This window comes from Aotus nancymaae, unplaced genomic scaffold, assembly GCF_030222135.1.
Source record: "Aotus nancymaae isolate 86718 unplaced genomic scaffold, 86718_ANA_hifiasm-v0.15.2.pri h1tg000014l, whole genome shotgun sequence".
In the NCBI taxonomy this organism is placed as follows: domain Eukaryota; kingdom Metazoa; phylum Chordata; class Mammalia; order Primates; family Aotidae; genus Aotus; species Aotus nancymaae.
Window position 1 is genome coordinate 79,581 of NW_026988425.1, and position 51,039 is coordinate 130,619.

General features: G+C 57.6%; 2 protein-coding genes and 1 pseudogene across 2 annotated transcripts; 2 read left to right on the forward strand and 1 right to left on the reverse strand.

Annotated features, from left to right (window-relative positions):
- Positions 1–4,564: 4,564 nt before the first annotated feature.
- On the reverse strand, positions 4,565–5,029 carry LOC135274760 (peptidyl-prolyl cis-trans isomerase NIMA-interacting 4-like; annotated as a pseudogene).
- Positions 5,030–7,648: 2,619 nt separating this feature from the next.
- Positions 7,649–41,200, forward strand: PLEKHG4B (pleckstrin homology and RhoGEF domain containing G4B). The gene is given in 16 exon segments (XM_064375745.1): positions 7,649–7,684; positions 8,194–8,275; positions 9,024–9,231; positions 9,318–9,396; positions 9,503–9,571; positions 11,075–11,272; positions 22,657–23,854; positions 26,783–26,992; positions 27,110–27,233; positions 28,485–28,578; positions 31,578–31,580; positions 35,912–35,995; positions 39,190–39,306; positions 39,598–39,696; positions 40,277–40,416; positions 40,945–41,200. Coding segments are annotated over 16 exon segments (2,997 nt in total).
- Positions 41,201–46,194: 4,994 nt separating this feature from the next.
- Positions 46,195–49,238, forward strand: LRRC14B (leucine rich repeat containing 14B). The gene is made up of 2 exons (XM_012438744.3): positions 46,195–47,130; positions 47,530–49,238. The coding sequence occupies exons 1-2, from the start codon at positions 46,244–46,246 to the stop codon at positions 48,173–48,175; spliced, it is 1,533 nt and encodes a 510-aa protein (XP_012294167.1). The 5' UTR covers positions 46,195–46,243; the 3' UTR covers positions 48,176–49,238.
- Positions 49,239–51,039: the final 1,801 nt, after the last annotated feature.

Genomic DNA, 51,039 nt, shown 5'->3' on the forward strand with positions numbered 1-51,039 from the left:
CATGGACGTCTTCCACGTGAACCCTCCCGCTGCGTGAGCATGCTCTCTTCCCTTCCTGTTTTCTTTAATTTCTTCATTAGCCTCTTGTAGTTTTCACCATACAAGTCTTTCACCTTCTCATTTAAATGTATTCCTAGGTGTTTAATTCTTTTAGATGCTATTATGAACGGGATTGTTTTCTTTATTCACTGCTGGTGCATAGAAACATGACTCACTTTTATGTGTCGTTCTTGGACCGTGCAACTCGGCAGAACTTATTAACCTGCCAGCTCTTTGTGGGTGTTTCATATGGAGGATTATTGTCATCTGACTGGAACTTTCCGGGCGCTGTTGAATCGCGGTCTGGAAAGCGGGGAACCCTATTTTGTTCTTGATCTTGCGGGAAACTTAGTCTTTCACCGTCGAGTGTGGTGTCAGCTGTGGGTTTTTCATAAACACCTTTTATCGTATTGAGGACGTTTCTGTCCATTCTTGGTTCTCTGTGTCTGTTATCATGAAAGGGGGTTGGCGTTTGTCAGATGCGTGTTCTGATCACTTGAGATGATGGTGTGAGCCTTTCATCTTTGATCTGTTGATGTGGTGTGTTACATTGACTGGTTCTCTTATGTTGAAGAGTGCCTGCATTCCAGGAATAACTGCCACGTGCTCACAGTGAATAATCCTTTTAATATGCTGTTAGATTTGGCTTACTAGCGTTTTGTGGAAGATGTAGAACTAATTTTTTGATGCTTCTCTTAAATCTCATTTTGCTGAATGGAAACACATGCAAAGAATGTAAATTTTGAAATTAAAAATGACCTCTTTAAGAAACAAGTTTGTACCAAAGGCCAAAATCTAAAATTACTAGAAAGTCTGCAAAAGTTAGTAGGACTAATGTGTAAGACTTCAAAATGAAGCTAACTGGAAAAAAGTCTGTAGGGGAGTGACTGTGATGAGGTTAATCCGTATAAAAGCCCCAAGTAGTGCCTGACACGTGCTAGAACTCACATCAGCTTCTGTCATTTTATTATCGTGATGAGTGTGATTAGCTACGTGTTTTAGAATTGGACTGCATTTGTAAATGGAAATCCCGCCACTGAAACCAGTTGCTATCAACAGAAAGAAGTCTTGTGTTTCCAAAGTTGACGCACCAGAGCCCTGTGAAAGTAATAATAAAAGCAAGATGTTTCGGTGGCAAAGTTATCTCAGGGTAAGCGCGGCCACTGCCAGTGGGGTGGGCGAGTATTCTCGGGGCAGGTGGGCTAAAAGGGTGTGGCACCTCCCGGCCTCCCTTGGCCCTGCTCCTGCCTGTAAGACCCCAACTCCCCTTTGCCTTCCCCCATGAGTGAAAGCTCTGAGGTGTCCTCAGAAGCAGATGCTGCCATGCTTCCGGGACGGCCTGCAGAACTGGGAGCCGGTTAAACACCTTTTCTTTGTGAATCACCTTGTCTCTAGTATGTCTTTATAGCAGTGTGAGAACAGTCTAATACAGACGGGCCTGGGGTCTGTCTTTCTAAGAAAGATTTCCTTTCTTTCTTACCAGTACAGGCACTTCACCAAGGGCTTGGGGCCCCCCGGGAACTCCAAGGGTGCTCATGGATTTTGGGCCCTGCCTGGCTGACGTGAGTGGGACGCGTGGCTTTTTCCTGCTGAGGCTGATGCTGGCTGTGTCTAACCCTCGGGTCTTGGAGGGGGTGGTTACAGTGAGGCTTCTTGCTAGCGCTCCGGGCTGAGGCTCCAGGTGAGGCATCAGGAAGTTTGCACCCCTGCATTGCAGAGTTACTGCTCTGTTCCTCCACGGACCCCCTCCTTCTCTGGCCTGGGACGGGCGCCTTGCCCTGGGATGGCCGCAGAGCTGCCTGTCTTGAACTTTGTGAACTTACAGCTAGTGCACGGTGTGGGGACAGACACCATCTGCCATGTGTGAAGTCAGACGTCCCGGCCCAGATCCCTCCGTTCCCACCGGCTGCATCCTCTGCGGCTGAGTGCTGTGTGAGTGGGTGGGTTCTCATCTTTGTTCATGGGCTGACATATTTCTCAGGGCTCTTTTTTTTTTTTTTGCATTTTGGATTCAAACACCGAGCAGTTGAGGAGGGAGTATAGCGATCCCCACTCTGGGAGGAGAAGGGGCTCCGCCCAGCAGTGATAAGAAGGCACCACACACAGCTATTTCCTGTGTTCCCTGCGTGAAAGCGCGTCGTCTTTGCATCACCGAGACTTGCTTGTGTACACACAGCTGTGTACGTCGTCCCACCCTCAACGCTGGGTGTACTGCCATTTCCTCTGCGGAATTCCTGCCAGATCCTTTTCTGTTCCTTCTTAAAAACTGATACATTGCAGTTGCACAGATTTTCGGGTACATGTGTTACTTGGATTTGCATTTCTCTGGTGATGAGTGTTGGGTACCTTTTCATGTACTGCTTGGCCATTTGCATGTCTGCTTTTGAAAACCATGTGTTTAAGTCTTTTGCCTATTTTTTAATTTAAGACTTTTAGGATTATTTCTTCACTATTGACTTGAGTTCCTTGTGTCCTCTGCTTATTAATCCCTTGTCAGGCGTGTAGTTTGCAAATGTTTTTTCTCCTATTCTGTAAGCGTCTCTTGACTTTGCTGATTGTGGCCTTTGCCGTGCAAATGCTTTTTGGCTTGATTAATCTCAGTTGCCTGTGTTTACTTCTGTTGCTGATGCTTTTGATATCTTGCTAAAGAAAGCGTTGCCCACACCAATGTCCTGCAGCATTTCAACAGCGTTTTCTCTTAGTAGTTTCATAGTCTCAGGTCTTACATTTAACTCTACTCAAGTTTCAGTTGGTTTTTGTCTATGGTGAAATATGAGGATGTAGTTTTATTCTTTTGCATGTGAATATCCACTTTCCCCAGCACCATTTATTAAAGGGTTTGTCCTTCCCCGAGGTATGTTCCTGGACACTTGGTTGAAAATGAGTTGTCTGAGGATGTGGATTTGTTTCTGGGCTCTGTTCTGTTGGTGGGGCATGTGCCAGCTCCGGAAGCTTCTCAGCACCCATGCTCCTTGTCCCACTGCTTTCTTTGTCCCGTGGCCGTCTCCTGATGCCACTCTGCAGGGAGGTGCCGTCCTTCCCTGGGAGGCAGAGATTCCGCGAGCAGCTGCCCAGCACGGGGGCTCTGTGCTGCAGGAGCCTGTGGCTGTTCTGTGCCAGCTCACCCGTGTGGCGGCAGGATGCCCTTCTCCAGCACTGTGGAGAACGGGTGTGAGCAGCGGTGTCTTCCCAGGCCGGCTGAGCCCTTTTAAGCGCCCAGCCTTCTTTGCCCTTTTTGTCAAACATTGCCTGTCTCCTTCTCTGAAGATCTTTTAGACTTTCTTAGATTTAATCCCATAAACACACAGGGGCAGGACACACAGAGCAGACGCTGGTGCCAGGTGGCCGTTGGATCCCAGCTCTGATACCAGCAGGCAGGCTTGGGTTCCTCCCTGCTCACAGGCACTCGCGAAGTTTCCATGAAAGAGCACACATGAAATCGTAAAAACTGTGCCTGGTGCATGGCATGAGCCCCCGTGTTAGCCATGACCAGTTCTGAGACTTTTCACATCTGGGACATTGGACTCAATGCCCCAGTGCCCCAGGAAGCCCAAGGCTCAGGGCACTTGGTGCCCCTGGATGGCCGTCCATGCAGTCGACCCTGTTGGGGAGCTCAAGTGGGACTGTCGCTGTGGTGAGCCCAGCCCATGCTGGGCGAGGAAGGAGTTGCTGGTCAGCCCCAGCCCTCGGGACCTGATAGTCTAGCTTAGGAGACACGGGAGGACGGCCCAGTACCCAGTGAGTGTCTCCGAGTTGAGGAAGGGAGCGCCCAGCCCAGGTTGGGAAGGTGAACTTGGCACCCAGCGGCCCAAGGCTCAGTGGTCAAGCCACAAGCCACAGGCAGCGCCACTACTGCCCGTGGCACGGGAAGGGCTGAGAAGTGGTGAAGGGTCTCTGAAGGGCTGGTGCAGGGTCAGCCAGAGACGCTGATCCAGACACACCAGCCCAACGTGGGGCTGGCTTGGACCTGCTCGCCAGCCAAGGAGGGGCCGTGTCACGCCAGTGCCATAGTGCAGGCCCTACCCGGCCTGCCATGAGGCCCGGCACTGCAGCGAGGCTGCCTCGGTTTCCAGGCCACGCCCCCAGGGGCTTTGCACATGCAGGGCAGCCCCAGGGCTCCCGGGCGCGTTCCACCACCAGAGGTGCCGCTGGGACCCTCAGGACCCACCAGCGCCTGACGACCACGCAGGTGGCAGGGGTGTCCTGAGGTCGCATCCCTGCAGGCTGGCGGGATCTCTTCCCCAGTTAGGCCCCTGCTCTGGCATCACAGCTCAGGAGCCTTAGGAATCTGATTCCTGGATTTGCACTTGTAGCAGCCGGGCTTTCCCTGGAAACAGCCGCTGTTTGCAGAATTGCCTGTGCGTCTTGATATGTGCAGGGTGTTTGGTGAAAAGAAAGTGACCACGTGTCTCATGGAGGCTGCTTCCTGTTGCAGACCAGCAACCTTAGCGACGTCTCCGTTTGCTCATTGACAAATACTTGTTGAGAATCCAGTTCAGTGAGGAAATTGTAGATGGCAGGCACTTCGCTACTGATAGAAATCACACGGCCGCGCGGTCAGGATGCAAAGGGCAGAGGGCTGGAGGCACACCTGCAGCTTGAAGATGGCTCTTCATTTTATTTTTTTCAGTCTTTCATATGATTTTATTTTCTTCCTTCAACCATAATAATATGATATCCAAATTTTGTCTTAACTGGTGGGTCTGTAGACACAGGCTTATCCCTCCCACTGACAGGCAAGGCAAATGCTTCCGCTTGAAACGGTCCCACCGTGGACCCTCTGGGCACCCACCCCAAGTCGCCCCCTCGCCCGGCTTTGCCTTCACTATATGTGCGGCCACGTCCCTGAATCTCATCCCAGACCTGAACCGTTCCACGGCTTCCATGGTTTTGCCATGCTTTTCACGTAGAGTGTGTCAGCACCGTCACTCCCAGAGGCTGCTCCCCCTCTCGGCGCTTTTCCAGGACCGCTGTTGCCATTGGGCGGCATCTTGGAAACCTGCTGTTGAACTCTGCGGCCTCCTTTTTTCTTTCACTACCGTATTGTTTTGAGTGTGAGGGAACTGGGAGTCACTGAACTCTTCAGAACTGTGGCTCTCCTCCTAGTTATCTTCAGTTCCTTGAGGAGAGCACGTACTGCCGTCCAGGAAAGGCGTCTGGGCAGCGCGGTCTGTCCCTGGGGCTGGCAGCCCACCCCATCCAGCAGAAGGTAATTCCAGTCCTCGGATGAAAATGTTGCTGTTTAGATTTCATGATAGAAATTACTTTAGGCCTAAATGGAGTTATTTTAAAATACTTGCAATTTTATTTATTTCAAGGTGTTTTATTCTTAGTTTGGCAGAAAAATCTGCCAACAGTATCAGGTGGCCAATTTCGTGAACATGTAAAACTGCACTTAAAATTGTCCACGCTGTGCTCACATTTCAAAACCCGAAACAAATTTAAGTGAGAGGTTTTCTCAGGACCTCGCTCTGCGAGCTCCTTGCGTCACTAAATTCATGAATAGCTCCTCCTGTAGCAGGGTGAAGGCTGAGAACAGATTTTGGTGTGGAAGTAAGACCCAGAGCCCAGGGTGGGTGCACGGGCAGGGGTAGGAGGAGAGTAGGTACATAGGGAGACCCGGTTGCTGGTGCTGTGTGCAGTTCTGAGTGTGTGTGTGCATGTGTGTGCCCACAAGGAGACCTAGGTGCTGTTTGCAATTCTGAGTGTGTGTGTGCATGTGTGTATCCACAGGGACACCGAGGTGCTGTGTACAGTTCTGAGTGTGTGTGCATGTGTGTATCCACAAGGAGATGTGTGCAGTTTCTTTGTGTGTGTGTGTGGATGTGTGTGCACACAGGGAAACTCAGGTGCCGCATGCAGTTTCTGAGTGTGTGTATATGTGTGTGCTGAGAGAGATGCAGGGCACAGTTCTGTGTGTGCATGTGTGTGTGCGCGCAGGTGTGGAGGTACTCTATGTGTGCCCATGTGTGGAGACTCATGGGCAGAGGGCAGTTCTTACCCGATTCTCTTCCCGCCAAGGTCTGCCGAGTGCAGACGTGGGAAGAGGCTGGAACGTGCAGCTTCGGGCCGCCTGCTAGGACGTGCCGGTGCAGACCCACCTCTCTCGGGCTTTAGGGTTAGACACAATGGCTTATTATTAATGCTCAGCCGACTGTGATGCCGCTCCAGGTCCTGCTCACCTCTGCCTGCTGGAGAAGGGTGCCGGCCCTGCTGAGACAGCCACACGCACCGTCAGGCACAGCCCCTGATGCCCACGGGCCAGGGCCTGCTTGATGTTTGCTGCCAGGGACCCTGGCCCCCACAGACCCCACGCTTGGCCCCTTTGGAGTCCACTGCTCTTCTGCTCTGGGCCCCGTCCTGGGCACCCAGGCCCTGGCTCTTCCCTGTCCTGCCGTTGTAAGTTCCACAACATTGCCCCTGAGCCTCCAGCGAGCCTGGGCATTCCTGGCAGGTGGTTCACCGGGGAGTCTCAGGTGCTCCCTTCCCCATCTGCTCACACAGCAAGACCTTCTCAGCTTCGGGCCCTGCTCAGATGCCCCTTCTTGTGGGAAGCTGGCCTGGATGCCAGGTGCTGCTGAGGGCTCACCCTGGGATCCCACCTGCCCACCCCCACCCTGGGTCTGGCCTCACCGTAGCCTGTGAGTCCTGGAGGGGGGGGGGTTGCCCTGGGCACAGGCTTAGTGGGCGTGTATCAGTGAGGAGGGAACTGAGCTGAGGCTTGCACTGGACTTGCCCTGGCATGGCCAGGAGCTCTGGCTGGACCTCGGTGGGGCTCATCTGAGAGCAGCCTGCATCACCGCATGGCCCAGTAGCTCCCAATCCAGTGATCCGGGTGGGGCTGGGGCAGCAGCCTGGGTCCGGGTGTGCCAGGTGTGTACACCTGGGCTTCAGGGAGGTAGGAATCAGAGTGTGGTGGAGCGGAGCAGCACCTTTCCAGCGCAGTCACCACATGGGCTTGGGGAATTAGGAGAGACGGAGGCTCAGGACAGAGGCACCCAGCTTGACCCGGCTCCGAAGCACTCAGCCACCCCCTGCAGCCAGGGCCTGTGTCTCCAGTGGGCTTCGCGTGTGGACTGGGTTGGGTATGGGAATCGGAGAATCGTTTCAGGGAGCAAGACATCTGCTGGGTGAAGCTTTCAACAGGACCTGGGAATCTTTCTAAATCTACTCAGGTGACAAAGTCAGTGCATTAGGAATTGGGGATGATGTGGCTTCTGGTGATTGCTGAACTCTTCAAAGAATATAGAAACCCAGGGAGGCAAAGCACGTTCCCTCCTTCCCTCTTGCCATCCTTCCTTCCTGGCACCCTCTTGTACCAACTTTGGGCCAATGGAACCTTTAGCCTTAGAAGCATCTTCAGCCTCCCCAGCGGAGAGAGTCAAGAATCCAAAATACACAGTAGCCCGATTGGAAAGCAGGGCTGGTGTAGACAGACGGGTGCAGATGGCTGGGTGTAAACAGACCGACCTGCACACCAAACCCTGTTTGGGACGAGGCTTCCTGGACAGGTTTTGATTCAATGGTGGTTTCTGAGTCTGCACAGACAGGAAACCAGAGATGTGCATAGGCACCTGGGCCGGATGCCAGGAGCCATCACTGGGCCCCGATGGGCCCGAGCGGCTGTGACCAGGTAGCAGCCAGAGTGAGCTTCCTGGGCGTGTGGGTTTCATGCCTGACCTTCTCACTCACCACCCTGCTGCACTGAGAAAGTGGCCATTGATGGGAACTGGGGCAGAGTAGGACAGTGTGGGCACCCCTGCCATCCCCGGGGGCCCTGCTTAGAGGAGCCACGGATGTCTGCTGCCCACAGATGTCCTAGTTTTTTGTAGGCGGGATCATGAGATCAGGAGTTTGAGATCAGCCTGGCCAACGTGGCGAAACCCCGTCTCTACTAAAAATACAGAAATTAGCTGGGCACAGTTAGTGATGGCACACACCTGTAGTCCCAGCTACTCGGGAGGCTGAGGCAGGAGAATTGCTTGAACCTGGGAGGTGGAGGTTGCAGTGAGCCGAGATTACACCACTGCACTCCAGCCTGGGTGACAGAGCAAGACTTTGTCTCAAAAAAATGGAACCTGGCCAGAGGCAAAGGCCACAGCAGTGAATTAAAAGTTTCTAGGTGACAGGTACCTCCCATGCTCCCCACTCCAGGTGTCAGGCCCTGGGCTGCAGCAGAGGGACCCGCTAACCACGGGTGACACAGAAGCTGGGGCAGGGCCGGGCTGTGTCACCTGTGGGTGTGGAGCTGCGAGCCAGGGAGTGCAGACAGGGTGAGAAACCAGCGTCTTGACTTTAAAATGTCACCCTCGTTTCAATAAAATTTTTAAAGTTAATTGGGAAAATCTTTCATTGAAGAGTGAAGCTTTAAAATGGGTTCTCAGACACCCTCTTCCTTTCCTGCTCTACCGCCACCGCCCCATTGGCCAAGTGATTGCACAGAGTTCAGGGCAAAGCTCAGCAAAGTGCTGAAGGACTGGCGGGGACCAGAACTGCTCCAGCCGCTCTGCAGCACAGGCGCGCGCCCCCACGCAGTCTGCAGCACAGGCGCGCGCCCCCACGCAGTCTGCAGCACAGGCGCGCACGCCCACGCAGTCTGCAGCACAGGTGCACACACCGGGCACACTGCAGTATAGGTGCACACACCCACACAATCTGCAGTACACGTGCACACACCAGCCGCTCTGCAGCACACATGCACACACCCACACAATCTGCAGCACACGTGCACACACCGGCCTCTCTGCAACACACGTGCACACACCCACACAATCTGCAGCACGCATGCACACACCCGCATGGTCTGCCTCAGCGAGGCTCAGATCTCATAAACCGGAAGACCTTCGGGTTTGAAGTCAGCACGCATTTGTACATTTGGCAGAAACAAGAATCCTGAGTTCTGTGAAGCCAAGAAACTGGGCTGAGCTGGTGGACGTGCGCTTGTAGGTCCCTGACCTGTGTCTGCTCCCTCTCCTGGGCCACAGGCCTGGACACAGCTGGCAGTTCCTCTGCCCACACGCACTCTGTCCGGCCAGGCTCACACTTCGTCAGAGTCCTGCACACACTGCAGCTCCCTCATCAAAGCGGTCCTCTGGTTGTAGCACCCCCAAAGGCGCTTCCCAGAATCGGGGTGCTGCAGGCGCACCAGGCCAGGAGACAGCACACACTCTGCCCTTCAGGCACACGGGACTCGTGAGCAGTCGAAGGCTACATGAGGCCTGCTGTGAACAGGCTCACTTGGCTTGCTCAGGGCCTCATCCCAGACTCTCGGTCTGCAGGCAGCTTCCCTGGGGCAGCTCTGGCCTGGCCCAGGCCCTGAGTGGCCCCACTAGGAGCCGTTCCGAGGAAGGGGTGCAGGTGGGACCCCTGAGTGGAGCACGGGGCCTGCCCCAGCCACCATGGAATCAGGCAGAGGCAGGGCCAGGGCCTGACGGTGCCACCTTCCTCATGCCGGGCAATTCAGACGGTGGCCCTGGAGAAGGTAGCCGTGGACAGCTCTGGGCTGCTGACCGCGTCTCATCTAGACGTGAGGGTGGGGGAGGAATGGGCCTGGATTTGGGCATCGGAGAAGTAGGAGGACGCCTCTCCTGGGGATGGTCCGGTGTGGGTGTTTCAGCTCCCGCAGAACAAGTCATTCCAGACGCCTCTCCTGGATCCCGTTCCTCTTACTTCCTGCCCGTCTCTGCTGTGTCAATCGAGCGTTTGCCCCAAATCCCAAAGCACAGCCGTCCCGGTGCCCATTGGGGATGATTCTGTCCCTGGCCGAGACTGGCCCGCTCCTCCTCATGGACTGTGGGTTTGCTGTGTGGCTCATGTGTGATCCGAGTTTCTGGAAGCTGGATCCCATCGGCACTTCTGCACTAACTCAGACTGTATTTAGAGTGTTCCTGTCGACAAGTCAGTGGCCCTGTCAGGCGGGTGGGAATGAGCCAGTGCGTGCGGGGAAGGGAGCAGACCCCTGGAGTGGCAGGGCCGGCGGGGGCCTCTGCTAGCGGGATGCGGGACACGGGAGCCCAGCCCAGACCTTCCCTGAGTCACGCTGTTCCCAGAAGCTGAGCTTTGCCGCAGGTACCTCCGGTCGCAGGCCCGGCCGACGGGACAGAGCCTTCTCCCACTGCAGGCCGGAGGAGCCCCTGTTCTATTTTCGGTTTCCTTAGGGCGTTACCTGTGTGATTAGCCATTCAGAGGTGTCTCGCGTGTAACTGCTGTGCCGTTAAAACTGATCTCACCGTTTTTCTAACTTCCTTGGCTTGCGCCGTCCTGCACTTCACACACACGGGAGCCCTGTGGCGTTTCCTCGGGGAGTGTTTCCTCCAAAAACGGCACTACACATTCTTAAACAAGAATCATGTCTCCGTAAAAGCATGTTGCACCAAGACGCCAAGCAGAAATCGGTGGCCGGCGATACTTTTTTTAGGGTGCCAAGTGGCAATTCGGCGACCTTGAGAAGGGGTGTCCGGAGGGTTTCGCCGTCAGTACCATTTAAATGAAAACAAAATCATCGACACAGTTAAAACGTCAACGTTGGCTGTGGATGAACTTGTTTTCTGAGAGAAAAAGTGGCACGTGGAGCAGCTCCGTCCTCCCCACGAGTGGGCGTCTTCTCGCGTGAAGCCAGGAGAGCCGGGAGGAGCCCCTCCCACGGGACTGCCCAGCCCCACCCCAAAACCTTGTGCTGTTCAGGTGCAGGGGATGGAACTTACCCGACCTCTAGGCTTGGCTGTGCCTCAGTGTGTGTGATAGGAATGACAGCCCACATTTACACAGCTGGTATATGGGGCCCCTGCCCAGGACAGGGCCACCGGTCTTCCTGACACCCCTGCCCGTCTGCTATGGGACAGCGTGGGGAGAACACCAGGAGCTCACCCTGCACGGGGGCTCCCCTGCACCTTTTGTCTTTCTCAGCTAACTCACATCATGCCAGTCACAGGACAGGGGACTTCAGCGTGGATTCTTCAGTGCCAGCCTTGGACTGTCGTGTGCACTTGTTTTGAGTTATGTCCTTAAAGTTTCTGAATTCCCTCTTTCATTTCAGGATCTGTAATCTCTTGTTGCCTATATTCAGAGCACGCTCTCTGCCCTGTACCCACCTTCTGAGGCCACGGCAGCCACGGTGCTCTGGCAGCTGCTGAGCGTGGCCGAGAAGTGTCACGGTGGGGACGGGCGGCACTGCCTCACCAGCTTCCTGCTCCCAACCAAGAGGACCCTGCAGCACCTGCAGCAGGAAGCCTGTGTGAGTACCTCCCCTGCAGCTCTGCGACTGCCCAACCTGGAGGAACCTGCCCTTTCCCTGGCAGGGCAGGAACTAGCCCCATCAGGGCACTGGCTCAGTACCTTCCTCGGAATTCTGGCTCCTCCCTTCTTCCCAAATGAAGGCTGAAGTAAGGCTGCACGTCCCAGAAACAAGGGGTTCTCGAGCTTGCCGGGGGTGTGGAGCCCTCTGTGTCGCCCAGCACCAGTGACGTTTCACTGCACTCTTAAAGAAAGAAACAAGTCATTCTCCAGAGCGAGCAACTGAGAGCTAAGTTACGACACCAGTCACACTGCAGGCCCACCTGGAAGGGATTGCAGTGAGCACCTGGGAGCTAGGTCACTGCAGCAGTCACACTGCAGGCCCACCTGGAAGGGATTGCAGTGAGCACCTGGGAGCTAGGTCACTGCAACACTCACAGTGCAGGCCCACCTGGAAGGGATTGCAGTGAGCACCTGGGAGCTAGGTCACTGCAGCAGTCACAGTGCAGGCCCACCTGGAAGGGATTGCAGTGAGCACCTGGGAGCTAGGTCACTGCAGCAGTCACACTGCAGGCCCACCTGGAAGGGATTGCAGTGAGCACCTGGGAGCTAGGTCACTGCAGCAGTCACAGTGCAGGCCCACCTGGAAGTGACTTAGTGAGCACCTGGGAGCTAGGTCACTGCAGCAGTCACAGTGCAGACCCACCTGGAAGGGACTGTAGTGAGCACCTGGGAGCTAGGTCACTGCAGCAGTCACAGTGCAGACCCACCTGGAAGTGACTTAGTGAGCACCTGGGAGCTAGGTCACTGCAGCAGTCACAGTGCAGGCCCACCTGGAAGGGACTGCAGTGAGCACCTGGGAGCTAGGTCACTGCAACACTCACAGTGCAGGCCCACCTGGAAGGGATTGCAGTGAGCACCTGGGAGCTAGGTCACTGCAGCAGTCACACTGCAGGCCCACCTGGAAGGGACTGCAGTGAGCACCTGGGAGCTAGGTCACTGCAGCAGTCACAGTGCAGGCCCACCTGGAAGGGATTGCAGTGAGCACCTGGGAGCTAGGTCACTGCAGCAGTCACAGTGCAGGCCCACCTGGAAGGGACTGCAGTGAGCACCTGGGAGCTAGGTCACTGCAGCAGTCACAGTGCAGGCCCACCTGGAAGTGACTTAGTGAGCACCTGGGAGCTAGGTCACTGCAGCAGTCACAGTGCAGACCCACCTGGAAGGGACTGTAGTGAGCACCTGGGAGCTAGGTCACTGCTGCAGTCACAGTGCAGACCCACCTGGAAGTGACTTAGTGAGCACCTGGGAGCTAGGTCACTGCAGCAGTCACAGTGCAGGCCCACCTGGAAGGGACTTAGTGAGCACCTGGGAGCTAGGTCACTGCAACACTCACAGTGCAGGCCCACCTGGAAGGGACTGCAGTGAGCACCTGGGAGCTAGGTCACTGCAGCAGTCACAGTGCAGGCCCACCTGGAAGTGACTTAGTGAGCACCTGGGAGCTAGGTCACTGCAGCAGTCACAGTGCAGACCCACCTGGAAGGGACTGTAGTGAGCACCTGGGAGCTAGGTCACTGCAGCAGTCACAGTGCAGACCCACCTGGAAGTGACTTAGTGAGCACCTGGGAGCTAGGTCACTGCAGCAGTCACAGTGCAGGCCCACCTGGAAGGGATTGCAGTGAGCACCTGGGAGCTAGGTCACTGCAGCAGTCACACTGCAGGCCCACCTGGAAGGGATTGCAGTGAGCACCTGGGAGCTAGGTCACTGCAGCAGTCACAGTACAGGCCCACCGGGAAGGGACTGCAGTGAGCACCTGGGAGCTAGGTCACTGCAACACTCACAGTGCAGGCCCACCTGGAAGTGACTTAGTGAGCACCTGGGAGCTAGGTCACTGCAGCAGTCACAGTGCAGACCCACCTGGAAGTGACTTAGTGAGCACCTGGGAGCTAGGTCACTGCAGCAGTCACAGTGCAGACCCACCTGGAAGTGACTTAGTGAGCACCTGGGAGCTAGGTCACTGCAGCAATCACAGTGCAGACCCACCTGGAAGTCACTTAGTGAGCACCTGGGAGCTAGGTCACTGCAGCAATCACAGTGCAGACCCACCTGGAAGTGACTTAGTGAGCACCTGGGAGCTAGGTCACTGCAGCAGTCACAGTGCAGGCCCACCTGGAAGGGACTGCAGTGAGCACCTGGGAGCTAGGTCACTGCAACACTCACAGTGCAGGCCCACCTGGAAGGGATTGCAGTGAGCACCTGGGAGCTAGGTCACTGCAGCAGTCACACTGCAGGCCCACCTGGAAGGGATTGCAGTGAGCACCTGGGAGCTAGGTCACTGCAGCAGTCACAGTGCAGGCCCACCTGGAAGGGACTGCAGTGAGCACCTGGGAGCTAGGTCACTGCAGCAGTCACAGTGCAGGCCCACCTGGAAGTGACTTAGTGAGCACCTGGGAGCTAGGTCACTGCAGCAGTCACAGTGCAGACCCACCTGGAAGGGACTGTAGTGAGCACCTGGGAGCTAGGTCACTGCAGCAGTCACAGTGCAGACCCACCTGGAAGTGACTTAGTGAGCACCTGGGAGCTAGGTCACTGCAGCAGTCACAGTGCAGGCCCACCTGGAAGGGACTTAGTGAGCACCTGGGAGCTAGGTCACTGCAACACTCACAGTGCAGGCCCACCTGGAAGGGACTGCAGTGAGCACCTGGGAGCTAGGTCACTGCAGCAGTCACAGTGCAGGCCCACCTGGAAGTGACTTAGTGAGCACCTGGGAGCTAGGTCACTGCAGCAGTCACAGTGCAGACCCACCTGGAAGGGACTGTAGTGAGCACCTGGGAGCTAGGTCACTGCAGCAGTCACAGTGCAGACCCACCTGGAAGTGACTTAGTGAGCACCTGGGAGCTAGGTCACTGCAGCAGTCACACTGCAGGCCCCCCTGGAAGGGATTGCAGTGAGCACCTGGGAGCTAGGTCACTGCAGCAGTCACAGTACAGGCCCACCGGGAAGGGACTGCAGTGAGCACCTGGGAGCTAGGTCACTGCAACACTCACAGTGCAGGCCCACCTGGAAGTGACTTAGTGAGCACCTGGGAGCTAGGTCACTGCAGCAGTCACAGTGCAGACCCACCTGGAAGTGACTTAGTGAGCACCTGGGAGCTAGGTCACTGCAGCAGTCACAGTGCAGACCCACCTGGAAGTGACTTAGTGAGCACCTGGGAGCTAGGTCACTGCAGCAATCACAGTGCAGACCCACCTGGAAGTCACTTAGTGAGCACCTGGGAGCTAGGTCACTGCAGCAATCACAGTGCAGACCCACCTGGAAGTGACTTAGTGAGCACCTGGGAGCTAGGTCACTGCAGCAGTCACAGTGCAGGCCCACCTGGAAGGGACTGCAGTGAGCACCTGGGAGCTAGGTCACTGCAACACTCACAGTGCAGGCCCACCTGGAAGGGATTGCAGTGAGCACCTGGGAGCTAGGTCACTGCAGCAGTCACAGTGCAGACCCACCTGGAAGTGACTTAGTGAGCACCTGGGAGCTAGGTCACTGCAGCAGTCACAGTGCAGGCCCACCTGGAAGGGATTGCAGTGAGCACCTGGGAGCTAGGTCACTGCAGCAGTCACACTGCAGGCCCACCTGGAAGGGATTGCAGTGAGCACCTGGGAGCTAGGTCACTGCAGCAGTCACAGTACAGGCCCACCGGGAAGGGACTGCAGTGAGCACCTGGGAGCTAGGTCACTGCAACACTCACAGTGCAGGCCCACCTGGAAGTGACTTAGTGAGCACCTGGGAGCTAGGTCACTGCAGCAGTCACAGTGCAGACCCACCTGGAAGTGACTTAGTGAGCACCTGGGAGCTAGGTCACTGCAGCAGTCACAGTGCAGACCCACCTGGAAGTGACTTAGTGAGCACCTGGGAGCTAGGTCACTGCAGCAATCACAGTGCAGACCCACCTGGAAGTGACTTAGTGAGCACCTGGGAGCTAGGTCACTGCAGCAGTCACAGTGCAGGCCCACCTGGAAGGGACTGCAGTGAGCACCTGGGAGCTAGGTCACTGCAACACTCACAGTGCAGGCCCACCTGGAAGGGATTGCAGTGAGCACCTGGGAGCTAGGTCACTGCAGCAGTCACACTGCAGGCCCACCTGGAAGGGATTGCAGTGAGCACCTGGGAGCTAGGTCACTGCAGCAGTCACAGTGCAGGCCCACCTGGAAGGGACTGCAGTGAGCACCTGGGAGCTAGGTCACTGCAGCAGTCACAGTGCAGGCCCACCTGGAAGTGACTTAGTGAGCACCTGGGAGCTAGGTCACTGCAGCAGTCACAGTGCAGACCCACCTGGAAGGGACTGTAGTGAGCACCTGGGAGCTAGGTCACTGCAGCAGTCACAGTGCAGACCCACCTGGAAGTGACTTAGTGAGCACCTGGGAGCTAGGTCACTGCAGCAGTCACAGTGCAGGCCCACCTGGAAGGGACTTAGTGAGCACCTGGGAGCTAGGTCACTGCAACACTCACAGTGCAGGCCCACCTGGAAGGGACTGCAGTGAGCACCTGGGAGCTAGGTCACTGCAGCAGTCACAGTGCAGGCCCACCTGGAAGTGACTTAGTGAGCACCTGGGAGCTAGGTCACTGCAGCAGTCACAGTGCAGACCCACCTGGAAGGGACTGTAGTGAGCACCTGGGAGCTAGGTCACTGCAGCAGTCACAGTGCAGACCCACCTGGAAGTGACTTAGTGAGCACCTGGGAGCTAGGTCACTGCAGCAGTCACAGTGCAGGCCCACCTGGAAGGGATTGCAGTGAGCACCTGGGAGCTAGGTCACTGCAGCAGTCACACTGCAGGCCCACCTGGAAGGGATTGCAGTGAGCACCTGGGAGCTAGGTCACTGCAGCAGTCACAGTACAGGCCCACCGGGAAGGGACTGCAGTGAGCACCTGGGAGCTAGGTCACTGCAACACTCACAGTGCAGGCCCACCTGGAAGTGACTTAGTGAGCACCTGGGAGCTAGGTCACTGCAGCAGTCACAGTGCAGACCCACCTGGAAGTGACTTAGTGAGCACCTGGGAGCTAGGTCACTGCAGCAGTCACAGTGCAGACCCACCTGGAAGTGGCTTAGTGAGCACCTGGGAGCTAGGTCACTGCAGCAATCACAGTGCAGACCCACCTGGAAGTGACTTAGTGAGCACCTGGGAGCTAGGTCACTGCAGCAGTCACAGTGCAGACCCACCTGGAAGTGACTTAGTGAGCACCTGGGAGCTAGGTCACTGCAGCAGTCACAGTGCAGACCCACCTGGATGTGACTTAGTGAGCACCTGGGAGCTAGGTCACTGCAGCAGTCACAGTGCAGCCCACCTGGAAGGGACTGCAGTGAGCACCTGGGAGCTAGGTCACTGCAGCAGTCACAGTGCAGACCCACCTGGAAGTGACTTAGTGAGCACCTGGGAGCTAGGTCACTGCAGCAGTCACAGTGCAGACCCACCTGGAAGTGACTTAGTGAGCACCTGGGAGCTAGGTCACTGCAGCAGTCACAGTGCAGACCCACCTGGAAGTGACTTAGTGAGCACCTGGGAGCTAGGTCACTGCAGCAGTCACAGTGCAGACCCACCTGGAAGTGACTTAGTGAGCACCTGGGAGCTAGGTCACTGCAGCAGTCACAGTGCAGGCCCACCTGGAAGGGACTGTAGTGAGCACCTGGGAGCTAGGTCACTGCAGCAGTCACAGTGCAGACCCACCTGGAAGTGACTTAGTGAGCACCTGGGAGCTAGGTCACTGCAGCAGTCACAGTGCAGACCCACCTGGAAGTGACTTAGTGAGCACCTGGGAGCTAGGTCACTGCAGCAGTCACAGTGCAGGCCCACCTGGAAGGGACTGCAGTGAGCACCTGGGAGCTAGGTCACTGCAGCAGTCACAGTGCAGACCCACCTGGAAGTGACTTAGTGAGCACCTGGGAGCTAGGTCACTGCAGCAGTCACAGTGCAGACCCACCTGGAAGTGACTTAGTGAGCACCTGGGAGCTAGGTCACTGCAGCAGTCACAGTGCAGACCCACCTGGAAGTGACTTAGTGAGCACCTGGGAGCTAGGTCACTGCAGCAGTCACAGTGCAGGCCCACCTGGAAGGGACTGTAGTGAGCACCTGGGAGCTAGGTCACTGCAGCAGTCACAGTGCAGACCCATCTGGAAGTGACTTAGTGAGCACCTGGGAGCTAGGTCACTGCAGCAATCACAGTGCAGACCCACCTGGAAGGGACTGTAGTGAGCACCTGGGAGCTAGGTCACTGCAGCAATCACAGTGCAGACCCACCTGGAAGTGACTTAGTGAGCACCTGGGAGCTAGGTCACTGCAGCAATCACAGTGCAGACCCACCTGGAAGGGACTGTAGTGAGCACCTGGGAGCTAGGTCACTGCAGCAATCACAGTGCAGACCCACCTGGAAGGGACTGTAGTGAGCACCTGGGAGCTAGGTCACTGCAGTAGTCACAGTGCAGACCCACCTGGAAGTGACTTAGTGAGCACCTGGGAGCTAGGTCACTGCAGCACTCACAGTGCAGGCCCACCTGGTAGGGAAATGCAAATCAGAACCACAATGTGATACCACCTTACCATGCAAGAATGGCCATAATAAAAAGCAAATAAATAAGTTACGTTGGCATAGCTGTGGTAAAAATGGAGCACCTTTACAGTTGGTGGGAATGTAAACTGGTACAACCACCATGGAAAACAGTGTGGAGATTCCTTAAAAAACTAAAAGTAGAACTACCATTTAATCCAGCAATCCCACTAAGAAGTCATTACACAAAAAAGACACTTGCACACACGTTTCTAGTAGCACAATTTGCAATTGCAAAAATATAAAACCAGCCTCAGTGCCCATCAGCCAAAGAGTGGAAAATGTGAGGGGTGTGTGTGTGTGTGTGTGTGTGTGTGTGTACATATGTGCTGGAATACTACTCAGCCGTAAATAGAAACAAAATAATAGCATTCACAGCAACCTGGATGGAAGTGGAGACCATTATTCTAAGTGATGTAACCAGGAATGGAAAACCAGACGTATGTTCTCACTCATAAGTAGGAGTTAAGCCATGAGGATGCAAAGGCAGAAGAACAATACAGTGGACTCGTGGAAAATGGTTGGGGGGGTGAGGGATACACTCTACACTGTGATGGCTGCACTAACATCTCAGAAATCACCACTGAAGAACTTATTCATGTAACAAAACACCTCCTGTTCTTTAAAAAAAATCCTACTGAAATGAAAAAGAGAAAGAAGGCCAGGCATGGTAGGTCATGCCTGTAATCCCAGCACTTTGGGAGGCTGAGGCAAGTGGATCACTTGAGGTCAGGAGTTCAAGACCAGCCTAACCAACATGGTGAAACCTCCTCTCTACTAAAAATACAAAAATTAGCCAGGTATGGTGGCGTGTGCCTGTGGTCCCAGCTACTCGGATGGCTGAGACATGAGAATCACTTGAACCTGGAAGGCTGAGGTTGCAGTGAGCCAAGATTGTGCCACTGCACTCCAGCCTGGGCAACAGAGTGAGACTCTGTCAAAAAAAAAAGAGACACACAGAGAGAGAAACCTGTTAGAAATAATTCATCAGAATTGGAGAATACAAAATCAACACACAAAAATCAGTTGTGTTTCCGTATACTAACAATGAGCAATCCAAAGATTAAGAAAATAATTTCATTTATAATAGCATTAAAAAGAATGAAATACTGAGGAACAAATTTAACTAAAAAGGCAAAAGACTTGTTCACTGAAAATACAAAACGTTGCTGAAAGAAATTAAAGAAGACATAAATAAATGTAAACATGTCCCATGTTCATAGATTGGAAGACTTAATATTGTAAAATGTCAATACTACTCAAATTGGTCTACAGATAAGTCTCATCGTGGTGTTTTTGGCAGAAATAGAAAAGCCCATCTTAAACTTCATGTGGAATCTCAGGAGACACCCGAATAGCCAAAACAGTCTTGAAGAAGAGCTGAAAAGTTGGCAGAATCACACTTCCTGATTTTAAAACATAGTACAAAGCTACAGTAACTAAAGCAGTATGGCACTGGCATAAAAACAGACACCTTAACCAGTGGAGTGGAATAGAGAGCCCAGTAATAAACCCCCACATACATGGCTAAGTGATGTTCTATAGGAGTGCCAAGACTATTCACTGAGGAAAGGACAGTCCTTAAAATCAATGGTGCTTGGAAAACTGGATATCCACATGCAAAAGAATGAAGTAGGACCCTTACCTAAACCCCGTTTACAAAATTCACTCAAAATGGATCAAAGACCTAACTGTCAGAACTAAAATTATACAACTCTTAGAATAAAACATAGAGGAAAAGCTTCATGACATCAGATTTGGCAAAGATTTCTTAGATACAACACCAAAAGCACAGCATCAAAAGTGAAAAATGCATTAGGCTTCACCCAATTTTTAAAAAGGGCATGACTGCATAAAAAGGGCCTTATTGACACAGTAAAAAAGCAGCCCTCAGAATGGGGGAAATATTTGCACATGGTGTATCTGATGGATTAATATCCATAACGAACGAAGAACTCCGAAAGTTCAACAACAAAAATAACGCGACTCAAAAATGGGCAGAGGACTGAAGAGGTATTTCTCCAAAGAAATATACAAGTGGCCACAAAGCACATGAAAAGGGAAACACGAGGAACACCCGTTAGATGCCACTTCCGATCCATCATGGGAGCCGCTGTTAAAGGAGAAACTGCTGGGAAGCACGTGCTTCCAACGATGGAGAGAATGGGGGTCCTCCTGCTGGTCGGTGAGGACGTGAAGTGGTGCAGCTGCTGTGGAAACGGTTCTTCAAAAGAGTGAATGCAGAATCGCCATATGATCCAGCAGTTCCATGTCTGGGAACCTGCCCGGAAGACCTGAAATCAGGATTTAAACAGATGTGTGCACACCCATGTTCATAGCAGCATTATTCACAGTAGACGAAGGTGGAAACAACCCCGGTGTTTGTGGATGGGTGAATAGATAAACAAAACGTGGCATACACCAGAATGGAATATTACTCAACCTTGAGGATGTCGTGCTGCCTGATCGGGGCCAGCGCTGTCAGGACAGATCCCGTGTGATCCCACTTGTATGAAGTAGGCAGTCAGATTCACGTGGACATAGAGTGGAATGGTGGGTGCCAGGGGCTCAGGGTCAGGGGAATGCAGAGCTGCTGTTGAATGGGTTCAGATTTCAGTTTGGGAAGATGGGAACGTTCTGGAGATGGAGGGCGGTGATGGTTACGTAACTGCATGAATGGACTTAATGCCATTGAACTGTACCCCCGTAAAAATGGTTGTGCTGGTCAACTTCGAATTATGTCTGTTTCACACACACACTCACATTATTACACACACACACACACACGAACCCTCCTCTCCACAGTCTCCGACTTCCCTCCCGGCCTGGGCTGTGCCACTGCCTTGACCCGTTCCACTTCCCTTCTATAGCGAGAAGCACTATGCATATTGGAAATAGGGTTTGTCTCATCCGGTACCGGATATGTAGAGACCGCAGACCGCAAGGGAGGGGAGGCACAGAAGGGCCCCGACACCTGCCCGTTTGTTTTCTGACACTGAAAAGAATCTGCTGGCGCAGTGACAAGGACGAGTCACTACGATTCATTCAACGGTTGCTTGTGCGTTTTAGGCGAAGTCACCTCTCCACGGGAACATGCCCTGGGCACCAGCACAGAGGGCGTGCCGGGCAGCAGGACTGGACAGGCTCCGGGGCCCAGACTCGGGGAGGCCCTCGTGGACCGGCAGGTGCCTGGCTCTACAGGGCGAAGCCTGTGGCGGGGATGGAGGTGGCCCCACCAGGCGTCCAGCCCAGGACACGGCTCCTCAGACAGGCGGCCTTGCAGCCTTTATCCCACCCTCCCTTGCAGCCTGTCTGGGAGGGTGTCAGGAGACGCTTGCTGACCTGCTCGCTCACCGGTGTGAGGAGCACGCCTGGACGTTTCTGAAAACTGGGTGGGAATGTCTGCATGGACTGGGGTCTGGAATGGAGCAGCTCCGGGGCCCACCCTGACCTCAGGCGATTAAAGGACCACTTGGATTTGCCAGTGACCCTCAGCAGACCCTGGGGCCACCTCCAGCTAATGTCTTCCCTCTGAAATACGTGAATATTTTCTAGTTTTCAGCATTACAGCTGTTGAGGTAATCTTCTGAAATGAGGGTGTAACTTGCTGTTCTTAAAGTTGAATTTTCCGTCTTGGTGATGTCTCCTGTTCAGTGTATCCTCCCCTTGAGCGAAGTTCGAGTTTAAATTCTGATTAAAGTTGAGGAACTTGGTTTCACTTCCCTGGTTAGCCACCACCTGGCACTCTCACGCTCAGTTTTACACTCCAAGCATTCAAGCCCAGTAAGATGAAGATAATTAGAAAAAGAACCTTTCGCCATCTGAATACGTGTCTCTTTCAGTGGCAAATGCACTGTTAAGTTTTTAGTGCATTTTTATTTCTGTTCTGGAAAGCTGGGATTGTGACTCCGTCTGCACGCCTGAGGCCAGCAGAGTAAAGCTGAGCTGAGAATGAGTGGGTGAGGCCAGATGTAGCCTCGTGCTTGAGAAAAGGTGCGAACACCTGACGCCTGTTTGTTACCAGAGAAAACACTATTGGTTTGGACTTGAACATGGTCTGAGACTCTGCAGGAGCAGCTGACACCAGGCGGGGCTCTGGGCCCCCAGAGGTTTTTTGTATTTTTGCTTATCAGAGCAAAATTTGGGGAAAATAAATACCCAACAATTAAGTGATCTGTGTGCAGCTTCTAATAGCACAGGAAATGCTAATGAAATCATTTGGGTGGAAATAGTCAAAACACACAATTGTGAATGGGGCGGGATGTCAGCTCTTCACAGGGAACAGAGAAAATACTGAAGTGAAGTTCACCAGCACGGGGCACCCGCACCCCTCGCCGAGGAAGCAGCGGGGAGCCAGGGAACTCCGGGAGTGCAAAGGAGGGAGCCCCCATCGTGTGGCCCTGACCAGGGCTAAGGGGCAAGGGTGGACGCTCGGCCCTTGCCCAGGCTGGACCACTCTGAGGGACAACTCACCCTTCCGAGCACCTGGTGGGCTGTGCCTGTGCCCTCAGGCGGCCTCCTCTCCCCTGTCCTGCCCACCTGCTCCCAACTATATGGAGACCTATACAATTGCTTTTTTGACTGACCCCTGAACCAAAGGGAGAAACCCGTATTTTCTAGTCGGGATGACCTGTTTTATGTTCCAAGGGACGGGGCACCCCAGCCCCCATGAGACCCCTTCTTGTGAGCGCTCAGTCACTGGCCTTCCCCAGAGGGGTGGAGACCCAGAGCACTGACAGCCCAGGCCATGGCCGTGCCCACCATAACTTCCTTCCTCTCTCGTCTCAGGCCAGGTACAGGGGCCCGGTCTTCCTGGACCCAGGCTGGCCGCTGTGCGTCCAGGAGAAGGTGGTGGTGCAGCTGGCATCCCTGCACGGAGTCACGCTCCAGCCCGGGGAATTCTACCTGCAGGTCACGTCTGCGGGGAAGCGGTCAGCTAGACTGGTCTTAAAATGCCTCTCCTGGCTGGGAAGCGGCACAGAAAAAGTCACCATCCCTGAGGCCATGTACAGCTGCGTCTTCACGGGGGCGTTCCTGGAGTGGGTGAACCGCGAGCAGAGCTGCGTCCCCCTGCAAACCCGCTTGCTGACCTCGGGCTTGGCCGTCCACCGAGCCCCCTGGAGCGACGTCACTGACCCTGTCTTGGTCCCCAGCCCTGGAGCCATCCTGCCCAGCAGCCCCTCAGAGGCCTCAGTGCCCCCCCAAGGCATGACAAGCTCCCATTTCCAGGGAAGCACCCCTTCCCCCGACACCCTGACCTCCCACTACTGCCATCGGCATATGGGTGGCGACCAGCCCAGGCGCCTTCCTTACCCAGAAAGAGCGGAGCTGGGAAGCCCCAGGACGCCGTCGAGAAGCTCAGACGGGGACTTCGTCAAGGTCAGCCCCTCAGAGTGGGGCCCATGGATGCCCCCTGAGAACTGTGGGGGGCCGGGAAAGAGACCCGACCCCCTCGACCAGGAGGATGGCCCCAGGGTCCTCACCTTCCACACAGACCCGGGCAGCCCGAGCGGCAGGAGGTGGCCGCCCGGGGACCCCACTTGCCTGCAGCCCCGACGCTGGTTCAGGGAGTCCTACATGGAGGCACTGCGGAACCCCATGCCCCTGGGCAGCTCTGAGGAGACCCTCGGGGACTCAGGCCGAAGCTCCCTGACCGGAGCCAGCAGGGACCTGGAGGCTGGGGCAGTGGCCAGTGGGACCCAGGGGGAAACCCCTGGGCCCTGGGGAGATGTCCAGGAGACCCCAAGTCTAGAGAAGGAGAGACAGACGCCCAGCCGGGCAGGACCGGGAGTCTCGGGGCGGACCCTTCCCAGGAGGTCTCTGTTCCGGGAGAGGATGCCCAGAAGCTCTGGGGGGACCCAGCCTGCAGCCTGCCACACCTCCTACCACTCAGCCGGCGCCAGGCCTGGGGGCCACCTAGAAGGACAAGCTGTGGAGACCCCAAACTGTGTCCCAGTAGAAGGTCCTGGCTGTGCCAAAGGGGAAGGTAAATGCTCCCCAACCCCTCCCTGGCACCCCCCCAACTGTGTACCCCATAACCTCCCCCCGCCCTGTCCCCCTCTCACCCCTGCACACCCCATAACCTCCCCCCGCCCTGTCCCCCTCCCACCCCTGCACACCCCATAACCTCCCCCCGCCCTGTCCCCCTCCCACCCCTGCACACCCCATAACCTCCCCCCGCCCTGTCCCCCTCCCACCCCTGCACACCCCATAACCTCCCCCCGCCCTGTCCCCCTCCCACCCCTGCACACCCCATAACCTCCCCCCGCCCTGTCCCCCTCTCACCCCTGCACACCCCATAACCTCCCCCCGCCCTGTCCCCCTCCCACCCCTGCACACCCCATAACCTCCCCTCGCCCTGTCCCCCTCCCACCCCTGCACACCCCATAACCTCCCCCCGCCCTGTCCCCCTCCCAGCCCTGCACACCCCATAACCTCCCCCCGCCCTGTCCCCCTCCCACCCCTGCACACCCTATAACCTCCTCCCACCCCTGCACACCCCATAACCTCCCCTCGCACTGTCCCCCTCCCACCCCTGCACACCCCATAACCTCTCCCCACACTGTCCACTCCCACCCATCACAATTTCACTTGGTCGCTTCATCCACAAGAAGCCTGTCTTCGTGTTCATATCCGCGCCCACGTTCTGGAGACCGGAAGTCCAGCATGACGCTGTGGGCAGGGTGTGCTCCCTCCGAGGCTGGGGGCACCCATCCCACCTCTTCCAGTTCTGGGGCTCCGGGCCAGCTGGGCTGTGGCTGCGGCATCTGACCGTCCTCGGTGGCCTCCTCCCCAGCACCTCTGTGACTTGACTCTCGCTCCTTTCTCTGGGAAGGGCACCCATCGCTGGACTCAGGGACCTCTAAACCCAGGACAGCCTCACGTCCAGATCCTTAGACTCAGTTTCCAGCTGGAGGCCACACTCACAGTTTCTGAGGGTTAGGAGAGAAAATGTGACTCTCTTATTATTTATGATTGTTATTATCATTATTTTTGAGACGGAGTCTACGGAGTCTCACTCTTGCCAGGCTGGACTGCACTGATGCAATCTCGGCTCACTGCAACCTCCACCTCCCTGCTTCAAGAGATTCTCCTGTCTCAGCCTCCTGAGTAGCTGGGATTACAGGCATGGACCACCACGCCCAGCTAATTTTTGTCTGTTTGTTTTTTTAGTAGAGATGGGGTTTCTCCATGTTGGCCAGGATGGTCTCGATCTCCTGACCTCGTGATCCACCCACCTCATCCTCCCAGAGTGCTGGGATTACAGGCGTGAGCCTCCGCGCCCAGCAAAAACGTGACTACGTAAGACTGTTTGCACGGCATAAAGTAAAAAAAGAAATATCCTGTGAGTAACACAGCCAGTGACTGGAAAGAAGGGAAAAATGTGAAATGCTGGTGCAGGCTGCAGAAAGCAGGGCCCCCCAAGCCCAGTGAAGTGAGGGGCTGAGCCCTCCTCTCCGTGGGCCCCACCTGCGGTGCCCGGAGACAGCCACGTCTCCCCCCGCTCCCGTCCATCCGACCCGCCGGGCCCGACCAGGAGCTTGGAGGCAATGGCACCAAGGGCCTTGGAGACAGAACCGTGGTCGGGCCCGTTCCAGACACCTTCACAGGGGCCTTCACCTTCCAAGTCAGGCTGCTGTGCCTGGAGCTCGGGGCAGGCCCCGAGACTGCAGCACACACGGAACTTGCTGCAGAAAGAGCTTTGTAACAAAAGTACTCGCTGGAGTAACGCTTCCGGAAGCCTCCTGTCACCTCACTGCGAGTCAACCAAAGTCGAGTCAGAACTCCCTGGCCACGTTTCCAGCCCCTGACCTTTCCCTCCTGTTCATTTTCCTTCCTGTTTGTACTGGGCAGAAAAGACACAATTGTGCAGCGTCCCTCAGAGTCTCACACGGAATACACAACCACACACAGTCACCTGCCTCACGATCACACACACTCGTTACACACACGCAATCACACAGCGCAGTCGCCTGCCTCACACAATCCCATGCTTCACAGTTACACACGCACAATCACACACCACACAGTCACCTGCCTGACATGATCACACGCTCGTTACACACACGCACACAGTGCAGTCGCCTGCCTCACACAATCCCATGCTTCACAGTTACACACGCACAATCACACACCACACAGTCACCTGCCTGACATGATCACACGCTCGTTACACACACACAATCACACCGCACAGTCACCTGCCTCAATCACACGCTCGAGTTACACACAATCACACACCAGTCACATGCTTCACGTTACACGCACACAATCACACCACATGCAGTCACATGCCTCAGTCACACGAGTTACACAAGCACAGTCACATGCCTGTCACACACTCCAGTTATACAGATGCACACACAGTCACACCACACAGTCACATGCCTCACACAATCACATACTCCAGAGTTACACACGCAATCACACACCACACACAGTCACCTGCCTCCCATGGTCACACACTCGTTACACACGTGCACCACCACACATCTTACACAGTCACAACAGTCACATGCATCACACAATCACACACTCCTCCAGAGTTACACACCCACAATCACCACACACAGTCACATGGTCACACACTCCAGAGTTCCACATACCACACACATGCACACACAATCACACACCACATGCAGTCAGGCACGCCACACTTTGAGCGAATGAGCTGGGATGAGACCATCCGCCCTTGCTGAGGTATCTGCAGGTCGTGAGCATGTCTGAGCCGGAGACCGTCTCCGTGATGGCGCCGCATGCCCTGGGCACTGGGACACAACACGCCACCTCCCACCGGCACCGAATCCCCTGTTTTCATGCATGTTTTCATCCCGTGGTTCGTAGCAAGATGAGCAGCTGCTTTCAAAGCACAGGAAAACATTGATCTCTGATAAGGTCTCTTTCCTTCGTCCAGACGTTCTTGCGCCCTCAGCCTGTGTGAGTGCCAACGGCGGCAGCCCCCACTGCCACAAGCCCGGCGGGCTTTCCGACGTGCCTGCCCAGCAGCTGCGCCCTGAGCAAGAAGGGTGGCCTCCCGGCACGGGGGACCTCCCCACCCAGGCGCCCAGGCAGGTGCTGGACGTCAGCCAGGAGCTGCTGCAGTCCGGGGTCGTCATCCTCCCAGGTGAGCACGCATCGGGCACTCTGTCAGGGTGGATCTCACACTCAAGCCAGCACAGACCCAGCTCGCCACCTCCCAGAGGGAAGCCCCTGGGCAGCTGCCTCGTCTCTGTCTCCACAGGCACCCGAGACCGTCAGGGCAGAGCCGTGGTGCAGGTCTGTACCAGGGGCCCGCTCTGGACCAGGGAGCGTGCGTCCTGCACGGAGCTGACCCGCCTGCTGCTGTACCTTCATAGCATCCCCAGGTGGGACAGGGGCGGGGCCCCACCCTGCAGACCCGGGGACCCCAGCTGCATGTGTGTGGCAAAGGGCGGGGAACGGGGGGAGGCTGCCAGCTTCCATGGCCAGAGCCTGCCTCTCCTAACCTCATCCTTCGGGAGCGGCCGGCACCCACACACTTCCAGCCTTGACTTCCACACACCATTTCTCGTCTTCAGCACACATCCTTCCCAGTGACACGCAAAACTGAACGCGCCTGGCTGCGGGGCCGACGGGGCCAGGACACAGCCGCCGAGTGACATGCAGCTCTGCCGGCTCTGAGTCAGGGCTCTCCTGTGTCACTGGCTCACGTGAACGCTGTAAGATCAGTGTCCAGACACACAACTTAGAATGTCCATGAATCCTGGAGTTAGAGCTGAAGAAGTTTGTCAAAGAACACACACACACACACACACACACACACTTTTTTTGAGACGGGTCTTTCTCTGTCGGCCAGGCAGAGCACAGCGGTGCAATCCCAGCTCACTGCAGCCTCAGCTTCCTGGGCTAAAGCGACCTCCTCCCCCGCAGCCTCCCGGGTACCCACAGCGCCCGGCTGTGTATTTTGTAACACTAGCTGAGTGCAGTCATGAGTAGGGGAAAGGCAGGACAAGGCTTTTGATGGGTAACTGTGTGAACAGTCGAATGAGATAACTCACTACCTTCAGCCGGCCAAACACTAAAATTTTGAAAAATGAACATATCAACTCACCCAACGTATTATTTTTCCCTGTTGAAATTTTGAAGCAGTTTCCAGTCACAATCACAGACAAAGCTTTTACACTGCAGTTTTTAAATCCACGTGGTGCCGTTTGTAGTTTTGAAAGATGCTCTTAGCTTGGCTCTGGGTGAGTCAGAGCCCTGATGACTGAGCGCAAGCCTCTGTCTTGAGAACGGGCGTCCACATCGGTCACCTTCTTTGCCATGTTAATGCCCAGACAGACAAATGAGCGCACGCAGGCCCTGAAGTCCTTGCCCCCCTGATGGCGCGGGGCCCGTTTTGTCTGCCTAGGGGAGGTCGGCCGCAGCCCCGCGCACCCGGAGATGCCGTCCGGCATCCTAGCAGGTTCGACTAGAGGGACACCGGCAGTGCCTCCGGCCGACGGGCCTGCCCCTTTGGGAGGTGGAAGGGCGACCTGTATAGAGAACCGCTGACTTCTAGAGCTGAAAGCTGGAGAAGCTCGTGTTTGTAAGAGGTTTCGTGTGCAGTGGTTAAGACCGGCCGTTTCCCTCCCCAGGAAGGAGGTCCGGGACCTGGGGCTGGTTGTCCTGGTGGACACCCGCAGGAGTCCGGCCGCCCCCGCCGTCTCCCAGGCCCTCGCGGGACTGCAGGTACGCCGGGGTTGTCGCGTCCCTCGGGCATGCGGGCATCTCAGAGCTGGGTGCTGCTGGGGCCACCCCGTCCTGGTTCTGGAGTAGCCGATCCACAGGTTCGCCGTGAAGACTTGAGAGGGGGCCGCTGTGCAGAGCCCCCTCCCGCCCGGGGTCTTCGCAGTGAGCCCAGCTCTTGCTCTCCGGGGCCAGGCCCAGACACTGAGGAAGGTGGGTGGGGCCCGTCCTGTGGGACCCTGAAGAAGCTCCACGCTCGGGGCAACTGCAAGCCTGAAAAGCAAAGCCTGCCAGGCCTGGGTGGTGGGCACGTGTCCCACAGGGCAGCGCAGTGCTGTCTGTGCCCCTTCATCGGATGAGGGCACGGCATTGCCCTTCAGACAAAGGATGGAGGCAGGAAGGGGCAGTCACGGCTCACTGCCATCACCGCAGGACCCCTCAGCCCCCAGCTCCTGGGCTCCGGCAGTCGTCCTGCCTCAGCCTCCCAAGTAGCCAGGACTACAGGCACGTGCCACCATGCCCGGCTAACTTCTTGTATGTTTACTAGAGATGGGGTTTTGCCGTGTTGTCCAGGCTGGTCTCAAACTCCTGGACGGAAGCGATCCATCTGCCTCAGCCTCCCAGAGTGCTGGGATCACAGGCGTGAGCTACTGCACCTGGCTCAGAGGCCCTGCACACTGAACCACCAGCAACATCCAGAGGAGACGGGGCGCTCTGGGGATGGGAAGATGCCACCGCCTGGGCAGGGGCAGAGGGGAACCCAGGGACAGCGAGAGTCCAGGGACAGCGAGAGACCGGGGACGGGGAGAGACGGGGGAACGGGGAGGGACCGGGGACGGGGAGAGACGGGGGACAGAGAGAGACCGGGGTGCCCTCTCCCATGCCCCACCTGCCCTCCACGAAGCTAAACCCGTTTCGCCTTTGCTGTCCCTGCTGAAGATGCAGGCAGAGGCTCCTGTACTCACTGAGGAAATTCAAGTTTAGGGATAGCAGGTGGCAGGTTGTGCCAGGTTGTGCCAGGAAAGAGGTCAGGGACTGCGCTGGCAGGGCTCACCCCACCGTGGGATCCTCCCTCCCCTTCCCCAGTCTGCAGTCCTCCCTCCTCTTCCCCCCACCCTACAGTCCTCCCTCTTCCCCCCACGGTCCTCCCTCCTCTCCCCCCATGGTCCTCCCTCCTCTCCCCCCATGGTCCTCCCTCCTCTCCCCCCACCCTGCAGTCCTCCCTCTTCCCCCCACGGTCCTCCCTCCTCTCCCCCCACCCTTCAGTCCTCCCTCCTCTCCCCCCACGGTCCTCCCTCCTCTCCCCCCATTCTGTAGCCCTCCCTCCTCTTCCTTCCCGTGGTCCTCCTTTCTCTCCTCCTCCATGGTCCTCCCTCCTCTTCACCCCTGCCAGCCTCTCTCCTCCCCTCATGGTCCTCCCTCCTGTCCTCGCTGTGGCCCTCCCTGCTCTTCACCACCATAAAGTCCTCCCTCATCCTTCCCCTGTAGTCTCCCTCCTCTCCCACCACCCTGCAGTCCTCCCTTCTCTCCCCCCCATGGTCCTCCCTTCTCTCCCCCCACAGTCCTCCCTCCTCTCCCCCCACCCTTCAGTCCTCCCTCTTCTTCCCCCCACGGTCCTCCCTTCTCTCCCCCACCCTGCAGTCCTCCCTTCTCTCCCCCCAGAGTCCTCCCTTCTCTTCCCCTGCAGTCCTCCCTCCTCTCCCTCCACTCTGCAGTCCTCCCTCCTCTCCCCCCACCCCACGGTCCTCCCTCCTCCCCCCATGATCCTCCCTCCTCTCCCCTCACAGTCCTCCCTCCTCTCCCCCACCCTGCAGTCCTCCCTTCTCTCCCCCCAGAGTCCTCCCTTCTCTTCCCTCGCAGTCCTCCCTCCTCTCCCTCCACCCTGTGATCCTCCCTCCTCTCCCCCCACCCTGTGGTCCTCCCTCCTCTCCCCCCACCTGACGGTCCTCCCTCCTCTCCCCCCGCGGTCCTCCCTCCTCTCTCCCCACCCCACAGTCCTTCCTCCTCTCCCTCCATCCTGCAGTCCTCCCTCCTCTCCCCTCACCCTGTAGTCCTCCCTCCTCTCCCCCCACCTGACGGTCCTCCCTCCTCTCCCCCCGCGGTCCTCCCTCCTCTCTCCCCACCCCACAGTCCTTCCTCCTCTCCCCCCACCCTGCAGTTCTCCCTCCTCTCCCCTCACCCTGTAGTCCTCCCTCCTCTCCACCCACAGTCCTCCCTCCTCTCCCTCCACGGTCCTCCCTTCTCTCCCTCACCTTGCAGTCCTCCCTCCTCTCCCCCCACGGTCCTCCCTCCTCTCCCCCAACCGTCCTCCCTCCTCTCCCCCAACCCTGCAGTCCTCTCTCCTGTCCATCCTGCTGCCACCTCTCTCCCTCACTTCCCTCCTCGTATCAAGCCTGCCTCACCTTGCCTTAGAGTGAACCTGCCTCCCACCCCTCCTCACAGTCAGCCTGCCCTTCTTACTTTCACAGGATGTGGCTCTTCTTAGAAAAGCTGTGTCCTGCTGAGACTTGGAGGAGACAGACTCGATCATGACCCCGTTACCGAGTGGGGCCCACTCAGGTTGGGCCCTGGGGTGGGTGGCATCTTCTGGAGCTGCCTGGCTGGGTGGCCAGGCTGGCAGAAATCGGCTGGCCTGGGAGCAAGTGACACGAACCTTGGGCTGGACGGGGGGCCGAGGCAACTCCCTGAGGTCAGGAAGGGGTCACCGGGAGGAGAGAGTGCAGGCCACGAGCTGGGGTGCACCGGCTAGGCTGGACGGGACCCCGGTGCGCAGACGTTGTCAGGAAGCCCGTGGGAGGCCCGGGGCCAGGGGACGCAGTGACCAGGGAGGTTCTGAGAGGCTGGAGAACCGACGGGAGGAGATCAGAGGTGGCTGTGCTAATACCAGACAAAACAGACATCAAGTCATAAACGTGCAGGGGCTCAGATCCTCTCCCGTGGTTTATTGCTTGTTTTCTTATGACTGTGTTTTGAGACTGACCATGTTATAAGACACCATGGAGAACGTCGTATGTTAATAAAAGGTTCAGTACAGCAAGAAGGTACAACAACTGCAAACACGGAGAAAGCTAACGGCCATCAGAACGTATGCAGCAAACGCTGACGGAGTTGAAGAGCGATGCAGACGGTTCTGCGTGACTTCTGTACCTCACTGTCGGCGATGGAAGATACAGTTTTTAGAATGGAGGACGTGAAGAACACAGTAAAGCGACCGGCTCTGACACACACACCAAACCCCCCACCCAGCGACAGCAGCGCATACGAGCTTCCCAAACGCTTACGGGGCATTTTTCACGTAGAACAAGCACTAAAGTGCTCGTCACTGAAGATGATGACGCAGGTGGCAAATAAGCACCTGGAAATGTGCCCGGCACCATTAATCACGGGGAAACGCAGCTGGAAATGTGCCCGTCACCGTTAATCATGGGGGAGACGCAGCTGGAAATGTGCCCGGCACCGTTAATCATGGGGGAGACGCAGCTGGAAATGTGCCCGGCACCGTTAATCATGGGGGAGACGCAGCTGGAAATGTGCCCGGCACCGTTAATCACGGGGAAATGCAGCTGGAAATGTGCCCAGCACCGTTAATCATGGGGGAGATGCAGCCGGAAAGCAGAACGACATACACAAAACAGCACAAATCTTGTCAGTGACCAGAGCTGCGTGTTGCTCATGGAACTTTAAAATGGCACAGCCACTGGAAACACGTGCTTATCACGTGAGCCAGAAATCCCACTCTGAGAGAAATGAAAACTGCTCCTGTTCACACATTCACAGTGACTTTACCCACGACTGCCAAGTATCCTTCGGCTGGTGAATGGGATGAACGCCTTGTGGTGCAGGAACACCGTGGAGAGCGACTCAGCACAGCGGAGGAACAACCCTCGATACTCACAGCAGGGGAACAATCCTCGATACTCACAGCAGAGGAACAACCCTCGATACTCCCAGCAGGGGAACAACCCTCGATACTCACAGCAGGGGAACAACCCTCGATACTCACAGCAGAGGAAAAACCCTCGATACTCCCAGCAGGGGAACAACCCTCGATACTCACAGCGGAGGAACAACCCTCGATACTCCCAGCAGGGGAACAACCCTCGATACTCACAGCGGAGGAACAACCCTCGATACTCACAGCAGGGTAACAGCCCTTGATACAGCGGAGGAACAACCCTCGATACTCACAGCAGGGGAGCAACCCTCGATGCTCACAGCAGGGGAACAACCCTCGATACTCACAGCAGAGGAACAACCCTCGATACTCACAGCAGGGTAACAGCCCTCGATACAGCGGAGGAACAACCCTCGATACTCACAGCAGGGGAACAACCCTCGATAAAGCAGGGGAACAACCCTCGATGCTCACAGCAGGGGAACAACCCTCGATGCTCACAGCAGGGGAACAACCCTCGATACTCACAGCAGGGGAACAACCCTCAATACTCCCAGCAGGGGAACAACCCTCGATACTCTCAGCAGGGGAACAACCCTCGATACTCACAGCAGGGGAACAACCCTCGATACTCCCAGCAGGGGAACAACCCTCGATACTCTCAGCAGGGGAACAACCCTCGATACTCTCAGCAGGGGAACAACCCTCGATACTCACAGCAGGGGAACAACCCTCGATACTCCCAGCAGGGGAAAAACCCTCGATACTCCCAGCAGGGGAACAACCCTCGATACTCCCAGCAGGGGAACAACCCTCGATGCTCCCAGCAGGGGAACAACCCTCGATGCTCACAGCAGGGGAACAACCCTCGATGCTCACAGCGGAGGAACAACCCTCGATACTCCCAGCAGGAGAACAACCCTCGATGCTCATAGCAGGGGAACAACCCTCAATGCTCACAGCAGGGGAACAACCCTCGATGCTCACAGCGGAGGAACAACCCTCGATACTCACAGCAGGGGAAAAACCCTCGATACTCACAGCAGGGGAACAACCCTCGATACAGCGGAGGAACAACCCTCGATACTCACAGAAGGGGAACAACCCTCGATACAGCAGGGGAACAACCCTCGATACAGTGGAGGAACAACCCTCGATACTCACAGGAGGGGAACAACCCTCGATACAGTGGAGGAACAACCCTCGATACTCACAGAAGGGGAACAACCCTCGATACAGCAGGGGAACAACCCTCGATACAGTGGAGGAACAACCCTCGATACTCACAGGAGGGGAACAACCCTCGATACTCACAGCAGGGGAACAACCCTCGATACAGCGGAGGAACAACCCTCGATAGTCACAGCAGGGGAACAACCCTCGATACTCACAGCAGGGGAACAACCCTCGATACTCACAGCAGGGGAACAACCCTCGATACAGTGGAGGAACAACCCTCGATACTCACAGCAGGGGAACAACCCTCGATACAGCAGGGGAACAACCCTCGATGCTCACAGCAGGGGAACAACCCTCGATACTCCCAGCAGGGGAACAACCCTCGATACTCACAGCAGGGGAACAACCCTCGATGCTCACAGCGGAGGAACAACCCTCGATACTCCCAGCAGGAGAACAACCCTCGATACTCCCAGCAGGGGAACAACCCTCGATACTCACAGCAGGGGAACAACCCTCGATACTCACAGCAGGGGAACAACCCTCGATACTCCCAGCAGGGGAACAACCCTCGATACTCACAGCAGGGGAACAACCCTCGATGCTCACAGCGGAGGAACAACCCTCGATACTCCCAGCAGGGGAACAACCCTCGATGCTCACAGCAGGGGAACAACCCTCAATGCTCACAGCAGGGGAACAACCCTCGATGCTCACAGCGGAGGAACAACCCTCGATACTCACAGCAGGGGAAAAACCCTCGATACTCACAGCAGGGGAACAACCCTCGATACAGCGGAGGAACAACCCTCGATACTCACAGAAGGGGAACAACCCTCGATACAGCAGGGGAACAACCCTCGATACAGTGGAGGAACAACCCTCGATACTCACAGAAGGGGAACAACCCTCGATACAGTGGAGGAACAACCCTCGATACTCACAGAAGGGGAACAACCCTCGATACAGCAGGGGAACAACCCTCGATACAGTGGAGGAACAACCCTCGATACTCACAGGAGGGGAACAACCCTCGATACTCACAGCAGGGGAACAACCCTCGATACAGCGGAGGAACAACCCTCGATACTCACAGCAGGGGAACAACCCTCGATACTCACAGCAGGGGAACAACCCTCGATACTCACAGCAGGGGAACAACCCTCGATACAGTGGAGGAACAACCCTCGATACTCACAGCAGGGGAACAACCCTCGATGCTCACAGCAGGGGAACAACCCTCGATACTCAAAGCAGGGGAACAACCCTCGATACTCAAAGCAGGGGAACAACCCTCGATACTCCCAGCAGGGGAACAACCCTCGATACTCACAGCAGGGGAACAACCCTCGATACTCCCAGCAGGGGAACAACCCTTGATACAGCAGGGGAACAACGCTCGATGCTCACAGCAGGGGAACAACCCTCGATACTCACAGCAGGGGAACAACGCTTGATGCTCACAGCAGGGGAACAACCCTCGATACTCACAGCAGGGGAACAACCAGTGATACAGCAGGGGAACAACCCTCGATACAGCGGAGGAACAACCCTCGATACTCACAGCAGGGGAACAACCCTCGATGCTCACAGCAGGGGAACAACCCTCGATACAGCAGGGGAACAACCCTTGATGCTCACAGCAGGGGAACAACCCTCGTTACTCACAGCAGGGGAACAACCCTCGATGCTCACAGCAGGGGAACAACCCTCGATGCTCACAGCGGAGGAACAACCCTCTATGCTCACAGCAGGGGAACAACGCTCGATGCTCACAGCAGGGACGGGCTCCTATGCAGGACGCCAAGTGAAAGAGGCCAGTCCTGTCTGAGTCGTTTATGTCGTGTCTAGAAAAGGAAAGTTCGTGGAGGCGAAAACAGACCCCTGGTTGCCAGGAGCTGGGGATACAGGAGCACTTCACTACCGAGAGGCACAGGAGAATCTTGGGATTGCTTAACAGTTCTTTGTCTTGATGGTGTTGATGGTTACATGACTACGCTTTCGTCGCAACTTACAGAACTATTCACTAAAAAGGGTGAATTTCAGTGTATGTAAATTATACCTCGATAAACCTGATGACATTAAAAATTCATAAGGACAAATCATTTACGTTTCAGGGCAAAGTCAGCTACGTTTTATGCACCGTACATACTCCAGGAAACTATTTATGACAGAGATAGCACCAATCAAAATTGGGCAATTCTATTAATGAAGCTAAAAATTAGAAAGCTGATCAGTAATATTTATTTCTTATTATTTCAGAACATGTCTCCTGTAATTCATAGCATCTTGCTGTTGGTAGATAAAGAATCTGCATTTCGGCCTGACAAGGAAGCAATAATTCAGGTAATGGTTTGGACCCTGGATCCTGAGTGTGGATGACATTAGATATGGAGGCACCTAGATGAGACGAAACACATGAAATCATTTTCCTAAGTTCTAATTCCATCCGTGTGGAACCTGGAAACCTGCTTCCTCCCCCCGAGTTCTCGCAGAAGCCCTGCAGAGAACGCCACAGAAAACTTGAAGGTTGACCTTTCTTCTCATCTGTTTTCTGCCCTTTCCTCATGCCGTTCTCTTTTATCTGAAACGTCTTTATTTTGCCCTCATTCTGGAGGGGTGTTTTTGCTACACCTGGAATTCTGCTTTGAGAGTTCTGGTTTCCCCACCACTTCGAAATGCCACTCTGTCGTCTCCTGGCCTCCGTAACTGTAGAAGAGTTCTCCGTGATTCAGATCGTCGGCCATCCATACGGAGTGTGTTCATTTTCCTCTGGCTGTTTCCAAGATGCTTCCTTTCTTCTCCTCAAGTTGACTGTCATGGAGTAGGCTGGGTTTCTTCATCGTTCCTGTGTAGGCTTGCTTGAGCTCTAAATCTGTGAATTTATGCCTGTCTCCACATTTAGGACCTTTTTAGCCTTTCCTGAGACAGGATCTGGCTCTGTCACCCTGGCCAGCGTGTGGTTGTGCCATCAGAGCTTACTGTCATCTCAAACTCCTGGGCTCAAGTGATTCTCCCACCTCAGCCTTCTGAGTAACTGGGACTGAGCGTTTGCAGCCCCACACCTCGCTACGCTTTTTTTTTAAGGGACAAGGTCTTGCTGTGTTGCCCAGGCTGTCTTCAAGTCCTGGCCTTCAGCAGTCCTCCCACCGTGGCCTCCCAAAGCTCTGGAATTGCAGGCCTGAGCAACTGTACCTGGCCTAGTTCTTTTTTTTGTTTGTTTTTTGAGACAGAGTGTCGCTCTGTTGCCAGGCTGGACTCACCGCAACCTCCGCCTCCCAGCTTGAAGCGATTCTCCTGCCTCAGTCTCCTGAGTAGCTGGGACTACAGGCACGTGCCACCACGCCCAGCTAATGTTTGTATATTTTTAGTAGAGATGGGGTTTCACCATGTTGGCCAGGATGGTCTCTGTCTCTTGACCTTGTGATCCACCCGCCTCGACCTCCCAAAGTGCTGGGATTACAGGTGTGAGCCACCGCGCCCGGCCACCTGGCCCGGTTCTTAAAATTGTTTTCCTGCTTTATTCTCTCTCTTCTCTCTTTCTAGTACTTCAATTATGTATACCAGAATCATCCCACAGAGCTCTAAGAATCTGTCTTTTTTACCATTTTTCTCTCCAGTCATCAGATCAGGTGGTTCCTCTTGATCCTGTTCTCAGGGTCCTCACTCTGTCGTCTGCTGAGCTGCTAAACTCACTAATATGTCTCGGCTCTGTGACCACACCCAAATCTCCTCTCAGACTTTAATCCCTACGTGTCGTGGGAAGGACTAGATCATGGGGGCAGATGCAGTTCTCCTGATAGGGAGTTCTCCTGAGAGCTGATGGTTTAAAGTGCGGCCCTTCCTTCCTCTCTCTCGCCTGCGCCGTGTAAGACGGGTCTCACCTCTCCGTTGCTTTCGGCCACGACTGTAAGTTTCCTAAGGCCTCCCCATCCATGCGGAACTGTGAGTCAATCAAACCTCTTTCCTTTATAAATTACCCAGGCTCAGGTAGTATCTTTATAGCAGTGTGAAAACGGACTAATCCATTTGCCTAGTGAATTTTTTAGTTCAAATATTGTATTTTTCGACTATAAGATTTCCAGCGGATTTTAAAATGTTTTCTACATCTCTCCGGAGTGTTCCTCTCCTTTCATAAATTGCAAGTGTTTTTCCTTTACGTCACTGAGCACAGTTTTAATGGCTGCTTTGAAGTCCTTGTCTAATAATTCCAACACCCGGGTCACCTCTGGGTTGGCCTCTGCTGATTGTCTTTCTCTGAGAAGAGGTCACAATTTTCTGATTCTTTATGTGTCACTTAATTCTGGACATTGTGAAGATTCTGTTGTGGAGACTGGCTTCTGTTACAGACTCACAGTGTTGTTCTAGTGAGCACGTAAGTTGGTTACACTCAAACCGGATGCTCTGTGTCACCCCAGTGGGTTCAGTTTAGTTCTCTGAGTCTTCCCCATGCACGCACAGCTCAGGGTCAGCCAGAGACTTGGGCCAAGTTTATAACACATCGGGGGCCCCTTCCCCACTGCTCCCTTCTGGGAATCACGGGCCCCCTTCCCCACTGCTCCCTTCTGGGAATCACGGGCCCCCTTCCCCACTGCTCCCTTCTGGGAATCACGGGCCCCCTTCCCCACTGCTCCCTTCTGGGAGTCACGGGCCCCTTCCCCACTGCTCCCTTCTGGGAGTCACGGGCCCCTTCCCCACTGCTCCCTTCTGGGAATCGGGGGCCCCTTCCCCACTGCTCCCTTCTGGGAGTCACGGGCCCCTTCCCCACTGCTCCCTTCTGGGAGTCACGGGCCCCTTCCCCACTGCTCCCTTCTGGGAATCGGGGGCCCCTTCCCCACTGCTCCCTTCTGGGAGTCTGTTTCTTCTTTCTTCATGTCAGAAAGAGGCCAATTGTCTTATTTTTTTATGTTTTATTTTTATATTTATTTTTTGAGACAAGGTCGAACTCCGTTGCTGAGACTGGAGTGCGGTGGTTTGATCATGGCTCATTGCAGCCTTGACCTCCCCAGGCTCTGGTGATCCTCCCACCGCAGCCTCCTGAGTTGCGGGGTCTACAGGTCTGTGCCGCCGCACTCCGCTAATCGTCCTCTTGCACAGGCTGGTCCCAAACTCTTGGGCTCCAATGATCCACCCGCCCTGGCCTCCCAGAGGGACCTTGCCCTGTGGCCCCACATGCAGGCGTCGGGAAGCTCTCCTGGTGTTTCGTGCAGAGTTTGTGGGTTGGTCTGAGAAGGCACCTGCGCTGCAGCAGAAGGAAGCCTGGGCTCATTCTCTCCCTCCTTGCCTTTTCCCTGTTCCTTTGTTTTTGGTCTCACTTCACTGGGGCCTTTCCTTCATTTCTCTTTGCTGTCCCCGGCTTTCCCGTCTTCTCAGTTTCATTGCTGCACCCAAACACGTGCTGTTATCGGCACCTCCAGCAAAGCAGAGGCCACATGCCCTGAGCCGGCCTCTCCATCCCCGAACCCAGGATTGAGCCATTTACAATGTCTTCCCCCCAAGAGATGCATCTGGAGCCGTGACCGAGTGCCTCCTCTTCGCAGTGTGAGGTCGTGAGCTCCCTGAAGGCCCTGCAGAGATTTGTCAGCAGCTCCCAGCTGACCGCAGACCTCGACGGCTCCTTTCCCTACAGCCACGGTGACTGGGTCTGCTTCCGTCAGGTAGGTTCAGCCGTAGCCGCTGCAGGTGCCGCCGCCCCCGGGGACCTTCTCACACTCATTTCGGTCGCCGTCCGGGCGTCCACACTGGCACGGCCACGCGTGGTGTGTCCGAGAACGCCGAACCCGGGTGGGAGGGGCACTGCCACCCAGAGGTATCTGCAGGTTTCGGGCATCTGCGCACATGGAAGCGTCCTGACCTGGGGTCGGTTTAAACGCAGGAGCTCACAGCTGCTTCCTTCGGCATCTAACAGACTGTGTCCTTACCATCTCCTCCCTCTCAACTCACGATAGAGGCTGGAACGCTTCACCGCAACCTGCGAAGCGGCCATCATTTTCCTGCAGAATTCCTTCTGCTCCCTGAACACCCACAGAACCCCAAGAACAGCCCAGGTAAGTCCACAGACTTGCAGGTAATTCTGTTCATGTGACAGGTAGATGGGGGCACAAAGGTTTAGCCAAACTTGAAAATAAACGTTTGGCTCACTGCCATCCGGAGCGCAGAGTTTCAAACCCTTTTTCATTTGTAGATCCCTCTCAATTCACAAAAGGCCATTTCCTCCCCTTTGTCACCAAAAACATCCCACCCTACCCAGGAGGAGGGCAGAGCCACTGCATTTGACGGTACGCAAGGAATGAGTGATTCCAACGAGACGCAGAGGCGGACACGGGGCTCTCAGCAGCCGCCAGGCCGAGGGCCCAGGGTCTGCGGGTGACGCCTGCATGTCCCTGGTCTAAACAGCAGGCTCACCTCCTGCGGCTGACCTCTGAGCCCCCTTCTCTCCACAAGAGGCCCTTCCCTGGGACTCACCCTCCCTGGGGAGAGTGTCTGGACCATCAGCTTCAGGGGGGCCCGGTTGTTCCGCCACGCCTGCAACTCGATTTACGGAACAGGAATGGGGGTCGCGCTCCGCATTCCTGCCGCTGCTGCACTGGAGGAGGTTAAAGGCGTATTCCTCCCCACCCTGTGCAGGAAGTCACCGAGTTAACCAACCAGCACGAGACGACGATGAAGCTCGTCCTGGAAGACCCGCTGCTGGTGTCTCTCAGGCTGGAGGGGGGCACCGTCCTGGCACGGCTGAGGAGGGAAGAGCTTGGCACGGAAGACAGCCGGTGAGCGCCCACGGGGCAACACTGGGCCCTGGCCCGTCGAGGGGGCTGCTCAGCGGAGTTTGCAGCCAGGAGGTGAAGCGCTCTGCTCCATGGAGAGCCCTCTCTGTGCCTGGTGCAGACCTCCGTTCTCACAGCCACGCTTTGCCTGGGTCAGAGCTTTTCCACACATACAGGCTCCAAAGATCAAGGAGCCGGCTCCTGGGGACCCTGGGCAGGAGGCAGCCAGAGCACATCAGAATGAGCTCATTCGCAATCACGTTGCCCAGGGAACTGTGCCCCACAGTCCCTGCCCATCTCAGCCACATGCAGCCAGTCCACCTAGGCTGCCCAGCACGGGTCCCCTCCGGGCGCCTGCACCCCAGGCCGGCAGGGATGTGGGCGGCCTCCTCGGCGGTGGGCCTCCTCCTGGGGCTCCTGGTGCCTTCTGCATGAGAGTTGGAGAGAGCAGGGTTTTTCACGGGGTTGTCACCACAAGTGGACTCCTCAGGGGGTCGCCTGGGAGCCAGAGGACTGTCCTCTCTCTCTCAGGGACGCCCTGAAGGCCGCCAGAGGGCTGTACGACCGAGTGGATGAGGAGGTGCACAGGCTGGTCCTCGCCTCGAACAACTGCCTCCAGCAGCTGGAGCGCCTCCGGGAGCTGGCCTCACTCCAGGAAGGGGATGACCAGGTCAGAGCTGCAGGAGGAAGTCGGCCGGGTCAGCATCCCCTCCAGGCCAGGATGGCCTCTCACCTTCCCACTGTCTTTAGGGCCACGGCGACCCTCTCACCTTCCCACTGTCTTTAGGGCCACGGCGACCCTCTCACCTTCGCACTGTCTTTAAGGCCTTGACCCGATTTCCATGTGAAATGAAATTTTGTCAGGATGGAGCATGCCTTCCTGCTTGTGTAAAAAGAAATAAACTTTATTTTTTACATGCGAGATACCGGATCAGTGAAGAAAAGGTTTATTTAATGCAGATGAGGCCAAGGAGAAAAATAATTTTACACTGTGCCTTCTGAAGGTGTATTTTCTTCCAGGCGCTTTCTCTGGGTGGGTGCACGTGTCGGCCGAGAGAAGCGGGCGAAACCCACACGTCTGGGCCACAGCCAAGGCCAGCAGCCTGGGAAGCGCTGCCAGGTGACCTCAGGAAGTGGCTCTGGCAGCAAAGGAGAGGCTTGAGGGTTTGTTTTTTTTTTGATACAGAGTCTCGCTCTATTGCCCAGGCTGGAGTACAGTGGCGTGATCTCGGCTCACTGCAACCTCCACCTCCCAGGTTCAAGTGATTCTCCTGCCTCAGCCTCCCGAGTAGCTGGGACTACAGGTGCGTACCACCACGCCCAGCTGAGGCTCGAGGTTTTAAAGAAAAAAGGACGAATCAGGAGAGGGGTGATGACCGAAGTGGCTTTTTGTGAGTTCTCCGGCTCACGGCAATGGCACTGGTGCGGACTGGCCGTGCACTGCTGTGCTACAGGTGTGTCCAGCGTGCAGCGTGGCTGGGCTTACTAATGGCCCTTGGTGGACACACTGCCGGGTCCAGGGTCCACACAGCAGCAGCTCCGAAATGATTGCTTAGCTTGGGGCACGCGGGTGAGGCTGCTCCTCTGGGCCTGACAGTTTAAAGGGTGCACACTCAGATGAAAAGTTTTTCTTTTCTCACATATAAACTCTTTTCAAAACTTGTATATGTTTTTATATAAATCCTTATTATTTTATCAACAACCAATACTGCAACGAGTGTGCGTGAAAGGGCGCCAGCGGCCGGGAGCGGCGTGCGGAGGAGCTGGAGGCACCCCGGCCCTCCCGTCTGCTGACGAAGCTCCCCTGGCCTCCGGGTCCATGCGCTGGCCCTCGTCGGGGACTCGGGCAAGGACATGCAGCAGGGACGCGAGGCGGAGTGCAGGCCCCCGGCCTCCCCACTGACCAGCTCCCAGGCGTCGGCCGGGCCCAGCTGGTCCAAGTGCTGGGGCAGAAGCAGGAACCCCAGACCAGGCAAGGGGGGCCCGGGCAGCCACCAGCCGGTCGGGGCTGTCTCCAGCCTGGGCCCTCCGTCCTGGGGTCTCCTCCGTCTTCCCCTCCTCCCTCTGCCCCATCCTGGGGTCTCCTCTATCTCCCTCCCTACTCTGCCCGGTCCTGGGCATTCTCCCCCATCTCCCTCTGCCCCATTCTGGGGGTTCTGCCCCATCCCGGGGTCTCCTCCATCTCCCTCCCGCCTCTGCCCCATCCCGGGGTCTCCTCCGTCTCCTTCCCCCCTCTGCCCCATCTTGTGGCGTCTCCTATTTCCTGTACCCAAGTCTTGCTCTTTTTTTCATTTACTTTGGCATTTTATGCAGAATAACTTCCAGGACTTCCCAGAGAAAGGCATCTTGGGCTGAGCATTTCTGAGGCCGTGGCATCTGGAAGCACGTCCGCTCCACCTTCGTGGCCAGCAGTCCCTTCAGTTTCCCTCCGCCAGCTGGAAGGCCTGTGCCCGTGCTCAGCTCCCCGCCCGGACCTTCCGCCTGGCCCTGCTTCTGGGAATTCCGTGACATGTCCTTCGTGGCGCTTGCATTTCCCACGGCTCCACACTTCCAGCTGATTCTGGAGTTTTCTGTCCTGTTCCCTGCGATTTTCCGCGCCCCCGGCCGGGCGGGGTGGAGTTTCTCACCTTTGCGCTCTAACCATCTGACAGGCTTTTTCTGACCCCACGGGCGTGTTTTCTGAACGTCCCGCTCTGCGCTCGTCATGATGAGTCTGCACAGCCTGTGGCATCTGCGGCTTTGTTCTGGTGCCAGAGGCTTTCCTGGCGACCCCAGGTTAGGAAGCCTATGGCCTGTGTGTCTTCAGCCTCTCCTCTAATCCCTGCTTGAAGGGGGGTTGTGGCCTCAGCTCAGTGTTCACCCACTGCCCCCTGCACGGCCAGGATCACCCCACCCCGGCCCCTTCCCTGCCACATCCTGTGCGGTCTCGGGACTGGCCTCTGCTCTTCAGACCCTGCCACTGCCGCCTCCTTCCCAGCCCCGGCGGCTCTTGCCCGTCACGCTGAGGGTCGCGCCTGGAAGATGCTTGCAGGCCTTCGTGCTGTCTCGGGAGGGCACGTGTCTCACTCTGCAGTCTTCGCCCAGAAACTGCACCTTGTAATCTGACAGGTGATCACGCTGTGCATAACGTGCACGTCTCTCTCTCTGTACTTAACCTGGAAGTGCGTGCACCATGGGGGAAATCAGAAACAGATTTTTACACACACAGGAAGATGCGTGTGGCGGCCTCGGCGCCTTGTGCGTGGGCGTGCGCTGCCAGCTCAGTCCCCGGGCCACGTCCACAGGCTCCCACTGGTCCCCTGGCCACGTCCACGCGGCTCCCACGTGGTCCCCGGGCCACGTTCACAGGCTCCCACCTGGTCCCCGGGCCACTTCCACAGGCTCCCACCTGGTCCCCGGGCCACGTCCACAGGCTCCCACCTGGTCCCCGGGCCACGTCCACGTGGCTCCCACCCGATGCCCTGGGCTCCTTCCCCTCTGCCGTTAGAAACGTCCATGTTGAACATTTCTGTGTCTGCCTCCTTCACAGTCTGCGGGTGTGGACTCGACAGTTCCTCGGCTCGGATGGCTGGGGTCAGGCCCTTCGTCCCCGGAGGTCTCCACACATGGGCCCCGCCCCTGCCTCCCGCCGCCGCGCCGGAAACGGAGCCCTCAGCGGGTGCGCTCGGGTCTTCCAGGCTGCAGCTGAACGTTCACGTCAGACGTTTGCTGGTTTCTGTACTGAACTCCTTGCTCGTGTTTAGGCAACTTTTCCGGGGGGCCCTGCACGGGACATCTGCTTTCCCGCTGTCCTTTGTCCTCCAGCTCATGTTTTAAACGGCCCTTTCCACCTTAAGGTTATAGAATTATTAGTGTATTTCATCACAGAACCTTGACGACTTGAAGTTTTGTATTTAAACCTTGAAATCAATGACAGCTGGCTTTTCTGGAAGGTTGGAGGCCGGGCTCCGGCTCTGTGCCGCCCCCCCGCTCTGTGCCGCCCCCCCGCTCTGTGCCGCCCCCCCCGCTCTGTGCCGCCCCCCCGTGCCGCCCCCCCCGCTCTGTGCCGCCCCCCCGCTCTGTGCCGCCCCCCCGCTCTGTGCCGCCCCCCCGCTCTGTGCCGTCCCCCCGCTCTGTGCCGCCCCCCCCGCTCTGTGCCGCCCCCCCGTGCCGCCCCCCCGCTCTGTGCCGCCCCCCCCGCTCTGTGCCGCCCCCCCGTGCCGCCCCCCCGGCTCTGTGCCGCCCCCCCCGCTCTGTGCCGCCCCCCCGCTCTGTGCCGCCCCCCCGCTCTGTGCCGTCCCCCCGCTCTGTGCCGCCCCCCCGCTCTGTGCCGCCCCCCCGTGCCGCCCCCCCGCTCTGTGCCGCCCCCCCAGCTCTGTGCCGCCCCCCCGCTCTGTGCCGCCCCCCCGCTCTGTGCCGCCCCCCCGTGCCGCCCCCCCGCTCTGTGCCGCCCCCCCCGCTCTGTGCCGCCCCCCCGCTCTGTGCCGCCCCCCCGTGCCGCCCCCCCGCTCTGTGCCGCCCCCCCCGCTCTGTGCCGCCCCCCCGCTCTGTGCCGCCCCCCCGTGCCGCCCCCCCGCTCTGTGCCGCCCCCCCCGCTCTGTGCCGCCCCCCCCGCTCTGTGCCGCCCCCCCGCTCTGTGCCGCCCCCCCCGCTCTGTGCCGCCCCCCCCGCTCTGTGCCGCCCCCCCGTGCCGCCCCCCCGCTCTGTGCCGCCCCCTCCGCTCTGTGCCGCCCCCCCGCTCTGTGCCGCCCCCCCGTGCCGCCCCCCCGCTCTGTGCCGCCCCCCCCGCTCTGTGCCGCCCCCCCCGCTCTGTGCCTCTGTCTCTGTCAGTCTCTGTCCCTCTGTCTCTGTCAGTCTCTGTCTCTTTGTCTCTGTCTCTCCTCAGTCTGTCTCTCTCCCTCTGTCTCCCTTTCTCTCTTCCTCTATCTCTCTCAGTCTCCCTCGGCCTCTGTCTTTCATGGCCGTGACCCTCCAAAGCCCATGAACGTGTGGTGCCCTGTAGTGACATGTGCTGACCCTGCCCCATGTGGCAGAGTTGCTGGGACAGGCGAGTGCAGGCACCCAGCAGCCATGCACACCGTCAGCGCCGGGAGTGACCCGTGGGCACCGCCCACCACACAGGTGTGTCCCGTTACCTGCAGCTTTCCCGGCCACGCAGGTCCCAGGGTTGCAGACAGGACTCTGCAGCTCAGAGAGAGCTGGGGGTTCATCCAAGCCCGGCAGGGAGGCTCCACCTCTCCCAGCCACTCGCCCCTGTGGAAAGTAGGAGGGAGTGGCTGGGAGAGGTGTCCTCGGGGAGAATGAACGGCACAGGGAAGGGGCGAAGCGGCAGCTCCATTCCTGGCCCTCATCTCTCACCCCAGGTTCCAGGCAAAGTGCAGGAGCGGCCCCAGAGGCCACTGTGGGAAGGGAACTCATCACCGAGTGAGGGGCCCAGGCCCGGCCTGTTCTCTGCCCCATTGACTGTGAGGGGCCGGGGGTGGGCAGCAGCCCCAATCGGACAGTGAACAGGACCCGCCTGCTGGCCTCAGGGGCCGCCAGCACGAACGCCTGCCAAGGCTGGCTTTCTGCAGCACGGAGCACAGGCCTCTCTGCCCAGCCCCGCCGTGGGCATGGGCTGCCCTTCTGTGACAGCTGGGTGACCGAGCCAAGCAACCCCCAACGGCAGGGTGCCCGGAGGCCGGGCAGACACAGGCGTCCCAGGACCAAAATAGCAGTCAGATGACGAGGGCCCGTGCCAGGGCCCCAGGCGGCGGCTCACAGCTGCTGCAGCTGAAGATAGGCCTGAAGGGCACAGGGCTCGGGAAAGTCGTGGGGAGCAAGCCCCGTCCTGTCTCGGGCCGCGGGCACCATGAGGTCCCTGCGCTTCATTTCGGCGGAAGCCCTGGTGTCCCACCCCCAGGTGGCCCGGCAGAGCCTGGACAGCGTGGCCCACGACCTCTACCCGCTCCTGTTCAAAGCCAGCTACCTGCTGGAGCAGGCGGAGGTGACGCGCGCGGTGCTGGGACGCTGGCCCCTGGGGGAGTTCCGGCTGGGAGCGCTGCTGGGCCCCAGCGCCGACCACCCCCGGGACCTGCGGGACGGAGCCTGCCGGGCCTGCCTGGAGGCGCTGGTGCGCGGCCTCGCGGACCACGTGCGGCAGGACCGGCGCGGGCGGCTGCGGGTGGCCGACCTCACCGGCCTCCGAGACGCGCAGGTGCAGCGGTGCCCGTGCGGGAGCGCGCTGGGCAGGTGGGGCCGCACCCGGCTGCTGGCCAGGACCTGCTGTGAGCTGCAGGCACAGCCCCTTGCAGGCGGGCGCCCCGTCGAGGTCCTCGCCGACCTCTTCGTCACCGAGGGCAACTTCGAGGAGGTGGTGCAGGCCCTCAGGCCGGGGGTCCCGGCCCCTCTGCGCGTGCGCTGCCTCTCCCTCCGCGCGGACAGCCTGAGCCCCGACCGGCTCCTGCACGTGCTGCGTCTGGCCGGGCCGGGCACCCTGCGCAAGCTGGAGGTGGTGCACAACGTGCGGCTCCACGCCGGCCACGTGCAGGAGCTGCTGGCCCAGGTGCGCTTTCCCAGGCTGGCCTCGCTCACGCTGCCCACCAAGGCCTTCGATGCGCCCCCCAGCTGCGTCTCCACTCCCGACGGCCGGGACCCCCTCCTCGCCTCCATCGCCCGGGAGCTCGGCAAGATGACGCAGCTCACGGAGCTCAGTGTGGCCTTCTCCACGTTGACGGGGAAGATCCCGACGCTGCTTGGGTGAGTCTCAGGGACGGGGCTGAGGGCGGGCTCGCGGCTGCAGAGGCAGAAGAGATGGGCCAGGGGCCTGCTCACATCCGAGGCCGTGAGCCCGGACCGCCCCCGGCCTCTCACAGCAGGTGGGGCCAGAGCAGCAGGACCACAGCCCCGCCCAGGGTTGAGGGCACCGAGAGTCCGTGTGACTCAGGGACGTGGAGGGAATGCCGATTAGCAAAACAGAATATGCAAATCACTAAACAGACAAATCGGAAGTCCCACCACGGGCGGGCGGGGGGCGGGGAGCTGTCTACTGCGAAGAGCAAATCACCCCAGCACCCGGCACTTCGAACAGCCCGACGAGCCCCCAGCTCCTTCTTGGGACCCTCCTCTCACCTGTGCTCCTTCTGCCCTGTCCGGCAGCCCCCTGCAGACCCCACTGCGAGTGCTGGACCTGGCCAACTGTGCTCTGAACCACGCAGACATGGCCTTCTTGGCAGACTGCGCCCACGCTGCCCACCTGGAGGTGCTGGACCTCAGTGGACACAACCTGGTCAGCCTGTACCCCTCGACCTTCTTCAGGCTGCTTGGCCAGGCTGCCCGGACGCTGAGGATCCTGGTGCTGGAGGAGTGTGGCATCATAGACAGCCACGTGGGCATGCTGATCCTGGGCCTGGGTCCCTGCCACCGGCTGCACCAGCTCAAGCTCCTCGGGAACCCGCTGTCGGCCCGCGCCCTCCGGCGACTCTTCGGCGCCCTCAGCGAGCTCCCCGAGCTGCGCTGCATCGAGTTCCCGGTGCCCAAGGACTGCTACCCCGAGGGCGCCGCCTACCCCCAGGACGAGCTGGCCATGTCCAAGTTCGACCAGCAGAAATACGACGAGATCGCGGAGGAGCTGCGCGCCGTGCTGCTGCGGGCCGACAGGGAGGACATCCAGGTCTCCACGCCCCTCTTCGGAAGTTTTGACCCAGACATCCATGAAACAAGCAACGAGCTTGGTGCTTTCTTGCTGCAAGCTTTCAGAACTGCTCTAGAAAACTTCTCCAGAGCACTCAACCAAGTGGAGTAGTTCCCCCACTCACACCAGCCACAGGTCTCGAGGTTCAGCCTGCAGAGCCCGGGCTTCAGTCCTGGATCCCAGGCTTGGGCCTGGCATTCATCCCCGCCACCACCAAAGCAGTTCTTAGTGAAAATCGTAGGCGAGCCTGCTAAGCGCTGTAGGAGAGGAAGCCTTGCCTTCCAGGAGAGGGGACGCGCGGGGCCCCTGAGTGGCAGCAGGCAGGGTCCCGGAGGCCGCCAAGAGAAGATCGCTGCGGGTCAGTGGCAGCAGACGCCACACGGCAAAGGGCAGAGAAGCCCGGGAGGTGTGGGGAGCGGCCGACCTGGCCTCGGTGTGTGGGCACTGGGTGCAGGATGAAGCTTCGGGGGCAGATGTGACGGCCGCACAGTCGGGAGGGAGGAGCAGAGAGAACGCATCACAGAAACTGCATAAAACAGGCAGCCCACGAAAGACGACTGAGAAAAGAGGCGAAAACTGAGCAGCAAACCAGACGCCGCTTCTGGCAGGAGGCTCCCACGCGCTGCCGGGCACGCCCCGCTGTCCGCACCCGCCGCTGACGAGATGAGGTCGGCCTGCGGGGACACTGGGCTTTTGGCTGCTGTTAGCGGCTTTTCTTCTCGCTTTCTGTAGCCCCCAGAACCCTGAGGAGCATCCGTGTGTGAGCACAGGCGTCCGCTGAGGAGCCGCCTGGACCTGGGCGTTCAGGGCCGCGGGGAGGCCTCCGCCCCACCGCCCTCCGCTGCTCCTCACCGGCACTCGACGTGAGCCACGGGGCTCGATGCTCAGACTGACGGGAGCTATTCTAGGTGTTTGATTTAGGGCCTGGCACTTGGCCAGCGCCTGGAGAGGCTGACAACCACCTAAGACACATTTGGACTTGGTGTCCACCGAGAATGACTTTGTGCAAAGAAATAGCTGAGTACTAGAATGACTACATGCAAATAAAACAGAAGTGCGTTTTACGACGCTTGTATCAGTGCAGTTCAGAGAGGTGAGTGCTTGGTATGGCTAAGTCCCCCTCAGACCCCAGACCAGGGATCTTGAGTCACTGTGTGCCCACTGCTCTGCTCAAAGGTCACGCCCCATGCCAGCCCCTGCCATGGGTGTGTCCCCACCCCCTGAGCCCACATGCCACCCCCTCCCCAGGTGTATCCCCACCCCAGGGGCTTCCATGTCAGCCCCTCCCCAGGTGTCCCCACCCCAGGGGACCTCATGTCACCCCCACCCAGGTGTGTCCCCACTCCAGCTGCCCCCATGTCACCCCCACCCAGTTGTGTCTCCATCCCCTTTGCCCTCTGTCCCGAGTGTGTCCAGGCCCTTCTCTGCACAGGGCGGGGGTCTGCCTAGGGCTTGGGTCCCCAGCATGAGTGCCGTACAGGACCTGCCTCCCGGGGGCGTCTGAGGAATGGACGGTCCCCTGCCCAGCGGACAGATATAGTGACTTCCACCTCCCCACATTCGTCTTTGCCTGCTCTGCAACCAGCCAAGCGCTCTCTGCTCATGGCAGGCCGTGCCTTACTGGAGCCTGGTCCAGGGACGGGAGCTTGACGGGGCGGCCGGCTCTTGGAAAGGGGCAGGGACGGGGTTGGGCCAATATTTTTAATGACCTACTTCTAACTCTAAAGCACAGAGTGGCTGCCACTGCGTTGTGTCTGAATTTTTATGGTAAGACTCAGCCTCTGGATGGCATGATGACCAACCCTAAGGCCTGTGGCAGTGGAGCAGGGCCCAGATGCTAGGTGTCCTGAGATCTGGGATTGGGTGGGGCACACAGGTGCCTGCTGGTGTCAGTGGGCGGTGCTGAGGGCACAAGCTCCCAACATCTCCAGCTCCACAGATACCCGGGGCTTCCCAAGGAACAGCCCATTCTGATAAGGCCAGTGGAGACTGGGGAGCAGCGCGGGTGGGCTCAACGCCTCCCTCGCCCGTCCCGTGCAGGGCTCCCGCTGAGCCCGTCGGCCCCGTCCTCATGGCTGTCAGCATTTGCAGGATCTTTGTCCTCACCCAATCTTGACTCCAGTCCTGGGTTGCACAGCGCCTGCGGCCACGCATCCGGGGTCTGCCGGGCCCAGGAACATGTCTGCTGGGTTTTCACGGAGAGCACTTCTCTGCCACAGAAAACACGGCCTCCCACACGAGGCAAGCTGGTGGGAATCAGGCAAAACCATTAAGCAGATAAGCGTGCTGGTCCAACCTAGTGCGCACCCATGGCAGCTGTGGCCAGGGCTGCTCCTGGTGGAGCCTCAGGGCTCACCTGCCCAGGCCCACCCAGGCTTTCAGGGCCAGTGGGTGAGGTGAGCAGGGTCCCCATGGGGGCTGCCATCTGGAGGCCCCGCCTGCCTCCCTCGGGTCTTCCACGGCGGCACGGGTGAGTGCAGTTCCTTCAGAACACAGCACTGCTTCCCGTCCACCATCCCGGCAAGGAGTGGGGGCCGTTTTGGGGGCTCTGTCCTTCCTGCCTTAACGACTCGTTCCCCAGGTCAGGAAATGCTGATACTCTCGGAGGCCAAGGAGAGGTTGGTGGACACGGCCAAGGGCCCTGAACATCAGAGCTGCACTCATCCAGGAGCGCTCTCCTGCTCTCCCTCTTCTGAGCTGAGCAAGGCTCCGTCAGCTGCCACCCGCTGCATCCGGGAGTCCCGCTATCCATCGGCCCCACACAGCCCGTGGGTGGGGACACCGTGCTCGACCCCCCATCTCCATGCCTGTCACCCCACCCGCCCGTCTCTGCCAGTCCAGAGCCCCTCAACCCAGATCCCGTTCTCGGGCACCCAGCCCTGGCCCGTGAGGAGCAGCTGCCTCGGAGCTGCGGCGCAGGGCCCCGGTACCCCCACCTCCCAGGATGCCCCAGCACCCCTCCCTGCCTGTCAGTC

Bases quoted from the DNA above. Each gene is read 5' to 3' on its own strand.
- LRRC14B (XM_012438744.3), top strand. From the start codon at position 46,244: ATGAGGTCCCTGCGCTTCATTTCGGCGGAAGCCCTGGTGTCCCACCCC. The intron at 47,131-47,529 runs GTGAGTCTCAGG...CCTGTCCGGCAG, and splicing joins AAGATCCCGACGCTGCTTGG to CCCCCTGCAGACCCCACTGC.